General features: G+C 39.4%; 3 protein-coding genes across 4 annotated transcripts in view; 1 reads left to right on the plus strand and 2 right to left on the minus strand.

Annotated features, from left to right (window-relative positions):
• Positions 1–5,170: 5,170 nt before the first annotated feature.
• Positions 5,171–30,743, minus strand: LOC128381033 (1-phosphatidylinositol 4,5-bisphosphate phosphodiesterase delta-3-A-like). The gene is made up of 16 exons (XM_053340970.1): positions 30,557–30,743; positions 18,287–18,342; positions 18,078–18,189; positions 12,642–12,870; positions 12,290–12,419; positions 11,949–12,174; positions 10,941–11,142; positions 10,506–10,650; positions 9,810–9,962; positions 8,459–8,602; positions 8,103–8,256; positions 7,806–7,922; positions 6,702–6,880; positions 6,270–6,405; positions 5,998–6,147; positions 5,171–5,876 (listed from the first exon to the last, which is right to left on the minus strand). Exons 1-16 carry the CDS (start codon positions 30,639–30,641, stop codon positions 5,722–5,724), a joined length of 2,373 nt encoding a protein of 790 aa, XP_053196945.1. The 5' UTR covers positions 30,642–30,743; the 3' UTR covers positions 5,171–5,721.
• A 2,762-nt stretch (positions 30,744–33,505) lies between these two features.
• On the plus strand, positions 33,506–45,965 carry acbd4 (acyl-CoA binding domain containing 4). Of its 2 annotated transcripts, none has more exons than XM_053341307.1 (11): positions 33,506–33,672; positions 34,744–34,883; positions 35,634–35,754; positions 37,180–37,264; positions 37,476–37,596; positions 37,695–37,868; positions 41,363–41,460; positions 41,539–41,749; positions 41,835–42,049; positions 42,979–43,038; positions 45,131–45,965. In XM_053341307.1, the coding sequence occupies exons 2-11, from the start codon at positions 34,793–34,795 to the stop codon at positions 45,257–45,259; spliced, it is 1,305 nt and encodes a 434-aa protein (XP_053197282.1). In that variant the 5' UTR covers positions 33,506–33,672; positions 34,744–34,792; the 3' UTR covers positions 45,260–45,965. The 2 variants fall into 2 exon arrangements, with proteins under 2 accessions (XP_053197282.1, XP_053197283.1); XM_053341308.1 differs by having other exon boundaries at positions 34,750–34,883.
• Positions 45,966–50,198: 4,233 nt separating this feature from the next.
• Positions 50,199–72,089, minus strand: part of LOC128381677 (rho GTPase-activating protein 23-like) — a 24,770-nt gene continuing 2,879 nt past the window's right edge. Inside the window, exons 2-24 of the mRNA XM_053341719.1 lie at positions 68,333–68,524; positions 66,074–66,104; positions 65,683–65,775; positions 65,160–65,238; positions 64,981–65,041; positions 62,330–63,794; positions 60,588–60,743; positions 59,310–59,418; positions 59,044–59,083; positions 58,806–58,943; positions 57,816–58,124; positions 57,634–57,695; positions 57,213–57,319; positions 56,930–57,042; positions 55,561–55,713; positions 55,386–55,464; positions 55,124–55,197; positions 54,285–54,374; positions 54,073–54,198; positions 53,911–53,955; positions 53,701–53,794; positions 51,682–51,713; positions 50,199–51,581 (exon numbers count right to left, since the gene is read on the minus strand). Coding sequence (XP_053197694.1) covers positions 50,595–51,581; positions 51,682–51,713; positions 53,701–53,794; positions 53,911–53,955; positions 54,073–54,198; positions 54,285–54,374; positions 55,124–55,197; positions 55,386–55,464; positions 55,561–55,713; positions 56,930–57,042; positions 57,213–57,319; positions 57,634–57,695; positions 57,816–58,124; positions 58,806–58,943; positions 59,044–59,083; positions 59,310–59,418; positions 60,588–60,743; positions 62,330–63,794; positions 64,981–65,041; positions 65,160–65,238; positions 65,683–65,775; positions 66,074–66,104; positions 68,333–68,524 — 4,635 coding nt within the window. The 3' untranslated portion in view covers positions 50,199–50,594. The remainder of the gene's footprint in view (positions 51,582–51,681; positions 51,714–53,700; positions 53,795–53,910; positions 53,956–54,072; positions 54,199–54,284; positions 54,375–55,123; positions 55,198–55,385; positions 55,465–55,560; positions 55,714–56,929; positions 57,043–57,212; positions 57,320–57,633; positions 57,696–57,815; positions 58,125–58,805; positions 58,944–59,043; positions 59,084–59,309; positions 59,419–60,587; positions 60,744–62,329; positions 63,795–64,980; positions 65,042–65,159; positions 65,239–65,682; positions 65,776–66,073; positions 66,105–68,332; positions 68,525–72,089) is intronic.

The raw sequence follows: 72,089 nt of genomic DNA on the forward strand, positions 1-72,089 counted from the left end.
ACACAGATGACTCAACAAAGACTGAAGTGAAAACTGGACTTAAATACAAACTGAAGTAATCAGACATCAAGGAACAGGTGGCATAACACAAGGGCAGGATGGGAGCTGACAGGCTACAGAAGACACCAGGAGCAGAGCAGGGTTAATAAAGAAGATGTAGGAGCGCATGAACACAGAAAGAGTGATACAAAACTCAAGTACACAACACCACAAGCTAACTAAGAATGCAAGAAGGTGACATCAAAGAAATGCTAACTTGATCATGGGCATCATGTGTTTCAACTGTCTCTTAAAGGCTCTGGTGCAGGGGTGATTGTAGGATCAGACCTTTAGGGGGTCTCAGCTCCTACTGAGAATTTCATATACATTGCTCTGCAAGTGTTAAAAAAATACAATAATAATTTGTTTGTGTTTAGGGGTGCTGAGATCAAATTCTAAAAAGGGTTCTAAAATCACCCCTGCTTTGGTGTGTGGTATTGGCAGGTTTGGAGTGCTGGTTCTTCAATATATAACAGCATATGGAGTGTGGATCCCCCTGGTGGTCCTTTTCCCACCCTGCAACAAATCCTCCAGTGATTAGTGAGACCAGACTTTCCAGTCAGAGGCTGTATCTGTAGATAGAAAACAATAAAGATAATGTACTCGCTCAAAAAAACTGAATATCTCATTTAAAAAAAAGTTGTAGGCAGATAGCTGCCAAATCTGGACCTCCAAATATAATTTTGTGTGTCTATTATTGTATGTGACTTTTCATAAATCTATAGCAGCTAAAACAGTACAAAAGAAAACTCATATAAATCCAAATAAGTATGACCCATTAACCTCTTATACACTTATCAGGCTGATCTGAACAGATCTGATGTAATAACAGTATTTTGCTAGTTTCATTTATGTTCATGAGTAATTTTCTTGCCAAATAAGTGTTAACATAAGCTGTTGTAGCCCTTACTTATTAATGGGAATTATGACATTGACTCAGATACAACCATGAGGCTTGTAACTGTTTTATAAATATACTAAACTTATTCTTAAATTATTTAACATAAATACATGTGTTTTCACTGTGTCTGTTCAAGGTTGGCCCCCAAATAAACAACATAGCAAAAATAAAAGGAGCAATTACATTTTTTCAAGTCTGAAAACTGGATTAATCATTGCTCCTGTTCATACTGACCATGAGAAGATTCCTTCATAATGTTTACAATGGAGGTGATGGAGGACTAAATCCACCGTCCTCCTTCTGTGTAAACATGGATTTAAATGGATGTGAAGCTAATATGAAGCTTCAGCGTCCAAATGAGTCAAATCTTCATCTTCTATGTTTCAACGTTACAGTGTTTTTAGTACCAAAGTCTTTTTGTTACTATACTTCCACCACAGCTCAACAGGGAAACACTAAGAGGGAATTAGATGCTAAAAACACAGTAAATGTGTCAGATATCACTTGATATGAATAACTCACACTGCTGAAGCTCAATAGAAGCTGATCAGAGACTTTTAAATGACTGTGTGGACACACTGTGGATTTAGTCCTCCATCACTTCCATTGAAAGCACATTAGAAGGAGATCTTTTAATAGTCAGTATGAACAGAAGGAATGATTACAGAGAGGAAAACCTCTTTCACTATTTATATGAGCACCTGACTGTTGATTTAAGACACACTTGAAAGATTGTGAACCAGTCCTTTAATTGCTGACCACAGTTTTTCTTTTCCTGGTTTTGTGTATAGAGCCATAATATGATAAAAAGAAAAGAAAAAAGAGAATATAATGCTGAACTTTCATTTATTTATTTTTCTGTAAAAACATGTCATTTCTGTCAGTTGAAAACATGGTTAAAAGCGACACTTCAGTTACTCAAATACCATCTGACATGATGAGGTTCTTTCAGAATTGCATTTTATTCTATCACTAAGTACAGTACAGTATATATTACCTGTTTCAATAAATAACATCAGGTCGGTCTGGTGCAACACAAGCAAACTGTATATTACTTAAGATACAATAAATAAACAATGATGTCAATGCTTTGAATTGTACAGTATTCCGTTTTTTTTGTCATTGCTACAATTAAATAACACAACTTTGGTCTTTTAACAATATATGTAGTTCTCACACCTACAGTTACTGATTCATGAGAGTAAGTGCAATGTTGTTGGACACAGGGCTGGATTTGATTTAGATTGTTCAGTACTGGGACTGACCTCAAAAATACTCATTTTACATCAAGGACTTTTTGATATTGTGCTCATCAAATTGACAAAGTGGACAATGACAGTGTCCTTTCAGAAACTCTTTGATTATTTCACCAATTATAAGGATTAACACTGATCTCAAGTAGCATCTCCCAGCATTCAGCCCTAATTGAAAATCTCCTTCAAGTCATCAAATTCTCTGGGAGATTAACTTAAAATGAAATGTTCATAATACTTCTTGTCATATGTAGTCAACAAAATATCTAAAACCATCTCCTACAAAACACTTACATATAAAATGTCCCTCATCAATAAAAACAACACAAACATATAAAAATGATCTTTAACATAACTGACAGTAGATGACTTCATCAAAATAAAAATCATGGCTAAATGATCCCTTCAAAAAATGACCATAATAAAGTCTTCATGTCACAGTGGCCAGGATCAGTCAAGCTGACTCTCCTCGCACATAACACATTTAAACACGAAGTAAACAATGGCAAAGACCTCCGAAATATAAAGTATATGCAAGTATATCTATATCCAACAAGCTAACAATAAGGCAGCAGACCTATCTAGTGCATATCATCTAATTATTGAAGAACTAATTCATTCTATAATATAAAAACTTTAGATGATGGTTTGGTTTCAGTTATTCAAAGATAGAAAGAAAACAGACATATAAATGTTAACAGACAGTCATTATGAAACAAAACATTTAACATAAAATATTCTCTTTGAAATGATTTTACTATCTAACATGAAACACTAAGCTACATTATAAAAGTACTGGGATAGTTTTAACTGCTAATAGAGCATCCATTAGTACAGCACATGTCAGCCAGGCAGAAACGAGAGGTTTTCCTCATTATGGAGATCTACAGTAACATATATAAAAACTCTAACTGTTGTGTGCTGTGTTTTCCATACGGCTTTTCTTTTATAGTATGAGGGAAGTCACCCCACATTACTCTGGTGTCAGCTTTACACTGACAGCTACGGTAGGATCTGTGTATTCCTAGTGCAGAGTTAAAGAAGGATTTTGATACATGATCATTCGCTAGTGGCACTTAGCACACATACCACATGTATGTAAAATACTTATGTACTTATGTTAGTACACTGTGTACACTATGTACTTACTGTGCAAATTTTGAAATGCTAGTGTTGTCTCAAATGAAACATAGCCATTGTGCACTTACAGAAAATGACAATTAGCTAGCGTTACCATTCCTGTTATCGTTTGCGTTACCAAATCATTACAGACTGCTAAATACATCAATAAACCTACTAATGGCTTATTTCTGACAACAGTATAGGGGTGCTTAATGTAAAGTAACATCCTCTGCCGCCATTTCATGTTTGAAAAGTGGTCCCTACCCTTCCACTATCAAGCCAAGCTGGTGACTGTTGAGGATGAGAAGTGTCCATAATTTCATACTCAACTTTTTGACTGTTTCGAGTGCACCATCCAGGTACTCATAGTGCACTGCATTTCCCATGAAGGTGCTTACGTACTCAATATATTAAGTGTAAGTACAGAAGTTTGAGACACAGAAATAGTCTACACTCAAGGTTGACTCATTAGCTGTTTCAGTTTTTGACCATATCCCACATCCTTTTTCTGAGAACCCCTCATGTGACATTACAAATTTGCCCTGGGAAGATTGTTACCACAGTGACAGGGGAATATGATCGAAAGCTCTGGAAAAGGCAACTAAATGAACCTTGGGTTTATAATGTTTTACCACAAATGCCTTAACACAATACTCACATGCTCATATGAATGTTTCAAAAGTGAATGGTTCCTGTAATTGATCATATGCTCTATGAAGCAACACCTACAAAGCAATCTTTGAACAAAAGAAGGGAAAATCTTTATAGTCATATCAAATCAAATGGTTATCTTCCAAAGTTAGGCTTTTTAGTGTTAAATTCCTTCTTGGTGCCTCTACGTCAGTGTATCCTTGATAAGATAAAGGCTGGGGGTACTGTACTTGGCTATGGCTGTGTTCAGGCTAATGCTAGCAACTAAATTGAAAAGCACAGCCCCCTCTTTTAATTTAATGTAGCCCCTGTGTTGACCCACAGTTTGTCAGGCAAAAAAAGGAATATTTGGCCTAACTTTAACCTTAACACATTGCAACATCATGCATTGGCCAATCTAATCAAGTCAACTCACAATCTTTAAAGACAGAGGATTGAACTATCGTCAATCATAGTATATAATTAACTGCAGTGTCTTGACCTCTGAAGTCCACACACTCATGGATGAATTACTCAAACCCTCCTAGATAGTGTTTTATCATCACAATGGTCCCTGATAGGACACAACCCTAGTTTGTACAACGTGTTCTCCGACCACAACTAAAGGCAAAAGTGTTTCTAGCTGTTCCGAAGTTCAAATCTAACCTTCCTTCTCATCGCTGGTACACCTGGCCAGTTGCTGTGTGAAGTGGGCATGCTTGTTGGATTGTTGGTTTCAGAATCATGTTTCAGTATCAGAAAGCTATAGAGGGGGACGGCAGGTTTAGATGCTGTTCAACATTGCAACAAACACTTGTAGATTGTGTACCCAATCTCTTAGTGTCACATTAAGAAGGGGTCACTTGGACGGTAGGAAAGATTACAGCAACCAATAGTTCTTTCAATGCACTTATTTCATCTGAGGGCTGTTTTCAGATGGACTCGTTCTGACCATATCCTTTATATCCTTGAACATGTCATAGTGTCTTCACATACTAAAAATCTCCATTTATGATCTAGGCTCTCTACACTATCAGTATAATCAATGAAACACATACACACAGTTTATACATAGATAAAATACACATTAAAGTAACATGCTTGAAGTTAAAAATAAGAGTTCTTGCAGGAGGCTTCAGATTTAGCAAGTTAGAGGGTCTTGCAAGATGATAAAAATGTAGACTAAAACTAATGTAGAGACTAAATCTAGCACCAAACTTTGGTCATGCTCTTGTAAATCTTAAATGTAAACTTCTGCAGGCTGGTTCAACTGGTTGTCATTATGTTCTCGAGTCCTGCTCTAAGAATTAAGCCTCCTTTAAATTGGGAATTAAAGGGATAATTCTGGCTTCAGGTATGTACCAGTCACTGTGACTGATAGAATTTCTATTTGTTTTGTTTTGAAGAAATGAAGCTGGGAGTGTAGTTAACAACTCCAGTCAAAACTGACATTTGGTTCATTACGCATGGTATTTCCTTCCCTGATTGTATCTCACTTTCCCGTGTTTAGACATCCTGAAGATCAGCAGATTAATAAAAGCTCACTGTCATGGTTAGCAGTGTTTTCTTTCTTCACAAATATGAAATACTGGAAAACTGGTCAGTTTCAATTTTTTGTAAAACCACAGTCCTCTTGTTACACAAAATATAAACTGTTTGAGGATGTAGCTGCATCATTAGCAAATCAAGGTCAGAACCATTGAGGGTTTTTTTGCCTTGATAAAGGCAGATATGTCTTATAAGATCTTCCCACGGTGGCTTCTATGCTGGTTAGAGCTATTTAGCTGGGGACTTGGACGGTGACCTGGCCGGTGACTTAGCTGATGATTTGGACGGACTGCTCTGACAGGGAGTGAGCTTGATATGGACGAAGAGTGAGGACGGTGAAATGCTGGAGCCATCCAGCTTGAGTAGTCGGACATGACGATAACCTGCAGAGGTAAAGGAAAGAAAAGTTAGCAGAGAAAGTGGTTATTCATACTGTGTTGGCATCCTCAAACAAGACTTTGGTACAGTTCCATGTCAGCCAAACTCTGCTGACCCCACACACACCTTTGCGGAGACTTGTGAAAGGGATGGTGTGTTGTCCTAGGAAGTCGTTGCTTGAGGTATAGTCATGGTCCTCCACCATGAAACGAACCAAAGCCAGGTCAGGGGCGTGGACGGTAAAATTAAAGGTACAGTCCCACCGAGGGTTAAAGCCTAAAACAAAGAAAGACCATTTTGCATGAAGGGTGTTCATGGAGTTTTCTGCACTAATAACTCAGCTTTGTGGGAATCCTAATTGTTCATAATTCTATTTAGTCATCAGAATAGGTATTTACCATTGTTATCAACATGATGGGTTTTCTTCTTGTTGTTGTCAATGGGAGCACCATGTACCTCAACCCACACCTGAGGGTCCACAATGGAGCTGGGCTTGTCCCATTCTGGTTTAGGCAGCTGCTGAGCTGAAATCACCTGGAATAACAATAACAGGGCCTCATTTGTTTGGAGAATCTTTACAGAATGGAGCAAGAAGAGCCTGACACTGATACAATGACACTCCTGTGGTCCAGATTTCTTTCACGAGCCATGTTTGGATTCAAGATGCAGTCAACTACAACTCCCCAAAAACAATGCAGTAAGATATATTAAACCACCAACCCTCAAATTATATTGTAGTTCTACACCGAGGAAAATTATTATCTTTCAAATGCAAATTGTCAATGAGGGTTAGGGTTAGGGTTAGGGCTGGACCTGAAGTTACATCTTACCCGAACAGTGAGCAGGACAGGGTTGTGGGCAGGACCTCCACCAACATTCTCTGGGTTGAAGGTGGTGTCAGGCTGGCACATGAAGGGAGGCTTCAGGATGTAACCACATCGACCATTCTGCAGGAACCTGCCTTGATTTAAGTCCATCTGCTCACCAGGTGTCTGGAAGTTCAGAGCAACTGGAGAAAACCCAAAATACAGCAGTGTTAATGTTGTCTACCACAATTTTGGCCATCACCCTTCCTGTCACGCCATGCTGTTTGATGAAGTACTGCATAGAAAATAAACCTGCCATCGGACTCTTCAGCAGAGAAACGTTAACACTATTGAAAAAACTGACAATTTAACATAAAGATGATTGGTGATGGAGTGCTTGTTAACCAATTATTAAGTTACATTTTTACTGAAATAAGTCAACATTTACCTACAAAATGGGTGGGGACTAACATGACTCTATTTTAAAAATATTATCCATGTTGCTGGTCCAACACCTACAAACAAGGCCTAGTTTAAATTGTGCATTTTTATATGGAAGTTCAGCATTAGCATTAAGTTCAGAGAGTGTTCAGCGTAGGAGTGCTTTTATGGTGTTCAGCGGACACGCCTACAGCATTTCAGAGCATTCCATTGGCTAATCAGGAGGAACTGTCAAAAGTGGGAGAAAAGTATTCGTACTTATAGATTTGATTCAAAGCTGTAATTTGGGATTCACATCGAGCTGAGTTCTGTATGAACCTTTTTTCTCCCACAAATAGATAGAAGTGCAAACCTCTGTGCAAATCTTCTTTATGCACTCAAACAGTGGAAGTTATCTGTACAAATCGTTTTCATTTGTTCACAAAATGTCATGCAAATCTATAGCAACTACAGACTCAGAAATTATTATATATTATAATTATTATACATTTTATTACACATTCACACATTTGAATATATTCATACAAAATGTTTTCACACATTCAGATATGGTGATAGAAAGCTACAGCACATTTATTTAAGCCCATAGCTAAGAACCAAGATGGATTTGTGTCTAAGCAACACCTCTCATTAGTCAGTATGCTTCTTTTGTGAATAACATACAAAACATATAAAATAAGCTCTCACCAATCTGACAGCCTCCGTTCCACATCTCCTGAGGGTTGTAGTTGGAGGACTGGAGGCGCTGTCCTGAGGGGTAGATCCTGCTGAGCTGGTGAGTGTTGTGACGAACAAAATACATCCCTGGTGGGGCAGGACAAGGAAAGTCCAATAAGTCAGTCTGAAGAAAGACTGCCTGAACAAAGTAGCATCAATATATAACTGTCTGTATCCACCCAAATCTTTATTAGATTTCTATTTAAATAGTGGGCAGCCTTTTACTTTCAGAAGTCAAAAAGGTTTAGTCACATATAAACGCCATACCTGAGTCCTTAACGTGCCTGAGGGCTTCACTTTCAGCAAAAGAGGACATGTCGGTTGATGGGTTTTTGGCAGCTTGCTCGAAGCTTTTAAAGGGAACACTGCGGGTGTACACCACCAGATCTGACAGCTCTGGACTCAGCTTAGACACACCTGGCTGAGGTCAAACAGACAAACCCATCATATTCCTGACCAGCTCAACTGCTAAACAAATGCTCAGTGTTCCTCCTCATTACTATTTCTAACATTTATTGGTTTAACAGGCAGGAATCCCAACTGAGTTCTCCAAAAACCAAAATAACATATTGGTGAGAGCCACCACTGCTAGGAGACGTGTGAGATGGTGGTGTTGAACAGACCTTCTTGTCCTCTTTCTTTCCTCTGGCTTTGCCATCAGCCTGGCAGGATTCTTCATCTGAGGAACTGAATTCTGAGGAGCTGGACGAGCACTCCTTCACCACGCGCTCCTTCTTCCCCTTCACCAGGATTTTACCCTTAAGATCCTGCACACACAAACAACACATTACACACACAATACAGGAACAACGTGTTTGAAAATGAAACTAATAAGAAATCTTGTCATTTTTATTTTTTAAGTATATTTTTTCAGGCTTTTTTGCCTTTTATTGTACAGGTTAGTAGAGAGAGACAGGAAACTGGAGGCAGAGAGAGGGGAATGACATGCAGGATAAGACTCAGTGTGGGATTCGAAACGGGGTCATTCTAACAATACTTCACTTTCACTTTCACTTACTATTAACACTAGCCTTTCATGCCTTTCGTGTTGGAAAGTAAAGACGTTCATTTAGTAGTTTTAGTTTTTTAGTTAAGTTTAATACAAATTAAATACAGCATTATACTTCAGTAGCAGTAACCCTAAGTCTATAAACCGAAAATTGTGCTGGCCCGAAAATACGTAAAAAAACAAACATAATACCAACTCAATAGTATATACAGTAAAAAAGCTCCACTACAAGAACCTGACATTTTACATTGTAATATTGTAACTGTTACTTAAGTGGCACATCTTCTTCCATCCCTGCCCTTTATTACTGCAACTATTAAAGCTACTTTTATTAAAGCTGCTAACAACATGATAATAAACAAAACAAAATCCTCAAAGCGAAAGATGTAAAATCATTTGAGTGCATGCAACAGAGGCTAGAAGGCACAGCTATTGTGAAGGTCCCTCAAGGGAGTGTGATAACTGGGGCAAAGATCATTCGTGCACCACCCCTAACATTTCTCACTCATTATGTGTATATGTAGGATATGTGGGACACAGAAGAGCAGATGGTCCCAGATTTCTCATCCAATATAAACAGTGTGCTCTCTGCTTTACATGTAATCCTAACAGAGTAACAGTTTCTATCAGGACAGGAAAACTGTTTACAAAGGCCTCACTTGAATAAGAACCCTGCTCTGCAATGAGGGAGAGTTTGGATATTAAAAAACTGGGCAGAGTGACATCTTTGCTAAGGAATCTGACTGCGTCATTCAGTCATCAGCTATTTTTATCCCACTCAAAAGTAACAAGCGCACTACAAATATCTATCTGGACAAATCATTTTATCATGTCAGGTTTATTTTCAGACATTTATAAGCTGCCATAGTGTGAGCAATTAATGTGGTTTGGAGATAATTAGTCAAACTAGGTGTTATTTGGTTTTGAGCCTAGCTTTTTATTATTATGTGACACTATCTTGATACCTCTGGAGAAGGTAGGTTGCGGGAATCCAGACCATTTAGGGGCTTGGTAAGCAGCTTGTCCTTCAGGATGGATCGCAGATGTTGAGCCATCACTGTCTGCTGCTCCACGGAACAGTGGTTCTCCAGTGACAGGATCAGGGGGTAGGGAGACGCCTGGGAGAGAGTAATCATGATGAAGCAGACTAGAGGAAACCATCTTTTGGCCTTAGATATAATACTATACTATATATTACTGTATTGTAAAGCTGGGAAATAAATTTATATTATATCGATATCGTGATATTTTGTAGATATCGTCTTAAATTTTGAATATCGTAATATTGTGATATGGAATAAGTGTTGTCTTTTCCTGCTTTGAGCTTAACTGACTGTTTTATTATCTGCCTTTATCCACTTGCTCATTATATCTACATTACTGATGATTATTTAGCAAAAATCTCATTATGTAATCATTTTGTGAAAGCACCGATAATCATCCCTACAGTATTATCAAAATATCATTATCCAGGTATTTGGTCAAATATATTGTGATATTTGATTCTGCACATATCGCCCAGCCCTACTGTATAGATCATATTCATTTTAAAAGTTTGCTCTTAACTTTTGATACCAACCATCAATACTATGTATCTGCACTGTAAGGAAATTACCTTATTATTGATTTTGTACCCTACAAGAAAGTAGTAGTGTACTCACTTTAAAAGCATACTCATTGATTGTCTCAATGACTTCAACAAAGGGTATTTTGGAGGTGAGTGTGTGTCCATGATAGATGACTGGCTCTCCTTTATCTCCATCCCAACAGTCCAGCTCCACACAGCGACAGCCATGTTTCAGGGCTCTAAGAGAAACATCATGACTCAGTATCACTAAGACAGAAATTATTTAAATATTAGAGCTTGTCAGCAATCTGTGACCTTTATCTGTCTCTGGTGGCGACCAATAGTAGTTATCAGACACCTGTTACAACTGTCCTTATCTACTGCCAAGTATGCTGGCATGTATGTGAACAAAGCCTTTCACATTGGATCCACTTACCTATGCCTACCTCTTAAAAGCAGAAATATCATGATCCTGGGCTAATGCAGAACGCTAAAACTCATGGTTGTGTGTTGTTCTGTCCATCGTTACCTGATGTATGGTTCTGTGCTGCTGTCCCCGGTCAGCTGGTCCTTGGTGAGGTAGGTGTTGTGGGAGGAGGAGATGAAGTAGTGTGCCAGCGGTTGTGTCATGTCTTGATAAACCCTTGCATGATCCGGGTTAAACGCGCAGTTCTCCTTAGACAGCATGTACACGGTGAAACCATTGGCTGTCATGAACTGGTTCTTCTGGGCTGTACTGGACAGAAGGCGGACAGACACATCAGCAAAGAAGGGGAATTAGTAGAGGTGTAAATCAATGAAGTTTCTTCAAGATACAATATTATACTGATTCAGAGGACAATGATTCGATGTTTGCTGATATCACAAAGCATGCCACAATATGGTTTCAATTGGATTCGATTCATGGCTGTTTGGGGCTGCTTGCATATTGTTTGGAGGTGTTCACACTCAGGGCGAAGACCAACACGCTAGGGGAAATAATCGAAGCTTGATAAGCGCAGTTTCAGGAGCGGGAACACACACCAATTACACCCTTTCCGGCTCCTATATAAACAGACCTAACAGCCACCTAGTAATTAGCAGATTGTGTAATAAGCAAACTGGTGCTATTGGTCGTACTACAGTTTGGACAATACAACTAAATATTTAACTTCTTTGGTTCAACCATGTGGGGGTCTGTACTTGCTTGATGAAGGGGTTAAAAGTATGTTTATGGTGTAAGAAGTCTGGAAGATGCTTCTATAATTATTTTTGGGTCACTTAGGGGACAGATGAACACCTAAACACACTGGAAGACAAGTATCTTTGAAATGTCACTGTATAAAGTTGTTGTGGCTAAGACGTTAGCACACAGTTTACCAATCCAACAAACCCAGACTAAACTTAGCACTTATAGGAACCACCTGACAAACACAATCTGATCTACATTTAATTCTATGTTGGTCCCAATCATTTCCTCTAATGTTATCTCCCTGATGTTTGGTGCTGGGCATTCCTTTTCTGGTACTTAGTAATATATTGTTACATAGCACCGTACCCCACGCGTTAAGTTCATAGGTGAGTATAAGGCTTTGGGCGTGGGTGAGTGAAGCATCCTCCCCCTGGTCCTGCAGGAAATCCCTCAAGTCCACAGTGGAAAGCACACAGCCATTTGCAGAGTAGCGGATGAACACGGCATCCAGCTCGGGCCTCCGTAACAACTCCCTGCAGAAGATTTCGATCTCTGCGTGGTCCAGACGACCGTCGGCCGAGCGATCGCATTTCTGCAGGGAGAAAGAAAGTTAGAGATAGCTCATATGGGCCATGTGGTCAAACCGAATTAAGGTTTGACGAGATTTGTTAAGTCAAATGAATATCTAAATACTGTAGTTGGACTACCTGGAAGAGGGTTCGAGCATACTGGTCACTCAAGTCAATGTTGATCATCTGCAGCAGTGTCTGAACTTCATCATAGCTCATCTTATCATCGTGGTTCTGGTCTGCCCGACTCAGATAAGCATGAATCCAGGTAACACGCATGGTCAAGGAAGCAGAAAGAGCACTTTTGCACATTTAGCATACCCCTAATGATTAATAATACAGTTGTGAATAGTATAATGTGGGTTGGGGCGGAGTGTTTGAAGCCTTTATACTTTATTTAATGAAAGTTGCTGTTGATTTTCAATACTTTTAAATGATTAACAGTCCAGTACAACCATTTCAGCCAACTCTCTAAGGTCTTGAAGGATATTGGTCCAGTTTCTCCTTCTGGGTCATGTTCTCCACCCTCTCCTGCAGTGTTCGGATGCCGCGGGCCCAGTGCTTAGCCTCCTCCTGGCTCTGGCAGAGGAGATCCAGACTCTTGCGGGGTCCTTTGAAGACCACTGTCAAACACCGGCCTTCAGGTACTGAACCAGCCATCCGTCGCAACAACTCTGACTGGCAACCCTCCCGAACACACTCCACCTCTGTGACGGAGACTGGGGATGGAAAGGACAGATGTAGAAGAATAAAGAATGAGTATCTAAAGAACAAGTACTGCCAAATTATGTATTCCTCATATCATTAAGTGACTCAGTCAAGGAGAAGTTTATAGTGATAGTTTTCAGAGGCATTAGTCAGTACTGATTCTTAACTTCTGTTACCACAATGGAAATATATGAAAGCTTAGACAGAACATTTTGGGACCAGTCATAAAAAATAAGACCACAACAATAAACATGGTAATTAAAGGGGACTTATGCTCATTTCCAGCTCTATGTTTTTATTCTAGGACTACACTACAGTACATTTTCATGATTCACTGTTTAAAAAAACCTTATTTATCTCATACTGGCCCTTTTGCTGCTCTACAGTTTAGCCTCTGTCTCTAACAGGTTGTCTTAGCTCCTATCTCTTTAAGGCCTCTCTCTTGTGGAACACAATATGTTCTGATTGGACAGGAAAAGCATAATAATAATAATAGGTCTCCTTTAAGAAGTCATTCTTCTTGAAAATGACACACAATCAATTAAATGAAGACTTCTATATGTTGTGGGAAACAAAATGTCCATGAGTCATAAGTATACAGAAATAAGGCATATGATGCTTCCCTGTAAACAGACTAGAGGTTGAAAGTGAGGATCGAAAGGGGAAGAATAGTACCACAGACTACCACAGTTCTAGAGAACTACATTTTGGGGTTAGGTGCTGTTTCAGAATTAAGGAAAGATGACAGATACATGTATGCTGAGCTGGCACCCGAGTTCCCGAAAATGAAAACCTCAAAGAAGAGCTGCCAGAACAGTTTCAGTGCTACTTCTCACAGATGTATGTATGTGGAGCTCTACTGGAGGGATGAATTGCATTCTTCTAAAAAGATATTCCCCCATTTGGGTGTTTTGATGATGATGATGGAGAGAGCTGTCGAAATGTATCCCATAGTTCAGTAATAGTGGATATAAGGGTTAACTAATGTGTCTGCATTATTCAAAATGTCCATGAATTTGTCACATATCTGTATATCTATACACAGACTTATGAAAATAAATCATGTAAAGGGTTTTCATGTTTTTGTTTTTTTTACAGCTAAAATGCTTCTGCTCTGTATAATCAGTAAACAAGAAGTGGGCATGGGGTAGGACAGTGAAGGAGAACTCACCACTGGTTTCTACTACAGTGCTCAATGTCACTTTTAATCTTGACTTTGCCTTACAGACCTCATTCTCTACATTATGAACAGTACTTTGAGTGTTAAGCATAGTACGAGCCCCATTTTATGTCAAACTATTTATCCCTTTTGCTCTAAATACATGTGAAGTTTATCAGCATGTCTTTCTATCAGACCTCTGTGTATTTAAGGTGGTGTCATTTTAATGAACAAATGAACAGATTTCTACTGTAATGACACACCTACCAACAAATAATAGTAACACATAATCTCTATTTCTGTTCTGTTTCAATAATCTGGCTTTATTAGTAATTCATTTATAATTCAATCCAGAGAACTTTGTGTTTCTTTGGGGTTCTGCTGCTAATATTTGTGATGCTAATATTATTTTTGCCACAATATACTATATTTGCTAGGTTCAGGATTTTGTGCAGAAGTCTCCACACACTTTCACAGCTGCGTGTCAACAGGAAATAATGGTGACAGGGTGAATGACTTAATGAAGGAAGGAGACATGTAATCTGGGTAACTCTGAAATACCAGCTTGTACTGTATTTCTGTAGGATATTGTGTGTGAGTAGAAATAGCAGTAACACTGGCTTGGCAACCAATGAAACTGATGACAGTGATGCACTGTTGATTCTACATCCTGCCAAAATTAGACAACTCATAGTCTTCTGTGGAGAGGTGAGCTGACATTCTCTAGCAAACACACACACACACACAAACACACACACACATGCACAAATTAAGCTTTCCACAAGTGTTTCCCTTTGTTATTTTCCACCAGTTTGTGATGCTCATTTTCATATGAGCGTATCCTAATGTGTACTCTGTCAATCTCATCACACTGACTGGTGCATTTGAATAAACCATATTACATATTTGAGCACCAGCTGGTGTTTAACTGTGGTTTCACTGGAGACTCTGCAGCTCATTTTAAAAGTCCTGTGAGGTCACAAACTGACTGTAAAACACTGTGTACTGTTTGTACATGAAAATAGAATGACAAATATGAGAGGGAATTATGCATTAGAGCAAATGCTGGTTCTAAAGCAGGTGCTCTGGTGGCTGAGAGAATAAAGTTCTTTAGCTTCAGTGAGCACGGATCTTCATCAGGCATGAACCCATTTCCTCAAGTGTCACATAATACATACTGAATACCTGGAACTAATGGCAGTAAGCAACACATGTACAGGGGGAACCATGTTTTCAATTATTACCATCATTTTGTAATATTTATATAATGGAGTGCTTGTTAAAATGTTACTATTAAACAGAACTTAAATATCCTTCCTTTTAATCTCCTGCTTGATTTATCTGCTGAAACTTTTTGTCATTCTTGTTTTTGGGGATGTTTTTCCTTCTATCCTTTAAAAAAAACTACACGGATTTAGCATTGCACTCCTGTAACACTGTCTGACTCAACAATGGACAGTTTATTAAAGAAAGAATCAAAACTCATGCAGCAGAACAAGAGATATTGTCTCTTTTATTTTGTTATTTTCCCCCTTCTTCTGCCTACATTACCCACAGTGCAACAGATGAGTTGATTTGGGCGTGCTATACTAATAGCTGCTAGTTACATGTGAAAAACACCACTTGAGGCAACTTATCAGATTTCACCAAGCTCCCTCTGTGTGAAATCAAAAGGCTTCATACTTTTTTTCTGCAGCTCCTTTAATTAATCTGTGCAACAACCAGTGGCTCCTTCAGCAACTATGAGTCCAAAAATACAGAAAGGCTTTTGTTAAGAATGAAATATGGTTAAGTCACAATTTCTTATGATGGACATGATGCAGGTTTCTATAGAAAGCTGTTAAATTAAGCTGTCAGTGTTTACATATTGACACATTCTACAGTTTTCTGATTCTTCTATTCAGAATGGCCTTCTATAAATGGGGTTAGGGTTGTGTCTGCACTGAGGAGCTCAAACATGTGACATTAACTACTCTGCACGGTCTCAAAGCACAATATAAATCTGTGGTGTCACAAGATAAGTAAGGATTTAAGAAAGACTAAGAATATATCTCTGTTCGGTTTTTTTTTTAGCTCTCCTCCAGACATTCACCACTTCTTCAGGCCTCTAACTGATATCAATACTGAAGTCATGACCATGCACACTCCAAACACAACATAGTGATAATAGTACTAGCAACAGTGCAGTTTAAGTGGTTGATTATCTGTAGAGTTGAAGGACAATACAGATAGAGTATAGACACAGCTGATACATGCCTTTATGTAGAAACAGTGTGTGCAGATCTTTTTAAGCATGTCATCGTGTTTTAAGGCTATAACCTATGATAAAGAGTCACACAAGTAGATACTGCTTGTGAATGGGTCACAAGCCAAAAATATTGGGAACTGCTGCAGTAGACCACCCAGTCAACTACTAAAATACACCTTAACTACTGGGAGCGGCTGACTAGTTCCTACTTTCTATCCGCATGTCAAGTCCAGTTAAATCTTTAGGAGCTGTTACTAGGAGGTACGATCAGACAAGAGTGTATACTGTAATACAGATGATTCAGCTACAAACAAGACTCAAGCTTATGTGTGTGTGTGTTATCTGTTACAGGTGGTGTGCTTATCTGTAATGATTTACTGTGCCATGAAGGCATGTGGTTTGAGGAGAGCTCCTGTAACATACACACAAACACACCCATGCACAAAAAACACAGGACTGCGCCACATCACAAGCAAATCTAGTCTTGCGGCAATTAAAGGCCTTGTAGTGCACGTGGGAGGCTACCCTGGTGGTTGAGCTGTATGGTAACTATATAGCACCAAACCACAGGCTCCAGGGCCTACTCCCACCACCATATAATGTTCTATAATCTCACTTGTTTGAACTGCAGAAGGATCTCCTGCCATCTTAAGCTTTAAATAGATGAACTCTATAATCAAGGCGTCATGTTTGACCCTCAGATAGCGGAGGAGAAGGAGAGTAGCTGAGTTGGTGAGTATATGTCCATACAGAGCGGTAAGTAGCAGTTGTAGTTAACTAAAATAGATACTGTATATCCATGTTTCACCTTACACGCCCAGTCTGAGAACTGAGCTCTCCTGGAAACACTTCAACAAGCAAGGAAAGACCAACTTGTCACTAATTATCATATGGAGATGAACATCTGGGTGGGGCCCCTTAAAGGATGCTTTTTAAAGGGTTCACAGAATTGATTCTATGGTGTTGTAGAACTGTAATGTAAGGTATATGGTAGAAGTCTTCATGGGTCCACTCAGTTTTGAAATATCTTCATCTTGAAACAAATGAGTCAGCACAAAGTGTCGTCTGATTACTTATGTACATATGTGGTGTTGTAGCTATTATAAAAGGGCAACACTTGAAGCCTTCTATCACAGAGAAGGTCAAAATGGGATAAAGGTTCAAATGGGATAAAGTTGCATACTTTTTCTCTGTCCTTCTTTGGTGTACTTGCATGTTCACACAGAAAGTGTCAGAAGAATCTCTAAGGTATTAGTTTTAAAACAAATAAAAAAGAAAGAGTGACAAAAATAGTAATTAAAAAAGAATGCTTAAGAGAGAAGTTCAAACCCTGCTTACTCTCTCATCTCTGCAACACTGTGTGAACAGGGCGTGATTGCTGGATTGTCGGTTTCAGAAAATTCCAAATAGTTTAGATGATGATCCAGCATGAGTTGCCTTTCAGTAGATTCACTGCCAGCTCTGATTACATGGTGATAATGGTTATAATTATTGCAAGAGAAATATTTCTTGTCATCCATAGCTGCAAATTTGATGTTTTCCCCTGGATAAGTCTTTACTAATTACTGCAAAAAAGTAACTGATACTGGATTAATGAAACATGTTTCAAACCAAAAATAATACATCATATTTAAAAAAAAAAGTTTTTGCCTGACGTTTTTATGTTGAGTACGCACATCTGGACACAATGGGTTGAAACCATCCTCTGTTGTATACCATGCATTTTGTATTGTCAGTTTGTGCTTGTATGTTTCTGCAATGACTGCCATGTATCAGTGCGTTGATTCTGATTTACAGGAAAGATCACTTACAGGACTGTAGCTCCTTGGCCCGGCTGGAGGTTTTGTGGGACTGACACCAGATGGTGACACCGTCGTCCAGCAGTTTCAGAGTTCGTCTCTTCTGCCAGCGAGGTGAGCGGACCTTTACACATGATAGATTCATCAGTTCAGTCTCATTTATTTTATTACCAGCTATCACTGATAACTACTCACTACAAGTAATTTCTAAATAGTAATACCTTCACCATACTGGAACCTTGTAACATCTGCTTCACATCTTCATCCTCCTGCACTCCTAGAAAGAAAACCGACAAAGAAATGGTTGAAGAAAGATAGGATGAAAGTACACACAGAATACTGATTTCATCTCAACTCAGTAATACTGAAAGAAGGCATGGGGTGAAAAGAGCAAGGGGAGGATGAAAAGAGAGAAAACGTAAAGTGCATAGTCAGAATTAGAAGCTGGTGTGTACAGCACACATCTGTTTGACCACAGCAGCTCATATGGTGGCTCTGTAATTCTGATATTTAGGTTCTGGACTGGTGGTTGGATGTGGATAGAAATTACATGGTATGGATTGAGACGTGGAGAAAGACAGGAGGGCTTGATTTTTGGGAGACAAGAAAGTAGAAAGAAGATGAGGAGTGAAAGAAAGACAAAAAGTAAGTATGGTCATGAGGTGGAACAATTTCCTGGGACACCTTTTACAAAGATAACATATGAGGAGATGGGCCTTTCAGCATGATATAGCTGTATTTCCACCAGAAGAGATTTTGTAATACACACATGCATTTATTAGGAAGTATCATATGAAGCAGTATATAGAATATACATGTACAGATTTTAATGATTGCTGTTCATCTCTCCATACGTTTAGCTAGGATGGTATTACACATGATCATCACTTTTTAAACAACTTAATTCTTTGTTTCAGTAACTTTTCAGCATCAAATTCCACTGCTATGCAGATGACACTCAGCTCTATATTGCACTCGATGAAACTGATCGTAAGTGTCTACAACTTCAGAAACATGTCTCCTAGCTTTTACACAAGGTATGGAAAAAATCAATTATTCAAAATGTAGAATAAACAAAAGTAGTTTACAGTAGCAGTTGCCTGTTTTACTAGCACCACTAAGAACTTTTCTAAGGAGCTTTCCTGAGCATACATCTTGCCAAGTACCTTTCAGTTCTTCATAGCTTTTACAATTTTTCAGTTTTCTCTCAATTTAATATATCCAATTCCCTGTGCACTGCCTGTCCTAGACATTGTTAATTCCACTGAACCCAACTAACCTGTATATCAGGGAAAGAATTGTCGCTGTTGGTTTTGGCCAATTTTTTCACTTTTGTGGAAAATGGATAAAATGAGGAGAACTCTCTTGGCATTGCTTTTCATTCATCAGAGGAGGTTTATATCATTTGGGATGGTGCCACACAGCTAATATGATAGCTCCCTCCATGCTGAACTCCCAGATTCTTTTCAATTCCCTTGAAGTTTAGAACTGTCAGGACGATTAACAATTAAACAACAAGACCAATTTGCATGTCAGAGTTCACCATGATTGTACTTGTGTGAAAGAGCTGTGTGAATTTTGTACGTTTTTGTGAGCAAATTCAATGATTCAATGGTGATTCCATTGAGATTCATTATTTGTGTTCCAAACATTTGATGAATTGCTGTTGCAGTAACAAATGGGTGGTTTACTCTCAACAAACTGTTCCATCCCAACTGTGTGAGCGCCAGACCATAACAGGTTGGTGTGGCAACCAAGACAAACAAGTTTCCCACCTATGAACACGACCAATTGTTGTTGTTTTTTTGTCTGGATCTGTATATCATCTAGTAACTGTCACCCGTCTCTAATGTGACCATAATATTTGACTACAGATTTAATATAGGATTGATCAATACTGAACTTAATTTCAATAGAGAGTAATGAACTTTATATTGTGACATTTATTTATCAAAATCCAAACAAATTGTCTTATTTAGAAATGTTTTAGTTCAGCCTCTCCACTCCAAAAACATCAGTGTTGACATCTGCCTTGAAAATCTCCAACTGGTCAAACCCAGCATATGTTATATTTCCAAATAATGTCTTCCAGTAGTAACCAATGAAGAGTAGGAGTCTGCATTCTCATAAATGATAAGGTGCTCTGGCTCCGAATGCTGAAATCACTGACAAATATTTACATAAGCAAATAGTAGAAATGCAAAATGGACATGCAAAATAACAGTGAAATGTTTTGAGTTTTGAGTTGACTCCTTGTGAGTCATATAAATATATTTTAGTCACAATGAATACAATTTATTTCCTGGCATACTGTTTGGGTCATTTTGACATTTGACAGCTGTAAAAACACCCCAAATGTCTTTTACCCTGAAATTTGATGACATTTTTCAAAAGTCAGAAATGAAAATATTTTAAAATGTTATACTTTTGTATAGGTGTTACAGATTTTTGTCCATTGAGGATGTTCTGGGTCAAATTATCTCTGCATCTGTTAACATGTGTTTTAGTGAAATGAATAGTTCATAGTTTTAATAAGATAGTAGTTATGAGGATTTCTTTTTATGATGTAGCAGTGAAGACTGATGGCTCTAATGGTTATACAATAAACCCCACACTTCCATAAAGTTCTAAAATACATTTCCATCATTATTGCTATGTTATATTTTCATGTCTTAGGTAAAATAGGACATGATATTGTGTGATAGGAGATGTTTTTGGTGTAAAAGCTAAAAAATACACTCTCTCTGCTCTCTGAAACATGAATCACGGTTTAATCACATTTATTGATCAGTCAGATCAACTATTGATGCTTTCTAAACACATCTGTAGTTCAAATCTGGTATACACACTTTTTACGACGGGACTCAAAATTGACCTGTGAGGGTGTAGAATATGAACAGTATGTAAGGGTTAAATACTTTGCAGCTCAGTCTTTGTAAGTGATATTACACTCTGACAGGCTCATGTTTGAAACAATCCAGCTGCTGTTAAAAGTATCATCTGCTTCCAGTCAGTCTGATGATGCAACATCTGTTAACCTATGTCCAGATGATCATCAATCTTTGGGCTTATTATGAGTCATAACTAGGGTGGTTAGCTTGGATTGGTGGAGGAGAGCTCAGGGCTGAATGATGTAAAAGATCTTGTGCCGTCTTGTCATGAATCAGATTATGTATTTTAAGCACATCCAACGCAATGTCGTCATGATGATCAAAATATTACATACTAGTGCAGTATCTGTTCAAGACATGCGTGTTTGGAATGGACTGATGGCTTGGCTTCGGTTATTGCCGTTTCGGCACATAGAAAAATCATTACAGTCATAAATAGCAGAGCAGGTGGACCCAAGTGCAGAGATGATTGAAAGTAAAAGTAGAACTGAAGAAAAAGATCTTCATTCTTGGAATTGGAAGGCCAAAAACAAAACTAGCTGACTGGAACAAAGACTTAACTGCAACCCAAGACTTGAATACTAACTAAACTAATGTAGAAATGGGGAACAGGTGACTAGACAGACTAGAAGTGGGAGTAATTGGCTGGGAAAGACACTTGAAACAGTGCAGGCCTAACTAAGAAGATGCAGGGTTAGGTGTGAGGAAGAGCACACAAACACAGGACGAGTGAAGGAACACACAATGAAAACACAACACCTCTCAATAACAACCCAGCATGAATCAAACTGTCCTAGAATACTCAAGTACACAACATCACAAGTTAACTAAGAATGCAAGGAACTCCTTCAATGGCTTTTGAGAAAACATGCATCCTAAAATAAAGTGGCTGGATAATATTGGACTCTTAAATCCTTTATTTTCTGTGGCTTCACTTCAGAACATTTGAATGGGTATGTTTGCTCACAAGAAAGATTTACTGGTTTTGAACTGCCCATCAGAAGTAGTCTAAGAGTCTGTCCATTCTTGATTAAAAGCTGTGTTTTTACTGTTTTTAGAGCATTCCATGTGGAAATGTTTCTCTGGCTCAGTGTACAACTCCGATCACCAGCTCTACTCATGTTTATGGATTTATTATAATACAGTACAAACAATCAGAAATATAAATATTTTTTGGTGAAAAGAATTCATGCAGCTATTCAGTATTGTACACATCATTTAGCTATTTCCATATAGGCCCTCTGCAATTTCCAAATCATTAACTTTTATCCTGAGTAAGATATATATGCATTCACACTAATCTGAATTCATGTCCAGATTCAGAGAAATGCTCCACTCCAGCAGTGGATGACCGTCACCTCTCAACACCTCATTCCTTCCTTACTTCTGTTTAGACACAGCTGAGTGGCTTGCTATTAGCTTGTTTATTCAAATTGTATATATATATAAATGTCATAACTCCACACCCCCACATTTTCTTTTCACTTTCAGACTCAAAGTCAGCAATTCATCAGATTTCACACAGCTCTGTGAAATCTGGTTTTATAAAACTTTGTACTACTGCTTATGTAAAAATCAGTGGAGCTGCCCTTTAAATGTAATCTTAAAGCTGACACTAAGGAAAAAAAAGTTTGTAAAACCTCTGTAAAACCACAACTTTGTGTTTTTTAGATTTCTGTTCTTGTACAGAATACACAAAAGATACAACATGTTAATCTGTGAGCTTCAGAGGTGATAGCAGGCTTTTTAACTGTGCACAGAATTATTCTCCAGTTTACTTAATGCACAGACATGGGCATGAGATCAATCTTCTCATCTAAATCACAAACGCAAATAGTTTGCTAATATGTTCAACATAAGATGATACATCAATGTTGCATTTGTAGCCTGTTCTGATGCTCTCAAGTAGCCAAAAACTACAATAAACACAACTCTAAACCTGCATTAACTGATGTTTTTGGCTTGAGGACAAACTGTGAACACAACATTAATAAATCATCTTTTCACCTAATATGTTGCACTTCTTCGCAAAACATTGCTTATTTACACAGCCAGCAGTTACAGAGCCACATTCATTTGGAGTGATGAAAATTATCTGGCTGCTAAATGCTCCACTATGTTCACCAGCTAACTGTGTCTGTGTCGAGCAGGTAGTGTGAAGTAGGTTTTTAGAGCTTTTTCCTCTCTCTCTGCGCTGAGAGAGAACCAAAACTGTAAAGTTGCAGTCAGTCAGCCAAAAAAAAGCCAAGGGGGAGCACCAGAATTGCTTCTGATGAAAATAATGATTATAGCCTCTTTAACAACTTTAACATGTACACTTATTTTAAACCTGTTATAGGATGCTTTCCTTTGTCTAGTGCTGCCTCACTTAAAGCCAAGCAATCTAATCAATGTTGTAGTGACCACTGACCAGCATGTGTGGAATGTAAGTTATCTCAAGTTTACTATGACAAGAGGCTAAAATTGACTCTCTGGCAGGAGGGGGAGGGGGGTTGGATTTCAATCTGTTATCACACAAGCCATGTGTGCATGTGGAGTAGTAAGTTACAAATGATGTTCCTATAACAAAGGACTATTTTTATTATGAGAGGACTTTGTTGTGACATTGCCTTGCAGTCCTGTGCTGAGTAAGCAGGAATCAGCGGCTGAAACAGAAGTCACACTGTAGTTTGGGAAGGGTTGGGTCAGCACACTCACAAAGAAGTCTTGATACAGGAAAAAAAACACACACACCCACACACACACACACACACACACACTCACACACACTCCCCCTGTGTGCAGCAATGAGCTACTGTAAGTGAGACACGCAATGTTGTAACAGTGGGAGATATTCAGTGGGTGTATGGTGTGTGTGTGTGTGTGTGTGTGTGTGTGTGTTTGTGTGTGTTTGTGTGTGTGTGACAGCAGGAAGGGAGTTAAACCGTCTGTGAGTGTGACTTATAAACACACTGATGTCTTTACACACCCTCACACCACCCGCTCCTCAGCCGGTGTGATGAAAACAAGCTGTTTGACTAATGATAGAGGCTACTGCATGTGACCAAATGAAAAGTGAAAACAATAGCTGTGCTGCACATATACAGTATGGTGATATTGACTCTATTTAGAGAGCTGAGATGAAGATAAAAAAGTCATTGTACTGCATTAACATACTCAAAAACAAAGATATTATTGTACAAAGTGATTTCTAATGTGTCACATTGCCCATTTTGCCAGTCGTGGAAAACTACTGGCACAATGATACAGCCACTGTGTTGGCACTTAATCTTAAAAGCTTCTCCTTCTGGTTTGGACTGTACTATGTTACTTTGGCCAAAAGCATCTGGCAAATGAATGAATGCAAATGTGCATAAAAATAGAAAAACTATAATAAAAGCATTCCTCCACTCAAAACTGGCTGTTTTTAAAAGATGTATTGATGTAAAAGTGACACTTGGTCAAAGTTTAACCCTTACCTACTGTTCATATTCTGACTCATAATTAATCTCTACACCAATTCACATTCATATATCCCTCATGTTTGATTAATCCTTCTGTTTGATTCATCTTATGGAAAAAATGTCATAGTTTCATAGTAGTTTAAAAGTTACAAAAATGTGTATCAGCTGCAATAAAAATAATAAAAAAAGAAGATGCATTTCATTTCCATTGTTGTATTATGTAGGTCATATTAGAAACATTCCAGCTAAAATAAATGTGTATATGTTTTTTTTTCCACAGCTCTCAAATTTAACGCTGAACAGTAACGGTTTAAACCCTGCAATACTGTCTCTCAATGCAATGTAAAATGTTATTCTGTAGTAACTGTAGCTGTCACACACAGAGTCTTAAATGGTTTTTTACTTAATTAGTTATTTATTTTATTTACTTATTACTTAAATGTTCTATTGTACCGCTCTGGTCACAATGAATGAGTATTTCCTTCTTATATGTATTGGAGTAGAAATTCTGAAATTCAGTTCAAACTTATAGTTATATAACGTAATAGTTTACTAAATTAAAACAGGTTGCACCACACAAACGTAGCTTTATGTAAGGATTAGTTATAACTACATATTTATACCCAGTAACTGCCAGGTGTAGCTGTTGTATCTGAATGAACAGATAAAGATCTTTATCTGAATTGAATTTCTCAAAAATAATACAGTATACCTCAAATTACAAAATGTTTTACCAGTGACGCTGTGCTACATGAGCTAACAATGTCAAGTTAGGTTAGCATAACTTGGAAACACAGATTTTCTCCATATGAACTTAACACTGAAAACAAAAACTAAGTAAATAAATAAATTCTTATATTCACAAAGGATTAGCAATTAAGTTCAATACATAATTTGCTGTTTAGTTGATTGGTTTGATTAGATAGCAGCTAGCTGGTATGGTATTTTGTATGTGCAGAGATTCAGATGGAGAGCAGGACTGTGAGAATGCAGGAGGTCAAGGACTAGTTTTGGGAGTAGAGTGTGATATGGAAGAATGAGGTGATAACAGGAGACACTAGTGTGTGTATTTTGACTTCTGTAGCTCTGCTGATCTTGGGTGTGTGCAAGTCTCTTTTCTTCATGCTGTTGCACCCCAGTACTTAACGGACCTTCTCCATGTCTACCACCCTTCATGGGACCTGCGCTCCGCCGACTTGGGCCTCCTGTCCATCCCCCGCACCAGAAGGCAAACCTTCGGGAGCAGGGCCTTCAGTGTGGTAGCTCCTACACTGTGGAACTCGCTCCCTCCTAACATTCACCAAGCACCAACTCTGGACTCTTTTAAATCACTGTTGAAAAGGCACTTGTTCCTGCAGGCTTTTGCCGGCTAAATGTGTGTTTTTTGTCTGTGTTCTTGTTATTGTGAAGCCACCTTGGGTTTCATGAAAGGGGCTATACAAAATAAAGTTATTATTATTATTATTATTATTATTATAAACAACTCATTTTCCATAAGTCACAAGGCTGAATTATCTTCTTTGGCATGAGCTAGACATAATATAGCTGTAGTTTCTACAACACCAGCTTGTAGTTACCAAGAACCTAATAAGGACTCTATATAAACTACAAGCTCTTTTTAGCAGCTGTGCTGAAGCAGAATGGTTCACTCTTTGATCATGCTTTCTACTCATGTCATTTCAGCTTGTTGCGTACTTGTCCAGATCCTAACTCTGTAGCAGAGGATGAGCTGTTTACATGCCAAACAGGACTCTGAAAAAAACAACATAGAGCTTTCCCAGGGTCATGACTGATTGTGTGCTTCGTCCTTAGATCTGAACCACAGAGTGTAACAGATGCTTCTGGGTCAAAGAAAATACCCTCTAATACCCTCTTCAGACTTTTGAAACAGTGTTGTTACAGAATCTCACCAATTAGTACAAGCATCATTCTCTATCCTCACACATCTACTATAGTTACCAAATAACCTCAGAACCTATGTGACACATGTTTATCCTTTTGAAGAAATCTTACTTTTTTATTCCTTCAATTACACAGATTACAGAGGTCCTTGTTATATTGTAAATAGTACTTTGAAGGCAGCATGTACAGTATAAGTGTGTGGTAAAGTCCAATTGTAGTTACCACTAACATTTCACAAAATACACAAAATATCATCTCAATGTAGTGCTTCCTGCTCATGACTGTTTCTTGAAAGTGAAACCTTCATTAGGAAGGATCTTTGTGCTGGATTGTGATCACAGTTTATGAAGATGATATGATGCATTAAGTGCCTTAATTAAGCAACTGACTCTTCAATAACTTCCTCAATGAAGGCCATCAACCAGGTCAAATCTTACAGAAATGTTATGGTCGATCTACAAATGTTAAAAATGATACAGTTCTTTCTTGCTACATCTCCATTTGTTTAAGGAGTAATTTGATATTTTGTGGAATACACTTGTTTGCCTTCTTTTGAGGACTTTGATAAGAAAATTGATACCAAGTTCATGTTTGTCCATTAGAGCTAGAGCCAGAAGTCCATTACCATAGCCTAAAAACTGGAAGCAAAGGGCAAGCCTCACTCTGTCCAACCCTCAAAAACAGCTCCTTTGTACAGAAAGTGTAATGTAAAAGCACTCAGAACCAGCTTTCCTGTTGGTAGGATTGTGTTGTGATGGACTCCTTCAGGTTATTTGATGGCTAATATATCCAGGTCAGTTTAGGCTTAATACCTCTGTAAATGTGGAATCTCTCCAAAGCAATTTCTGTCATATGTAGTTCAAGAATTCATTTCATGTCCTAAATATATCTAAAGAGGATTACAAGACTAATCAGTATTCGTTCACGGACACAACACCCAGAACTAGGCTGGTGCATGAATGAGAGAACTGGTGAGGTGGTCAATGACTGCACCTGTCTGAACAGTACAGTACAGTAATGGTGGATAATAGAGACATTCTAGGGAATGAAAATCAATTTCGGAAACAGCAGGGAGGAGCTGAGCTTCAGTGGTTTGGACTGTAGCTAGACTAGATCTGTAATATCCAACTTACTTATTGTTACAGACAGACTGGAAGGCAGGTATAATGCTACTGGTCAATTGATTAGTTGATTAATCTATCATACCCCTTTTCCACCAAAGCAGTTCCAGTGCTGTTTCTGGGCCAGTGCTTTATTTAGAACCGGTTTTCCTGTTTCCTGACAGACAAAGAACTGGCTCTCGACCAGAACTCGTTCCAGAGTGGCACCAGTTCTTTGCTGGACTAGAAGAATGAACTGCTTACGTTAGGTGGCAGGGGGCGCAGCTATACCCCTTTTCCACCAATGCAGTTCTAGTACTGGTGCTGGTGCTGGTGCTGGTGCTGGTTCACAGTCGGTTCAACCAATTTGCTTTTCCACGGCTCAAGGTGTTTAGGGAGCCATGTCATTATGTCACTGTATACGCCAGTTACGTTGATGCTTTCCCATAAAGACTCGCGCCAACTTCGAAGCAACAATAATACAAAGAAGAGGAAGAAGCAACAACGATGGCAGACTACAGCAGTTTGTACAGCTGTTGCTCCTGGCTCTACGAGGCTTCATTCGCATCCAAACATGGCAGATACACTGTATTTGTGCTGCTCAACAGCATTGAGATGATTATGTTAGCCTTTGTTGTAAGCTAACGTTAACTGGCAGAGCACAGCTAACTCACAACGCAAATGTGTATGTTTTTCACCATCAGTTAAATGTTGAAGAGATAATTCACTCCTTATCTATAACCCCCCGCCCCCTGACTTAAGTGGTTCTTTCTTCAAGTCCAGCAAACAACTGGTGCCACTCTAGAACCGTTTTTTCTGGCCGAGAGCCAGTTCATTGTCTTTCTAAACAGGAATGTATGTATGTCTGAACAGTACAGTAATGGTGGATAATAGAGATATTCTAGGGATTGAAAACAAATTCAGAAACAGCAGGAAAGTGCTGAGCTTCACTGGTTATTTTATTATTGAATTATAATTATTGTAGCTTCTTGGCCTAATGGGTTTGTTGCATTTTTTTAGTTTCATACCACTGTACATCAAACACTTGAGTTGTCTTGACAAGTTAAATGGATTGCCATTAAGTTTGGTCATGTTTGTTTGGTCTCTACTTTGGTTCATGACCAAAAAGACTACCTGAACAATTACACACAATCATATCCTCTATATATTTGTCTAGATCCAGATTAATTCATGATAACAACATGCAGTTGCAGTCCTGTTTGTGTACCTACTCTGTCTCACAGTCTATATTTGTACATGTTGCTGCTCTAAACTCAATGTTAGAACTGCATCTGGGTATTAAAAGGCTTTTCTGTGACATTGGGACAGGTTCTGAGCTGGTGCTGGTGGGACTGGTGTTGACTCTACAGGATCACCGGCCAACTATGGCAAGTCCTGGGGCTTAGTGTCACGTTTCATGATGGCTGCATTCAAGGCTCGCAGCTGTGCTGTTACTTGTACTGTCCATGTTACATATAAAAGTAAAATAGCAGAACACAGTGATGACAAGGTCCCTGCTGCACGCTGTGTTAACACCCTGTCTGACCAACCTCATGACTCAAGACAGTTCTGAGAAGGAAAGCACTGAGCTAGCACTGTTTAAATAGTGCATGTCTGTTATTAAAGTGCCCTACTATCTATTACCTTGTTCTTACTGGTGAACCTGGAAACTTATTGCCTAAATGCCTCCTCAGGATGTGGAGAAAATATGCTTAACCAGCTGGTAAATGTTTGTTTTTCCCCCATGTGGGACACCATAGTTTATAATCAGCCTGAACAAATACACAGGACGCCCCTGCACATCAGAAGCTGTAGTGTGCTTCCTGAACTGTGATGGTTTCCAAGATACACCATCTACTTGTATTATCCCACTGTACCTGCCAAACATGAGCAACCATAATGGAACAAAGGGCCACATCAGCGGTGTTCCACCATGTGCCACAGATGCTCATCGGTCTGTATGTTTTTTCATCTGGGTCAAACGATGTGCTTTATGGGATGTGCAGACAAATCATAGAGGACACAACGCAAACTCTTCAGTCATGATGGCATAAAATTGAGAGCGTTGCTTGTTAGATTCTGTGATTTTAAAACTTTCTATCACACATCATAACTTCTGGGGGAAAGTATAATACTCCTCCTGAGAGAGTAACACCATACTTTGAAATGATGAAGTTCTACTCATTTGAAAATGAAATGTAGCCTAATAATAATTGATGTGATAGTAATTACATATGGGCTGATGGACAGTCAGCAACAATCAGTCATTCAGTTACAAACTCCCCCTCAGCATCAGATCAGCTGAGTCAGCACCTCATTTTAAAAAGCGCTCATTGTTTAATGTTTCATCTATTTATGCTTGATTATTGTTATTATAGTGTTTCTGTGTATGTTATTCTCTTAGTATTGTATTATGTGAAGCACTTTGTAACTTCGATTTGGAAAGGTGCTATAGAAATATAAGTTATCATTATTATTATTATTATTATTATTATTATTATTTCTATCTTAATTGTGTACTGTAAGTAATTTAAATCAAGGAAAAATATAAAATAATTTCTCTTTCCAACTTCACCTGTGTGAGACAAAGGAATCATTTAAACTGCACTTTTCTTTGTGGATGTGGGTCAGAGGTGACATCTGGAGAAGTCACGGGCTCTAGCAACTCTTTTCATTACTTTCTGACATTATAGAGACTAAATAATAATTCAACTTTACATCACTTTGACATTTAACATATTATGTGAACTACACATTTATACCACATCCACGCCTATCTCTAAAATGTGTAACCTGAGTTTAGCTAGATTTATTTTTAATGTGTAATAAAGACAAGTTACATACTCCATTATGATGGCAAATGCATGTATTTAAATGACTTTACCCACCTTTAAACCTGCAGAACATAGTATGAGCTATAGAGACACACAGCAGGCTATCCTTTAATGAATGTGTAATCCATTTGTGTTTACTGAATCTATCCCCCTCTTTTCTTATTTCTTTAAATTGTCTTTTCATGCGGATTTGAACTATTTCCTCCAATCTCAGAGTCATAACTCATCACGTGTATTCACAGCTGTCTCTGAGCATCATTATGTCAGCGTGAGCAGCTTTTGATCAGTGATTACATTCAAGATCTGTAACACAAAACTCACCTAGATTCCTCAGAGGATCGATGGCCTTGGATTCGGACGTCCCGGCGCCGTTTACCGGAGCTGCTTTCTTCTTGTTGCCCAGCATGATGCGAGGAGGCTCCGCTGTGTGTGTGACCGATCTGTGCCTCTCCTCTCCGGCTTCCCTGCCTCTCCTCTCTGCTCCGTGTCTTCAGACAGCAGCTCAACAGTCTACTGTCTCTGTCCACACACACAGCACTTCATGTTTTTATTCTAAGGGAGGCCAAACCTTCAGTCTGATGATGTCACACAGATTGGATTTATAAACAGAGAGCTGCAGACAGTCACACACCACAACAGGGACACATTTCCGGTTGTGACCTTCAAAATAAACTATTGAACGAGAATCGCTTGGTTTTAAACAGAAAAAAACCCAGAACTTAACTCCTGCAAAGTGCCCCCCCCCCCCCCCCCTTCCATTTATAACAATAATTCATACATTCGAAATGTATGTATGTATTATTTAATGTTATTATTTAATGTCCAATTACTCTTCATGCATACTAGACATTATACATTATAGGCTACTAATAATTCCAATTGTGTGCAATATACATTTCACTTTAATCTGTGCAATAACAATACAATATCTGGTATTTACCACTCAATACCAATATTATTCTTGTAAATAATATAAATAATGTCACAATTATTTTTATTATATATTTTGTACACTTATTGTTCCTCCCTAGTTGTATTTATTATTCGTTGTTCTTTATTCTTTTGGTATTACTGCTCTTCTCTTTTACTATCCACCTGTTGCTGTATTTTCCACCATTGTGGGACTAATAAAGGATCATCTTATCTTATTATGGTTTATTTAATATGCACTGATACAATATACATAGACAGGCTAAAACAGCTGTCCCATGCAACTGTCACAGTGTATATAGTGAATGCTAATTTGCAATACCTGACCATAGAAGGACTTTTGTGAAAGTAAAATAAATAAATAAATAAATGGACACATGGTACATGTGGTACCACCAGATACACATTAAACTAGACATAAGTATTATTATTATTATTATTATTTTTATTATTATTATTATTATTATTATAATGATGAAGGTGATAATGCTAATACTACTAATAATAATAATAAGTAACAGAAGAAGAAGAAGGATAAGAATACTACTAATAATTGATTTAGGGTTATAAATGTCATTACATAATTTACATTTTGTCATTAGGCAGACATTTTTTATTCAGAACAACTTACACATGAGATAAGACAATCAAGCACATCTCATGGTCTCAGTGGCCCCACTGAAAGGATAGCAATGAACTTTCACTCTCATTTATAATATCTTATTATTAGCTGAGTGGTTACAGGTCATGCACCGGTAATGTCCCTGGTTCAAGTCTGGACCTTTATTACATCATGTCATACCTGTTTCTCTCTGCATGTTTCCTATCAGTCTCTCTCTTATTGTTTGTGAAAATGAATGGACCCCCATAACCCATATGAAAGGCCCCTGTTGTCATGCATGCACTATTATTTATTTTAATTGATAACTAAGAAAATCATTTTCATTTTCACCAAAAACAATGCCTGCAAATTCTCTGAATGCTACAATGATAAGATAAGCTTAAATATTTGAGTTTTTTTCTTTCAGTCAGAAACAAAAAATGAGCAATTGGGAGCTCTGTATTATACTGTTAAAACCTAAACTCCTACTCTGTCTTTTATTTTGAAGGCGAAACCAGTCAGTACTGTGACGTAGATATCTAATCTGCAGCACTTTGACGGACGGAGTTTAAATGGATTATAGCTGGAGGAGACACGCTCATGGGTCTAAAGAGAAATAGCCTTTCTCTTTCTGGTCTGCTGATCTCTAATTTTAACCAAATCACAGATTAAGTGATGAAAGTGTGAAAAATAACTCAAAACAGTTGATCCTCTAACACTGTCTGCAGTAATTAGGGCAATGGTGCTGCATAATGATCTATGCATAAATGAACAGTAAAACATTGCTGCAGTGCGTCTTTAATACAATCATGACTCTATCTGATTTGATTCTGTGCTGCCCTCTGAGCTGTTTCCTATTGTGCTGGCGGGAATAAGAACATCTGAGATTTAGAGTCATTCATGAGAACAGAAGTTAAATATAGTTTTGGTTAAGACCTGATCTACACTGATCACTTCATTGTAAGGAAAGACTGCCTCTGACTGGCAGGCAGCTACTGGCCATGTTTTATGTGTAACGTGTGGTGTTCATTGTTTGTGTTGTTTGTGTTGATTTCAACTTGTTTTAAGAGGAGATGGAATCATAATTCTACTTATATATACTACTAATAATAAATGTAGCACCAGTCAAAACTTTGAACACACTTTCTCATTTAAGGGAATTGAAAGGTGTGTTCAAACTGTTGACTGGTTCTGTGTACAAAATAATAATACGACCATTCGATAAAAAATAGGTCCAGCTGACATATTTAAATAAATATGTTTGACTTTGACAGAACTTTATTCATCAGAAAGGAAATTTTGGCGCTTAAAATGCTCAATAAATGGTAAAATAAATGAATACATTGTTTAAATAAATTAATAAATCTAATGTAATGTATAATGTATAAATATACATTAAAAATAGTAAATTAATCAACTCAAATAAATCGTCTTTAAACTGTTATAGAAATATTTTTTGTATTTATTAACAAAAAGCAGTTTATATGTATATAAAACGTGTATATAATGTATATGGTTACATTATGTATACAGAACGTACCCAACAATATACATAATGAGCACGTATAACTAATATCAGAAGAGTAAATGTAAATATTTAAACTATAAATAGCCCTTATAGAAATATTTACATAATATATATATATTTTTTTTTTAATGCTGTCGCTTTAAATATCCCAGTGGGCGTGTACGATAAACATGTCATGTGACCTGACACGGAAATGCTCCCAGGCCACAGATAGGTCAGGCTCATCATCAGTTGGTCCATGAGCAGTTCTCAATCAAAGTTTACAGTTAAATAACGCTTTAAATAACAAAAACTACAACTCCCAGCCTGCTCTTCGACCACTGTCTACTTGTTGTGGTCAGTGTGAAACAGACATGTCCGGCAGCAGCACACACTGAGGTAAGTCAACAAGCTAACCGCTGCTAGCTCCAAGTTAAAACGCTGTTTAACGTTGATTAAAGGCGCAGTGTAGTATCATAGAGACTAGCTTACTGCTTTTATTGGCGCCACTGACGGTGTTTCTATTCAGCATATGTCCAGTATTTACATATGAAAGCGGTTGTTACGCCACACAGGCTGCTCTAACTTACTTACACAAACTAGACTGATACCTCACACAGTAGCTGTTAAAGAGCTAGTCTCATTGTGTTTACATTAATTTCATTAGACTTTATTATATTAAATAGAAGAAATATCCTTCTATGTTAATGTGAAATGAGTCTCTGTAAAGCTACACATGAGAAAAGCACACATTGTATCACTGTGACACAGCTGGTTAATCACTAGTGAATGTTTTTAAGGGAATCACACACACACATATATTCAGGGTATGTGTATATAATGTATGTATATGGTTTGTTAAGCTACGTTATGTATAGACAACATACCAAACCATATACATAATGAGCACATATAACTAATATAAAGAAGAGTACATGTACATATTACAACTATAAATAGCCCTTATAGAGATATTTACTTTAAAAAAGTATGCTGTCCCTTTAAATATATACACATACACATATTCAGTGTATGTGCAGGGTCCGTTGGCCTCAATGTAAAACTACATCATACAGACGGATGCTGCAAATGATCTACTTCTACTCTGCATGAATGGAGACTACAGAAACGTACAGAAATCCACTCATGGAACCTGGAAAGTGTGTTTGAGAGGAGGAAGATGAGGGCCATGAAGGAGCCAGGAGATGTTACTCAGAGATGTTAATCACCGTCTGTGTGTGTTGGATGGTTAGCCACACCTGTCATCATAGAGCTTGTCAGCTTATTGGTGTGCATGATGTATAATTATAGTTGTGATTTTAGACTGACTCAATGAGGATATGAAAATACTCCTATAGCCTGCTACATCTGTGTGTGTGTGTGTGTGTGTGTGTGTGTGTGTGTGTGTGTGTGTGTGTGTGTGTGTGTGTGTGTGTGTGTGTGTGCGCGTGTGTGTGTGTGCTCTCTCAGCTCCAGTTGCACTCATCCTTCCTGCTACATCGAACAAGTTTGAAGTGTCATGCCAGTCCCAGCGATGGCAGAGCCTGCTGTCGATCACCAGAAACGGTTCACGGCTGCTGTGGATGTCATTCATAATCTCCCCAAAAGTGGTACGTACGCTTTTTTACACACCAACACATGATCTAAAAATAAAAGTAAAAGTGTTACCGGTCAAGACTGTAGAAAAATGTCATGATACAGTGTCTGATATTCTACAGTTAAACAGTGACTGACTTAATCAAACAGTCTTGTGTCCAGAACAGAAGTCTCAGGTCAGCTGACCTGTTTGTGCAGCTGTGTTTCCTGCTGAGCTGTCTTGAACAGAGAGTTTAACCAAACTTCATGTAAAAAACTGTTGATTTAATATTACTAAGTATCAGCCAGAATAATGTAAAAGCTTTTAAAATGTGTAACGTCTTGCATCATATACCATCCGACTTTGTCACATCTGTCAAAATACGTAGTTTTTGACCTGTTGAACATTTTTTCCAATATGTGTTCTTGCTATAAGAAGGTTGCGTTAAATTGCTAGTTTTTTGAATGGAGATTTTGAATGAAGTTGAGAATGTGTCTTCAATACATGTTCTCCAAACCTAAAACAATTACAACTAGGTAAAAATAAAAACTTGCATGAAACTGACTTTAAATGAGCAAATAGTTTCGTAACATCTCAAAGCCTTACATTAATCCCTTATTATTCCACATACCGTTTTAAGTTAACCCTAGACGCTCATATCTGTGTCACCTTAACAGCTGAGATGTGATCCTGTCAGTTTCTTATATTGGCTGTCTTAGTGTCAGTCTGTCGGGGGAACCGGAGAAACTTGACAGTGAAACTTGATGAATGTTTAATCTTGCAGGCTCCTACCAGCCGTCCTATGAGGTGATGCTGCGTTTCTACAGCTTGTATAAGCAGGCGGTGTGTGGACCCTGCACTGTGCCTCGACCTGGCTTCTGGGACCCAGTGGGCCGCTACAAATGGTGTGTGTGTGTGTGTGTGTGTGTCCACCCATTCAGTTGCTCTGATAACTGATCTTTTTGTTTGAACAGACAGAAGACTGTTCAGTTATTCTGTCCACAAAATTGCTAGATATTTGCATGGGGTTTGGTGCCATGCTCTCTCTTAGTTAGTTAGTTGATTTGTGGACATGGAGCTGATAAGACACCAAATAATTCAGAGAATCTAAACAGTGTGTGAGCTTAATCTTGATCTTGATGTTTGTACTCAGAGGACTTTTAGTTCCTGATAAGAAACACTTAGAGTTTTAGATTGCAGGCTGGAGCACAGCTCCACAGCCTCACAGAGACACACAGACTAAGTTGCACAGTCAGTGAGTGCAGACAGGATCAGTGTGTTGATTAAGGAAATCTTAACAGGACAGCTGGTGTAACAGTGAGGTTAATATGGCTGTCTGGACAGTTACTAACCTGTCCTATCACTTCTAACAGATCAAGAGGGATTTACATTTAATGATGTGAATCCTGCGTTCGGCCTCCTGTAGAGAACAAATGTTAAGACTTTAAGACTTCACCTCAGTGTTATAAATCATACTGGATGAGTGTCTTAATCAGTTTATTGCTTGACAGAAAACTTAAATGGAGGAATGCTAAATCTGTTCTGATCCAGTTTATCACATGTGAGAATTGTTGTGTGTTTCTCTGCATATCTTTGTGTTTTAAGCTTGACAAGAACTGTGAATATGTCAAAGCTCCAGCAACACTGGTAGTATAGAACCTGTAACTCAAGCATCACTCCTTCTATTACACTTTACTGCTTTATGGACCAACTATAGTATCACCCATGTCATTTATCTGATACTCCCCTTACCTCCCTGCCTGTCTGGGATTGGCCCCAAGTCACATGACTATGTACCCAACTTATTTTGGTAGATACCCCCTTGGCTGACATTATTACTTATTTTTTATATTATTATTTTTTTTTAACCTTTTTTTCTGCTTTTTAATTATTCTTTTAAATACTATTCTATTACTATACTATTACTGTACTATTTTTTAAAACATTTAATTGACAAATAAACTAAAAAAATAAATGATGTATTTGTCACATCCCATTTGAAAATGCCTTTTTTTAATTTTAATGAAGAAATGATAATATATTTGAAAATCAACATATTTCATCACCCTTATTATAATATAGTGTTGTGTTCAAGCTCTCCAGACACTGTTGAATAATGAATGAACTCATGACATCAGAGCAACATAAATTAAAAAGAGCCAATACATTCAATCCTAAAATACTCCATTCTGTATTCATCAAGCTTCTTCCCATCAGTCTAGTGAGTGTTAAATCAAAGCAGCAGCACAGCGGTAGAGCACACAGTTAATGAGATGTGGTGATCGATGTGACGGGTTGTAACTCTGTGTGTGTGTGTGTGTGTGTGTTAGGGACGCCTGGAGCCGGCTGGGGGAGATGAGCAGAGAGAACGCCATGGCAGCATATGTGGATGAGATGAAGAAAGTAGCACAGGAGGTACACCACACATTCTTTAACTTCACCTGTTTCAATCCAGCATCATGTAACATCTGTGTAACACCCCTGCAGACTGATCCCGACACTGGTCTTCTCATCTCTTAGCTCCCAGCTCAGATCAGTGCACAGAAATAAAAAGCAGCACATAAACATTAATCATCAAGACTTGTGTTATATGTTATAAATCAGCAGTTTTCCACTGACGCTGCAGGTCATCGACTCCACGCCCATGAATGAGAAGACGGCCTCTATGTTTCACCACTTCGAGCCTCTCTACCTGGTGATTGATGACATGCCTCGGCCTCCAGAGTCTCTGCTCAAGCTCAAAGAAGGTCAGTGGAGCTCTTTAGGCAAGCACTGTTACAACAATGAATACAGAAAAATACTGTTCTTGTTTATTCATTCTGTGAGTGTTTGTGTGTAACTGTAGGCGTTAAAGGCAGCGATGAGCCGGCTGACAGACCAGCAGAGACGAAGGCTGAGGATGAGGAGCAGGAGCAGGAGGAGCCTCCAGAAGAATCTCCTCCTACAGAAGATGCAGATCCAGAGCAGGACTTCATCCTCACTGAGGTTGTAGATCTCACTGCCAACACCATCACTAATGGTAGGTGATGAGTGTGTCTCTGACTGTCTATACACACACACACACACACACACACACACACACACACACACACACACACACACACACACACACACACACACACAGCTGGAGGCATCACACACAAATAGTCCATATCAACTTTTCCACCTTTTTTTTATTGAGTGTGTTTATCACATGCTTCACATTCTAGTGGCTTGTTTCACTAGAATGTGAAACCTGTCCATCCAGCTCTGTGACTTCCTCAATAGTCCATTCATTGGTGGAGGAAGCCCAGGGTGGCATGGTACAGGATAAACTGTAGAACCTGAACCTCAGCTTCACTCGCTCATCCATTACTCTCTGTATAATAAACACTGAATAGTTCAGGCAGTAGTGAGCAGCACATCAATATTTCTGACTCTAACTAATCATCATCATTTACTGTCATCACCATCAGCTGTAGAGTCATGTGACAGTAGTTTTCATGTCTTTAAAATGTGGAGCATTGCATTGTGGGATTGTTAGAAGAAAGTATGGATTTTTTCATTCCGTGATGAAATATCTGATGCTTCCATATAGTGGAGATATTTACACACTCAGCATTCAGACACTCTATGAAATGGTGGAGGGTAAATGCAGAGCACTGTATAGTAAATAGAGAGATTTCAGACAGTAGTTGGTTTGATTTATGTTTTGAGAAACTGGTAGTTCAGCTACCAGCTGTGAAAACCTAGCCTAAACCAGTCAAACCAGTTAACAGCTCAAGCTAGGTGTTCCAGCAGGCTGGTTGAGAAGATGTAAGGCAAGGCAGTTTTATTTATATAGCGCATTTCATACACAATGGCAGCTCAATGTGCTTTACATAAAACAGAGAAACATGTAATTTAAAAACATTAAAACATACAATTAACCCCCCCCAGTTTTTCTCCACTTACGCTCTACTTTTTTCTATTTTCCTGAATATCTTGGAGGTCTATAAATGATTAAAAAAGAACTTTTGGATCACCTTTTAATAAAAAACAGAGATGTTCAAAATAGCTGAAATCACCTAATGTCATTTCCTTGCACTGAAATACAGATTTAAAGATGGCAGCAACTCCCCCGCCTTTCTTACCAGTTGGTGCTGCCTCATTGAGAATAGCACAACAGCTACATTCAGTCAGCCATGTTTCACTAAGAAGTAAGAAATCTAGATCATAGGTCATAATGACGTCATTAACTAGCAGTGATCTGATATTGAGTAGCGCTAACCTTGTGGAGATAACAGGAGACACTGGTATATTTTGAGGTTGACATGCTATACTTAATGAATTGGCAGATTTAATTGAACCCTTATTTCTCACCAGTTTAACCAATCTTCTGTTACCTGTCATCACATGGATTGAGAAGGCTATCTTCAGATAGCCTTCTCCATAGGGCCCTGACTTTTCCTGGGGGAGAACATTATTGGTATCAGTATTGCAGCCTGGACCCGGCACATATCAGTCAGACTCACAGATGATCTGAGTCAAAGGAGGTGGGGGGGCTCTGTGACTCTTGGATGATGGTTGTTTCCAGCGTGGTGGAATGGGAGGGGCTCGACGATGGGGGAAGTTGAGAGGAGAAAAAATGGGATTTGGGCGTGGTGTGAGATGGATTCCAACATTGACCAGGTCATTCATCCTGTCTGTGAAATCCAGAAGTGGGGGGTCCTGACTGAGTGGAGAGAATGAAAGGCTGGATGGGGTCCTGGTGGGTGAAAGTTGGGAGTCTCCTGGTGGGGCTGGGGGAGACTCCACTTGTCGGGTTGTTGGGGCTGGGGGAGACTCCTCCTGTTGGGTTGTCCTGTTGGGCTGTTGGGGCTGGGGGAGACTCCTTGTGTTGGGTTGTTGGGGCTGGGGGAGACTCCTCCTGTTGGGCTGTTGGGGCTGGGGGAGACTCCTTGTGTTGGGGTAAGGATGATGATGTTAAAGTCTCTCTCTGGGTGTGCTGACTTTCCTGATCAGTCTTTATCTCAGGCGGTAGCAATTCTTCTCCAGAACGCTGTCTTATCTGTTGTTCAATCAATCAAAAATGTTGTAGCTTAACAGCTGTACTCCTGACTTGTTAAGGTAAAATCTATCTGCCTTAAACAGGTGTCTGCGTTCCCAAAAAATGTTGAAATTGTCAATAAAATTCACTGATTGAGCAGCACACGTATCTTTGAGCTATCTGTTTAGCATCATCAGCCTGCTGAATCTCTCGTCTCCTCGCCGAACTGTTGGTAAAGGTCCACTGATGAACACCTCAGTATTCAGACATCCAACTTTGTTCAGCACATCATTAAAATCCTGTTTCAATACCTCTGATTGTTGCTTGACAACATCAAGTGCTCCTGTGTGTATGACGAGAGATTTAACTGTCGGATGCTCAGGAGTGATTTCCAGAATTTTCTCTGAGATATCGGACACCATGTCGTTGGTAAAACAGAGTACTTTGGTGTTTTTGTTGAAAAAGTGTTTTATCTTATTCACATCTCCGTCACCCACTATCAGCGTGTGAGGCCCAGTAGTTAGCTCTTTCTGCGGCCTTTTAGTTTTTGATTTAGCCACTTACCTTTCTCGATGTAGTGATGTAGTGTCAGTGGGAAGAGCTGTCTGATAGTAAGCTACACTTAAACTGATGTTTATTTTTTATGTTCTTTTAGGTGGCTAAAATATGTTTAGCTGCTGTCCTCATCCATAGCAGTACATTGCTGCTACTGTAACTCAGTGTCGCTATCTTTAAAGCTAACAACTTTCACTTTTCCAGCAGTTTGGTAAACAACTGATTGACTCTGGTCTTGAGAAGCTGCAGCATTTATTAACAGTAACCTGTACTGAACATTTACTGCCAGACCCACACTCATATTCATGTCACGTTCTGCCACTCTCACACTTGCTACACACACACACACACACACACACACAGACACACACACACACAGGAGGAGAGAGAGGATTGTGGCATTTGATGCAGTAGTCAATCACTCAAAATGATTCCATGATAACATAGAGTGTTATAAGTCCAATTTGATCTGTTTTGACATGTGACAGCTATAAAAATACATCAAATATCTTTTACTCTGAAATTTGACGACTTTTCCTAAAGTGGCCCAAAATGCACAAAAATGAAAATGTTTTAAAATGTGATCCTTTTGTATAGATGCTACACATTTATGTCCATTGAGGCTGTTCTGGGTTAAATTATCTCTGTATCTATTGCTATGTGTTTTATTGAAATGAATAGTTCATAGTTTTGATAAGGATTTCTTTTTATGATGTAGCAGTGAATAGCATGTGAGAGTTAATGATAGTGTGAAGTTCTGCAGCAGCACATGAATAAAGAGGAAACACTGTTCACCACTGAGTGAAAACACTGTTCACCACTGAGTGAAATGTACTCCTGTCACCATGTTGCTTGGGTTGTGTTAACTAAACAGACCCACAACTATTTTCCATGATTAATTAAGTCTATAAAACCATTTAAGAGTAACTACCTTCATGATGCTCCTGCAGACTCTGGTGTGTGTGAAGGTTTGGTGTTGACCAGCGACTCAGAGAGCGAGATCTTCTGTGACTCTGTGGATTCAGTGGAACAGCTGGGCAGCGTCAAGGTAAGACGTTAACACTCACACACAAACGACCATTACTACAGAACCAGAGCATCTCATTCATCTGATATCCGCTCACAGATTCCACTCGTCAAGTCCAACGGCTTCCAGAACGGCCACGCCTCCCTACAGTCCTCCCCAGCTCAGAGCCAGCAGCTGGAAGGCCGACTGGAGGTCAGACAGGTGGGAGCGGGTCAGGGCGGAGAAGGGGCGGAGGACGGGAAGGGTCAGGGTCCTAACAGGAGGAGTCGAGACAGCGGGAGGGAAGCTTCCAACCACAACTGGAGAGATCGTAAGCTGTTCTTTTACTCTCCCTTCCCACCGCTGTTAGACTGTGTGATACATCATGATTATAATACCCAGTGTTGTTTTTACAGGTGGGGTTCCTCAGGGCAGCCCGAGGCGGGGGGCCCCTGGAGGCGGGGGGGGCGGGGCCGGACGAGGAGGAGGGGACGGGTCAGAGGGAGGGACAGAGAGGCTGCATGACGCTCAGCTCCAGCAGCAGATCATTCTGGCTCTGAGGAGGCTGAGAGAGGACATGAGGAGTGTGATGGAAAGACTGGAGGTGGTGGAGAGACTCGCTGCCACACATGTAAGAACTCATATCAACATGATTCTGTAGAGACACAATGTAGATCCTCATAAATACACTGGTGTAAATCATGTCTAACATGTCTAGCAACTCCATGTAAAAAAAATCAATAATAGAAAATTGAATTCTAAAATTAAATGATTTGTTCATCAAATTAATACTACTGCTAATAATAATAATAATAATGATAATAATAACTTTATGTATAAAGCACTTTTCAAAATAGTCAAATTAAAATGAGAATATTTGAATACTTTTTAATCTATTCATGTCTTGGGTTGCCTGTGACGTAAGCACCAGACTTATCTTGCGTCCGATTGGCCAGCAGAACCGCCCACGACCACTCGCCGCCACTCCTGCTTTTAAGCTTTATATTGAGTCTGCTGACGGTCACATGACTGCTCACACAGACAAGTGCAGACAAGTTGGAGTTTCTTTTCCTATTAAATGGATTTTGTAAGTAGAAGACAGTAGATGGTACTTCTCTCATATTGCCTCGGATGAAAAAGCTCAATAAATATTCCAATATTGTGTTATTGATGGATTTGTGTAACTCAGACACATCATGGTCAGTGTTTTGCTTCAGACTCATTTTTAAGAGTATGAAGTTTTTGGATTTTCAAATAAGAAAGCTTCAACTTGTCATCCTCCTGCTGGAACATCAAAGGTCATTTAGTGCTCAGTGAAATGATGCAGTTTGACAAAAAAATGAAACTTTTTTAACAGTTGTGTAACCTGTGTTTGAATTAAAGTTGTATCAGAGAGGGAGAGTGGGAATGTCACAAAAGCTGCTAAGTGTTTTTTCTTGTTGCTGTAAAGTGACGTCAATTCACTGCTGTTCTTTCTGTGTGTCTGTGTCTGTGTCTGTGTCTGTGTGTGTGTGTGTGTGTGTGTGTGTGTGTGTGTGTGTGTGTGTGTGTGTGTGTCAGGCTCAGGGTTCAGAGTGGAGACCATGTCTGCAGTGTGCAGCCACAGCATCACAACAGCAGGTAAGACTCAACATCTCAGCTCACATCTAACATCTAACACATACAAGCAGTGTGAGTCATGCTGCTCCTAAACACACTGAGCTGAGGGTGGAGGTTGTTTCTTCTTCTTCACTACATTCAATAGTTTCTAGCTTTTAATAGTTTACTGATGAAAACTGTCATATGCAGTCAGTTAAAAGCCTAAAGTTAATATCATATTGTCACATTATGTAGAACAATGAAATATGGACTTGATGAGCAGTTTAAATAAAAACCTTTATCATCTGCTAGGGTAAATTTTGACACTTTTATTTAGTTTTAATTACATCATCTTTTATTATCTTGTAACCATTCTAACTTATGGTTAGTGGTAATAAAACTGACTCTCTTTAATGAAGTTAGCTGTCAGTCTCACACTTTAAGTCTGTTCCAGTTCCCACACATGCAGTATTTCTCAATAGTCAAGTTTCTACTTGTGTAAAGTATTTGTGTTAATGACCTCAGAATCAGTGCCAGTTTCTGTAGCAATTAAACAACAAAGTTATTTAACTGTCACTTTTCAAGTCAGGAGATGAACAGTGAAACCTGTTTATCTGGCTGTAATCATTCTTCCTGTTCATACTGACCATTAGTAGACCCCTTCATAATAAACTTACAGTGGAAGTGACAGAAGGAGACACAGTCCTCTTTCTATGTAAAAACCTCTTTACTGTTCATATAAACACCTGACTGCTGCTTTATGATATAGTTGAAATACTGTGAACGTATCCTTTAAGACAAGAAGCATGTGAAGATTCATCACTGACACAAGCTTGAGTGAAGACATGCAGAGGCTTACAAAAATATCATAGAGTGGAGCTCACAGATAAGATCAACCACAGAGTTCCAGTGAGGATCAGATGACAGTAATAAGTCATATTAAGGAGCTGAGAGGAGGAATGATATGTAGATATAAGAGAGTTTGAGTAAGGAACACATCTCATTATTTATAAAGGATATGATATTTAATATGTATGTGTCAGATATGCCTTTTATTCACATTAAGAAGAGCAGAGATATAATATCAAGTGGTAACCATCTGTTTGGACTTTACTAATAATATTCAGTTGGAATGGACTGGTGTGCAGCAGTAGACTGGTGAATTGTGGGAAATATTGACCTACTGAAGGGACTGCAGATGGAAATAAGCTAATGTTTCTGTTTAACACTGTATATGATCCCAATAATCAAATGACTATTACCTGGCTCTGAAGGAGTTAAGATCTGCTACATCACAACCAACACCTGAACACACACTTCCTGTGCTCAGTAAGAGTGTGTGTTTGGACTCACTTTAAACAGAGCAGCACACTCTCTGTGGTTCAAACTCAGTTGCTCCATCACAGCAGCTACCTGTGCTCTCCACCTGTGCTGTGTGTTCTGTTGCTGATCTAATTCTCAATGGGACTTTACATACATTTAGATTTGCCTGTAAAAGGGTGAAAAATGTTGATCACTGTTTCCCAGAGCCCAAAAATCCAGCCTTAGATGTAGTTTAGTTCTGTGCAGCAGTCAAACTCAAACCAGGAAATGTTCATATTTGAGGAGCTGCAATCAGACAATTTAGATTTTTTTCTTAAAGAATGACTTCAAACAAATCATTGATTATTAAAATAGTTGGTGAATAGTTTGATAGGTGGTAACTAATTAATTCAGATGCCTGTGAAATGTAGCTGCTGCAGGTTTCCATGGAGATAGCATGGCAGCCTGCTGCAGGATGCTTTCGCCACTCTTTACTGTGTAACTAGTAACTAACATGTCTATTTGTCATTATTATTATTATTATTATTACTGTGTCATTTTGTATTCAGTAATAATTGTATTATAGTTTCTGTTCTTAATGGTTACTTTTTATTTAGTTTTATTCTGGTTTTGTTATTTTAAAAGAAGTCTGCAATGAATATTTCCCATCATTCATTGAGGGTGAACAAACTGCTTTAAATTTCTGGAAATAAATGTGTAGCAACTTTGACACTAAAAACACTCAAAGACACAACTACACACTACAGCAGTTAGGAGGCAGCTGTCGGCCATGTTTTTTAATGCTAAACGATGATGTCATTTGTCTCCTCAGGAGGAGAAGTGTTGGCCGTTCGACGTGTCCGGTCAGACGGTGGTCCTCTTCCTGGTGTGGCCGTTCGTCGCTCAGGGTCTGGTCTACCTGCTGAGGAAAGCCCAGAAGAGAAGAGGCATATCTTCATGAAGCAGGAATCCACCATCTGTACAGGAGTGAAGGATCCACATCCTCCCTCACTGTGTGCACTGGACAGAAGGCAGGAGGAGGGACGTTTGTGGACTTGATGTCTGTACGGGACAGAAACGTGTTTCTCAAATCCTCACAAATCACTCACTGCAGCAAACTGTCATTTAAATTATTCAAGTTGATTCATCAGCCGGCATGAAAAACACCTGGATGTGTGCTTGTACTGCTGATGGATTATAACGTACATTCACCTTTATTCCTTTTCTAGTGGGTTTTGGTACAATAAGCTCCATGTTTTGTAATATACAGAATATGATCAGCATCAGAAGAAGCGTCTGTGTGTAGGAGTGAAACTACAGATGGTCCCACTGAAAATGTTGGATGCTTATTTAATTGTAATCACGTCACAGTCCCTCTTTAATGTCTGTTAACTCCAAAATGACACTAAACTGTAAATGTCAGCAGATCTGAGGAGCAGCTGTGAATCAGCTGGAGGTGACATCATCTCTGCTTCCGTCTCCACATCATGACATCTGTTCTGATCACAGTTATCTCTCCAGTCATCAGATTGTTGCTGCTGCTGATTGTAACCTGATGGTACTGAACTGATGAGTGTAACTGAAGCCATTGTCACTGAATGATGAAGAACTGTTGTCAAACTGCCCTATAATGATGAGTCATGTGTTCCACTGACACAGCTCTGATTAAAAATGTATATTGCATAGAAGATCGTACTGTGTCGTTCGTGTGTGTGTGTGTGTGTGTGTGTGGAGGTTAAAGAGGAATTTAACTATTGTGTGTGTGTGTGTTCTCCTGTTAACACTATCACACATGTAGGTGTGTGTTGTGACTGCTGCAGCAACTGTGGCAGACTATAATATAGCAACTACTACTGAATATAAACTCAATAAGTTGAAACATGTTACCATATATAATCAACTTAAACTAATGCAAACTCAATATACACAGCAGGTTTTTGAGAAATATGTTTAGTAATATTCTAAAATATATTGATTTTGTTATGATCCATCTTTACTTACCATCATAACCTCAAGATATTGAAATATCTTGAGGTTGGCGCACAGCGGATGGCAGCGTGGCGCATGTGTCTTTGTTAGTTTCCCCTGACGCAGTTGTCATTTTCTCTTCCTGCTCCCACGTTGTCTAAATAACAAATACACTTACACCAGTCTGTGCACCTATGGGCGTGTTGGTCTCAAAATGAGGTGTGATCAGGTTCATTGATTACACACACACGGGCGCACAGCAGCACACACACATGCAAAACATCACTAATAAAAGGACTATAATGTGAATTTGTATTATGATGTAGTAGTAGTAGTACTAGTAGTAGTAAAAGTAGTAGCAGTAGTAATAGTAGCAGTATTGGCCCCTTACTACAGCCCCTACATATAAGTAAGGCTATAGCCTTACCTTGATGAGATCATTGTGTGGATCAGGGTTTACGTTAGCCGGTATATGCTGGGTTTGGCCGGTATAACGTGTAATTGGCCGGCAGATTAAAATATGAACGGCCAAAATGTCCAGCAGGAAAAACGTCAAATAAATAAATACATGTATAAATTCATTAATAACATTAAATACTAATATTATCATATAATATTATGTGATATAACCTATGAGATATGTTGCCTTGACAACAACAACAAAGTTGTGCAAAAGTTTTGTTTCCTTCCGTTACATTGAGAACTTCACTGAGTGTTTGATCATGTCACTGACTGCAGCACTTAGACATCACACTGAAAATGTGAATTATATGCAGAATTCAGACCAGACAAACATCTACTGTAGAATAATGTCTGGATTTAATACTGAGGAGTGATTTTCAGTTATATCCGCAGGATCAGGGTGCATTAATGAACGGGCTAACCTGGGCTACAGCATAAAGTTCTGCAGCCCAGGGGCCTCCAGTGACGTTAATGCACCCCTGGATGTACATCAACATATTAAAAAAAAGTCACAATGACTCCACTATGTATCAGAATCAGTCAATGGCAGTAATGATCAATGAACCTGTCAATGTAGTCATGTGACCAATACTGGTAAATCCCTCATCAAACTAACAATCCGCCAAGGGAATGAGAGATGACACAAATGAACCCACTAATAATGTCTGGATTATTATCAAACTTCTACAGTAGTACAGATAGGGTAAGATAGGCGGGTGTGCAGTGCACAGACACTGTGCTTGTTCCACACACACGGGCGTATAATGATTCTCCAGATTAAATGTAATCTTTAGAACAATTATATTCCATTAACCTTTACTAAATATGAAAGAGTGATAATGTAAGATCATGCCAAATTAGTTATGGTGTTTTATTGAGAGTTTGAGGGGTTTTAAGCAAGTGTAAGTTTTATGGTTTCACCACTTCATCTTCTAGATTCTCTCAAAATTAAAAGCAGAAATGTTAAACTCGGTCCACAAGAAAATAATATGTACAAGGTATTCATACATTTATTTTCACATTTTTACCCTTTTAAATTTGACTAAACCACATGGACACAAAAAAGTAGCATCACGTCATTGACCCATATATTATTTTTAATTGAAATAAAATATTACTTTTAGTCTTTGCACTCTTTCGCACAATCTTTCGATTGAAATTATTGTAGTTTATTTAATCTTCTAATCTTTTTAAAAATCTTTTATTTATGAACTGGAATGTCTGATTGTTTGTATACTCTTTGTTTATTCTGTTTAATAATGAATTGTACATATATAAAGAGACTAGTATTTGTTACATTATAAATCTGTTTATCGTACTAGGTAACTTTCACATCCATAAATCCAGAACATTGAAGATAACCCCATTATTGAAATTATTCGTGATTGATATAAAATATTAATTTGACTATAAAAGACTATTTTATTGAAGTGTTATGTTTCCTTTAAATAGTTTTTTTCTTAATGAACTAGAATGACTAGAATGGTTGTTTGTGTATTCTTTTCAATAAAGAAAAATAAATGCATCAGGACACATTAGTGTTTCCACTGTTAACCAAAAACAATCAATAAATACACACAGACACATTTCCAAAACAAATAATTTAATATATTATGTATAATATTTATATACACAGGTTAACTTAACAAGGCTTTGTACAACTGTTACAAAATTGGTCCACACACAGTCACCCACGTACATAAAGTACATGCACAAGGGCACAGATAGAAGAGAAGGACAGACTGAGACTAGATATGATTAAGATAAACATGGAGTCTGCTTGGACGACAGTGGTTGGCAGTACAATTTGGTTCAGCTCCATTTTATATTTGTCATACTCTGCTTTACAAACTAATGTAGAGACATCAGCGAGAGAAGGGAGCGAGAAAAAAAAAGTACTGAAAAATGTGAAAAAGGAAGAAATGCAAAAATATCACTCGGGTAAGACTGGTTTTGGATTTAAGGTTATTCGCTCAATTTTCAACTGCCGCCATGACAACGCTCTGTGTGTGTAACACTGATAATGTGTGACCTGGAGCCTGCTGGAGTCCTTTTCCATCTCTTGGCTCACCATGTCTTCATTACTGATATTATACAATGACCTAAATAGAAAAAAAAAAGTAAGAATTTTGGCATGACTTCACATAGCTGCCTTTAACACTTTGCTCCTCTGACGTAACAGGTGTCAGTATCCTCAAAACTCTGGCCCTCCTCCCCCAAAGCACACACACACACACACACACACACACACACACACATGCGCTCGCACACACATACACACTCACTCGCACACACACACACACACACACACACACACACACACACACACATACAGAGGGAAGTACAATAGGCTTGTGTTGAACACTTAGGGTTTGCATATTTTTATGTCACTGATCGCATGCATGCATTTTGTTGTCCCAGGAAGCTTTGGCATAAAGCCAAAGTCACTCATCATCAATCATCCAGAGAGAGAGAGAGAGTGAGTTTGATTTGCTCCGACGGATCAGTGAAGTTCCTGTAGATCCACAGGACGCTTTGGAAGCGCTTGTAAAGGGCTGAGAAGTAAACTGAAGTGGGTTTTTCTCTGCAGTCGTGTACAGTGCTGTACTTGGGCCACATGGGTATCATCAAGGACATCATTGGTGAGAAGCAGTGATGAAAGACATCAGTGTGTGTATACAGCACAGTCCACATTTCTCTGAAGTCTTTGCTGGTGAGGGTTAGCTGGAGCAGCGGCAGCACTGGAGTAGAGTCTCACATGTGTAATATGGCTATTTAACAATTGAAGGGTTTCATTCCAAAACAGTATTTTAGAACTATGTGTTAATGACACCATGTTTAGGTTTTGGCACTACTTAGTTGTAGTGTTGGGAATGACACTACAACACAGCTGCAACTATTGTTGTTTGATTGTTTCAATTTTATCTGAATAATTTACTGAAATAAGATGCTATAATCACATGGAGGCTTTAACAGAGGCTAATCAGGGTTGAAGATTTTCCTGCTATTGTTATGGTTACTTTATGGGAATACATCACCCTTTTCGCAGGATTTCTTGCTATAAATTAAATTTTCCAGCAGCTGCTCTATTAGTTGAGTCATTAAGTCACTTTCCTTTTCTTCTGTCTTCCTGTTAAACTCAACTCTAATGTGGTTTGTCCCAGTGGTGTTGCTGTACGTAGCTGTTCCAAGATGGCGGACGCAGATAGGCCGGTAACGCAAATGAGGCGATGACAGAGCTATTGTGACTGACCAGCGCAAGCATGTTCCAGGCATGTTAGTTTGTTAGAAGTTAGCTTGCCAACTAGCTTTTGTGAGTACACACTATGTCACCCAACTTCTAACACCACCCTTTTCATAAGGACCTGCAAACAAGATGCCTGTTTCTAATGTGGCTGTAGCTGAAATCCAAGGTGGGACTATATCTACGACAGCTGTGTGGAAAGGCGTCTTGTTTCAGTGTGGGAATTCATGAGAAATATGAGCTCAGTTCCTGATACTCAACCCTAATATTCAATGCACAATATATAAGAACATGTATAGTTACATCTACAGTTATTTTGTAAGTAAAAGAGTCTAAGCTGGATAGTTTCAATAGTAGGTGAATAGCGACAGGCAGTGTGTTCTTTTTGGAGTACGTTTCAGATTTGTCAAATGGTAGTTATCTAATTTGGGAATGAAACTCTACAACCGCACATTCTCCAATTACAGTGCCAATAAAAAGCTAAGATGAAAGAGTCTTGATACAGCGGAGATCCTCGGGTCACGTGACAGACACTTGGCTTCAGAAGCAGTGACACAGGTGGTCCAAGTGTTTATGAGTAAAGGGCAAGAAGTGCTTTGTACTGCATTAGTAGATGAAGCGGTTAGACCACCACTGTGTGACGACGCCAGGCTCTTGTCTTGTCCCGAGGCACCAGGCCAGATCTCCTCAGAACAACAGTGGAAGATCCCACGGAGCTTTGATCTATCCATCCCGAGGAAGAGGAGGAAAGAGGTGGAGCCTCCTGGGCGAGACGAGGGAGTGGATCAATTTGTTGAACCGAACTGGGACCTATAACTGATCCCTGAGGAACCCCAACACTTCCATGCTGACCTGCTCCCTCAGTGACTTTGATTACCTCCACTCTCTCTGATCTCCAACCTCTCGCTCTGTCCTCACTCCTGCCCAGCTCAACGTCCAGATTCATGGACATAGCCCTAGTCCTCCCACCCCTGTTCTTCCTGTAACGGACCGGTGCCGGTTGGTTCCAATCCGGCTGCTGGGCCCCGTTAAGCCTGGAGGCTTGGTAGTGGTTCGGAAGCTTGGTGGGGGAGATCCAGAAAGGGGCTATGGGGCGTCCTCTTGACATACTGTGAGGTTTTGGATGTGGAGGAGGTATGGTCACAGGTGGGGGTCGTGCATATGTGGCGTGGGTCTGATGGTGTGAGTAGAGGAAGCTGTTTGGACGAGGTTGTGGTGCAGCTCTTGATCTGCTCTCCCTTTCAGGATTCTTGGCATCATTGCCTGGTCTGTTACCCATGTCCTTTTCAGCTTCTTCCCTTCCATCTTCCTTTCCCTCCGTCGTCTCTTGAACTTTTATCCCATTTCCCTTTTTATTCTTTTTTTCTTTCTTAGGAATGGTATGTTCCTCCTTGACTGCCTCTTCTTCTCCTCTGTCCTCTTCCTCTCCTCCCCCATCTCCTCCCCCGTAGTTGCTGGCTTTGACTGGCTCATGCTCGGAGTCCTCATCAGCGCTGCTGCCTGGCAGGTGGTTACTAGGGGATTTTTTACGTTTGCGGGTCACAGCAGAGATGATGGACTTGGACAGGAAGTCTCTGGCGTTCAGGTCTTTCTTGGAGCCTGAAGAAAGCTGAAACATTAAAGTTCATATCCCAGTCAAAAAATGGTCACGCTTTAGTCTACTTCTGACATTTATGGAGAACAAATAAGAGATTTTCTTTCTTGCTTACCTTTGACTTAAGAGAATCGCTGGTGGTGGAATCTGTTTGAAAGGAACAAGATGTGGGTTAGAATCATGTCATCACTGGACAAGTGGTGGTAGTAGTGTTAGGAGTGGTACACAGGTGTGATATCTGGCTAATCACAGCACACACTACTGGCAATGCAACCTCTCAGGAGAACTCTAGCCATTATCAGAGATTTTGTTTTAAAAGTCAGGCAAACAAATACAGTTGATGTAGTACGTCCCTGTTCACTGCCCCGCCACCAAGAGATGTTCTGGGATAAGGGCCAAAACATCTGTGAATGGTGGTCCCTGGCTGATGACCCTGCAGCTAGTCAAATGGGCACCGGTGGCCTTGCAGGTATTACCACATACCTGTTCAATCTAATAGTTTGACTGCGTCAAGTCAAATTGGCTAGAGTTCACCTTTGGGATCAGCAACAAAAAGGGAAAAAGGAAAAATTGGTGGAAAACCAAGACAATGAGAAAATGACACAAAGTGCAACAGAAACACCAAACACAAACACACAAGGAGGGAGACCTGGTCCTACCGAAGAGGCTGATCCACTGTCTCAGCTAGAGACAAGCAGTGCAGAAAGGTCCAGAAAAGAGAAATTGAGACAAAAGTTGTAAAACATCATGAGTATACAGGGAGAAACATATCAGCTGGAGAAAAAGTACAGACAGAAATCTACAGGAAGGTTCAGAGAAAAGAAAAAAAGCTCTATAGGACTTTTTTTTTTTGCATCTTTCAGTTCATTGTTTTGTTTTCACGGCCCTCACTCTCCATTCTCATCAGAATCATTCCAGCAGATGCAGGCAGCTGTTTTTGGCTAAAAGTCTCTGATAAACCCAATGCATCCTACTTGTCCAGCACCAAACAGACAGTTAGAGACTAGCTGGTGAACAAAGTAGAGCATTTAGCAGCTTAAGAGTCAGAAGAGTCAGATATGTTTCTCAGGAATCGGTGGAGACCAAAACAGAGCTAAACAGTCTGTTCTGCTGCCCCCAAGTGGCATAAATTAATTAGTGCAGCTTTAAAAAGTGTTTTCATACATTTGTGCTTATTTGACTTGTGTATGTTTATTTTTCCACCACCTGTACAAACATTGGCAGTTGCCTGGCTGTCTGTGGGAGTGTGTGTGTTTACATTCAGCTCAGCCTGTGTTTATGAAGCATATTCATAAAGCCTGGGATATGTGCTCATTTTTCCCCACATTTTTCCAGTGACTTTGCGTATAATCACACCACCTCTAAAATGGTCTGAACACACAGTAACAGTTACAAAACATTAGGATTTCAATTAGCATTAAATTATCAGTTGTAGTGATAACTACACTGAATATGTAGACTATGACGTAGCAATGTAACATTTCCAGCCAGGTCTGATACTTCACTACATGACCCACACAAGCAGATCATCACTACTTATATGCACTGGGAACCCAGACCCTCAGTGGGGCCCCAATGCTCCAGATTCACTGTGTAGATATTGTTTTGTTGTAATTGAATCACTTACAAAGCACATTGTGAACAAACATCGAGGCATCATGCATTATTAAGAAATCTTAAAGCCCCATATTGTTTATGGGTCCTTAGTAAAAGCCTTGTTGAGTACATACATGATACATTACTAATTAAAAGGGTGCCTGATCAAATTACTACAAACTAAGTATTAACACATGCACAATGCACAGAAAGTGGGAGAAATGTGGGGGCCATTTAGGGCCCAAAGCTAATTTTTGCCCCGTTGCCTGCTAGTTGGATTAATTTAATTGTTTATGGAAGAGCCTTTTTTTCATTAACACTTGCAGCTTCATCACAATTATAAACTACATTTGACTCAGCAGTATCTTTAAAAGCACAGCAAATGTTTGGGAAACATTTGAAATAGTTTTTCTCTGAATTGGCTACATATTAATTACATTAATAAGTTGATCCTCTTATAGCTGACATGTATTTCTGTAAGAATGTCACAGATATTAGATAACGACTAAGACCAGTGCTGCTTCAGTGCCCTCCTCACCTGATGCCTCTCCTGGCATACCCGGCCTGCCGATGTTGGACAGCAGATGGTCAATGTTGGGCACAGGCTGCATGTCCCGCTTATCATCTGGGGCCTACACACACACACACACACACACACACACACACAAAACCATCCCCACAGAAATTACAAATGATGGCATTTGACAACAAATACTTCCTGTATTCCTGTAGTTGGGGTCCTACATACCTTCTCTTCATTATCCAGCTCTCCTTCACTGAAGAACCAGTCATACTGTTGGAGAAAGCAGACACAGCATCACTGCATGGTGTTTAGACAGAACACAAGACAGACTTGTTATGCTACATTATTTCTTGCATTGGAGGAGAGGAGGCAGCTGTAGGTTCTTACGTGCAGGATTAGTGTCTCCACTATCTTGTAGCGGTCAGGCATGTGTGTGACCATGTCGGTCATGTTGTCCTCTGATGTCCTCACCAGAGTGGGACCAAACACCAGAGCCAGGTTTCTTGGTTCCATCTGGAAATAATATGAAAGTTACATCCATGGTTCAGTTTGTGTGCAAATGTAAAATCTAATTAAAATTCAGTGTAGTGATGAGTTACTTTATTCTTGTCAGCATTGTCTGCCACCTTCCTCAGGTGGCCTACCAGGAACTTAAGGGTGTGGTGATAGTAGTCTGGAAGGTCATGAATCTGTAAGAAAGCAAGAAAAGTGTTTAAAAAAGAAGATAAATTGCTGTTAAAATGTGGATTAGATTTTATAAAGAAATGAATCTCTGATAAACACATTTCAATAAACCGTAATCTGTGTTCACAACTATACATTATTGATACATATCCTTGTGTTGCTGTCTGATGGAATTTAGAGTGTACAGTTTGAGGTCAATTTCATGACGTTTATATCATTGTACTTCCTTTTTTCAATGTTAATTGTCATGGCATCTATACCAATACTGTCTATCTCCTTGATGTGATTCGGTTTTTCTGGTTTATTGAGTATTATCTGAGTAATATGGTCCCTATATTTGATATGTTTACGGGTACAGTATGATATATGATGGCCTTTACAGCCTGAGTCTGTTTTTTTTAAGGAACATAAAATTCTATCTAGATGTTTATGTATATATGTGTATATATTTCTATGCATGTTTGCTATTACTGTCTCTAGAAAGGTTTTTCTTTTCTTTTTTCTATTGATGAATTACTCGTCAAATTGAGACAAATGTATCACAGGTGTGTTAGGTCACATGACTGGGCCATGGGACTTTTGAAAGATGGCGTCTCTGAGCCTCCTCACTTTATTAGCATCTGAAGAAGAGCCAGTATGGGTCAACATGTCATGCTTTATTAAAATTATATCTGCATGGGAGTTCCTATGGTGTGCAGACTTTTCTTTTTTCTTTTTTCACAACTCTACATTCTGTCAACTTTCTGACACTTACCAGTTTCTTCATGGTCTTCAGACGGTCTTCTGCGTCTTCTATCCGGTTGGCATCAATGAAATCATTGTATTTATCTGGTAGAGAAAGAGCATGAACAATGAAAAACATGGAATATTACAACATTTTGAAAATGAAAATATGCAAAATCCAATGTTTTTACATGCAGACAACAAATTAAGCGAACAAGTTAACTTTCAAAATAAAATAAAATCTAATAGTACATTACACATCATACATTTTCACTATGATTCATGCTACGCACCATCAGTAAACAGTGGTTCAGGAAGTTTCCGGAAGAACGATTTGAGCAGGCTGCTGATTACATTCAGGTCCTGCCATCTCTGTGGAGAAAAGAAGGGGAAAGATTTAGTGTTTCTGGTTGTAGAATTATAAAAAAACAACAGCCATAAATACTTGAACAGACGTGTCCTCCACACCTCCTCAGCTGTGTTGATGTCCATGCCCTTGTTGAGATGCTCCTGCAGGTTGGACACCATGGCATTGTTTCCTGGCACCCGGTAGATGCCGGTGTATTCCAGACCCGTCTCCTCCACCACGGCACAGCACATCTCCACGATCAGAGGGACGAACTGTGGAGAGGAGAAGAGGAGGTGAGAGGTGAGATGGAAAAGAAGGAGGAGTAAGAGAAGAGAAACAAAAGCCGGGAACATCCATACTTAACAAAATAATTATAATAATAAAACAATAGTCATATATAAGCTCAAGTAACTAACTGACTATTTCGTTACTTTACACTTTACATTAGGGCTGGGCGATATGGACAAAATCAAATATCACAATATTTTAGACCAAATAGCTCGATATCGATACAACAATATTATAGAGATGACTGTTGATGCTTTCACAAAATATTTATACTATGAAATCTTTGATAAATAATCATCAGTAATGTGGATACAATGACAAAGTGGGTAAACAGTAAATAACAGAACAGCTAGAACAGTCTGGCAAGTTCAGAAAGCTTTAAAACCAGGAAAAGACAACTCTGATGACATATCGTGATATTACGATATCCTAAATCTAAGACGATATCTAGTCTCCTATCACGATATCGATATAATTTCAATATATTGCCCAGCCCTACTTTACACTCAACCTGACAGTAATAAACAGCACTAGCTGGGCCCTACAAGCATGTAACAATGTATAATGTCCTGTCACATGCAGTATACAGTATATAGACAGAATCACCACGCAACACTGGCTTTCAGAATCGGTAAGAATTCATAACTAATTCAATGACAGTGTATATAGTAGGGTTAACGGTCAAAATCACGTCTTTAAAGGAAATACGTAACTTTTTTCTTGCAAAATTCTCTTTATTTTATGGAGTGAGATGATAACCTCAGTATAAATCTCATGTCTGTGTTCTAAGTAGAGATCTGGAGCCAGTTATGCATTTCTTCATATCTCTCATATCTGTGGTCTGTGGCTACTCTAGTCTATTCACTGGAGAAACATATGTTCCTTTCTGCTTCTTAACTGAGTTTGATTTTCTTTATCACTTGCATAATAACTGCTACAACAAGGAGGAACCACAAATAGTCCAATTTACTCTGAAGTCTAGATACTAGATAAAAAATAAAAAGGAAGCAAATTACATGAGTTCTCTGTACACAACAGAGTGTAAACGGAAAAAGTGCAAATTTGAAACCCTATGACTAAATGTATGAATCACCTCTGTTAATTCATACTTCTTTTTTTTTTCTCTTTTTGATGCTATGAATCACGCTGTTGCTGTCGATGTTCATTTTGAATTTCGTCCTAAAACACAGTGTAGCTCACTTTATTGTTGACAGCTGGCTGACAGTCCTCCAGTCGCACACCAAAAGCCTTGGGACTGCCTGTCTTCTTGCTCTTCTTCATGATATTGATGCCCCACAGTGCCTTGTTGTCATCTGAGCACGCACACACACACACACACACACACACACACACACACACACACACACACACACACACACACACACACGCACACACACACACACACACACACATTTAAATGTGTTATTTATATCCTCATGGAAAGGGCACGGACAAAGCAGAGCAGAAGCATGTGTGTACTCACCAGTTCTGGATGATCGGTTTACTGAGGTGTTGTCAGTTTTAGCCAATAGGAAAGGAGGCATCATGCGGTGACCTCTGGGAGAAACATCTGGCTTATTACCTGTCAGACTGCACAGAGGGAGACGAACAACAGGCAAAAATCACATAAGCTGTAATTAAAGGTTATTTTTTGACAAAGGATGTCAAACAAGCGGGCTGAGACACAATGCATTCTTCTTCAGGTCTTCATTTTCTTATGCTAACCTCGGTTTTAAGTAAAAAAAAGAAGTGAACTCCCTTGTTTTTCTCGCTTTTTGGAAAGTGCAGTTCAAGTTATTGTTTGTGACAGGCGTTCAGCCCACAGCTACAGTGACTGGTAATTACACAGAGAGTAAGGGACAGTAGTGATCAAGCAAAGACTAAATATAATCCAGCAGGCTGACCTGTGTTTTCTGTAGTCATTCAGCTTCTTGTTGATGAGAGCCTGCCTTGAGAAACCAATCTCCTGAAACAAATAGAAAGCAGTAAAATGAGTTTAGTTTGTGTGTGTGTGTGTGTGTGTGTGTGTGTGTGTGTGTGTGTGTGTGTGTGTTAACAGTATAAGATGAACTAGATCTGGTCCAACCTCATTGTCGATCTTGCTGTTCTCCCTGATGACCCTGATCCAGGCCAGCATGTCGTCCCTGTCCTCAGCCTGCAGCAGGTATTCGCAGAAGTCCTGCGTGGTCAGCCTCAGAGTGTTCTTACGTTTAGTTTCGCTGTAGGCGATGTCTACCAGGCAGCCGCGGATGCTGACCGGGGGATGCTCATCCTGGCTGGTCCCTGCCCCCGCCCCGTGAAGGACGGCCTCCCGCTTGTCTTTGTAGAGGAAGAGCGAATGGGAGCGGAGCACGGAGAAGACGCGTTTCCATGGCCGCATGCCGCCACCGACTTTCTATAATGAGCCGAAACAGAAGGAGGAACACAACCTTTAATAAAACGTTTCAAAATAACATTAGCTAAACTCCTCCCTCAAACAGCTATTATCCAATCAGCAGGCCTGTCAATCTTTATATGTCTGTATATGTTGAACTGGTGTACACAGAGCTGTAGTAAAAGAGATAATGTATCCAATATATGTTGTGATCTCAAAAAACCAAATATAGCAGAGCACAGCCATAATCAAGTATATATAAAGTATATAGTTTATCAAGTGTGTTAATAAAGGAATATCTTTAATGTCCACAGAGGACATTTTAGCCAGTGAAATGGACAGTTGCTGGATAAAAATGAGAGGCTGCTTTTGTTTACCTCTCTCTGCAATCAAGAAGCCACTGTTTCCTTTGTTTTAGTCTTTTTTAGACAATCGCAGTGAAATTGCACACAGGACACAAGACAAGAAAGAAGTAGAGACAAGTAACAAATGTCCCTGGCCTGAATCAAACTGAGAATGTTGCAATTTAGCGGCATGTGCAGTAACCATTTGCCTCCCAAAAACCCACTGTTTTATAAAAAGAATAACACCAATTTCAGGTGGTAAATCAGCTGTTATCATTGTAAACTGTAATCTGCAGTGTCAGATTATAAAGCTTTACCTACATTGGGGAGCAGTATGTATATAAGCAGTGTGTTGTACCTTTCCCTTCTCTGTGAGGATCTGTTTGTAGTGCAGCCAGCCTTCCTTGCGTACATCACTGAAGGTGATGGTTCCCAGTTCAGAGGTTGAGTGACGTTTGGAACGGGCTTCTTCCTGGGTTCGTAAGCTCTCCAGAGACTGAAACACAATGAAGGGATATTAAAAGATGCACTCTGGATAGTGATTACTGTATCACTGGAAAATGAAGATAGTAGAGAGGTGCATATGATCTACTCACCCCATCAATGAAAAAGCTCTTGACTCTTTTTGGTAGTTTGCTGTGGAACAAAATGCACACAAGTGTAAAGCAGCATGTGTTGAGAATTTGCAGGCACCATTAATAATAAACTACTAAGTTATAACAACCAACATGCCAAAAATTTGAAAAGGAGACTTTACTGTGATAACTTAGTGTTAAATCACCTTGAAGCTACAACATGCCCATACATTTTAAACAAGCCATTTATGTGCAGAATGCAACTTTTCAAGTGTCGCCAGACTTACGAGAAGACACGGCCTTCTTCCCTGAAGGTGTTGAGACCCTCGTCACAGGACTTGGATCTCTCGGTGGTGATGGCCAGCAGGTAAGACGAGCGACGACCTTTGATACTGCCTGAAAATACAAAAGACGAGTCAAAAAGGAAGACAGAGGCGGAGAAAGACTTATAGTCAAGAGTAAAAAAAATATGCAATGTATGATGTAACAGTGAAATATGAACTGACAACAAGGTGAGTGAACATGAACAAGTGACCTGTCGAGTCAAACTGAGTTATTAATATGACATTAGGAAGGTGGATGAATTACAGGGTTTAACATACATACAGTACCAGTCAAATGTTTGGACACACTTTCTTTGACTGGTACTGTACATTAAAGGAATACTCTGACATTTAGATTTTTAGTTCATGCTGGGCTACTAAAAATATTGACGAATAGGTTCTTTAATGAAAAAAGGAAGAGGTAGGAACACTTTTATCCCAATGTAGCAAATCGAGACATCATTCACTAATATAGATGCTACGTTAAAGTCACCATATGTAGAGTTTTTATGCGACTACAGAACTTGTAAAATTACAATTAGCATAAACTAAATAAGTTTAATTCAGTTGTCCTTCAGATTCTGGGAGAATGTTGACTAAATTATTCAGTGTTAACAAATGTAAAGACAGGGGGTTCTGAATTTCCATAGTAATGATTGCCGAGGCTCATGGGTATTGTAGTAGAGTCACCTAAACCAAAATAACATTCCTCAGAAACTAAGAAGTAATTAAAACTGAGGATCATAAAAACAACCTATTGTTGGTATTGTTAAACTATACAGGAGTTAGTGTTTGTAGTCTGTAGTTAGTGTCAGTAATTAGAGAGGAGTGTTTCTATGTGATTAAAACAGAGAGGGTATCATTAAAAGAAACTTGTGGGAGTTTACAGCGGTAAAGTTCTGGAATCCTTCTAGAGCCCACTTGTCTCACTTCTTAATTGTACCACAGCATCTTTTTTGATACTATGATGAACTCTCTACAAATATTTTTCTCAGAGAGTGCTGACAATTCTTCAAATGTAAATGTCACTGTACTCCCTTAAGATTAGTCTGAGTCTAGGGCTAGACAAATATCTCAGTGTGTCAAAATACTGGTTGATTTATTAAGCATTAAATCACTACTTGTCAGTTTGACATAAAACACTGGCAATAGCCTCTGGTAACTTTAACCCCAACATACTGGAGAACACACAGTATACTGGTCTGGCCCTGTCAGTAATTAGAGTGGGTGAGTGAGACTCACTGCAGTCCTGAGAACGAAGTCGGACAAAGGGGGAGATGGAGGACAGGGTGGGGGAGACAGGGGTGGAAGTGAGGGTGGCCATAGTGGAACTGGGCACCACAGAGCAGGCTGGTACATAGAAGGCCTGTACGTCAGTACTAGGACTGGTGGGTTCATCTGCAAGGTCATCATCAGAGTAACCAGGGGTGAGAGATGAGGGATTAAACACTGACAAGACAAAATAAGCCAGGTGGTGTTTTAGTTGTTAAAACATGTCTCTGAGGTAGAGCTGGTCTGGAGGCAGAAATGTTCTCTTATGGAAGGGAACCACATTGAATTTCATTTCCTTTTCAAAGAATCTCTGGAGGCAGTTAAAAGACATGGTTATTAGAGGAGCTGACTGACAGCAAGTGAAATATGGCCACAAGCACAACGACAATAATCATGTGTCAGCTCTGTTAAAACATAGTGTACTGCCATGTTCACGTCAAATTGTGTAGATTGCAATTACAAGTGGCATTGTGGAAAAAAACTCTCCTGCTTGGAAAAAAGAACTGAAGCATCCTAAAATGGGTTGAAAATGGCAGAAAAACACCTAATAAAATCCAATATTAACATTATACTATCTAATACTATCAATTCAGTTCATTAAAAATGAGCTAGCTATAGTGCTACATTGTTTCTATCTGGTTTCACTGGTTAGCAATCTGACGGTTTTATAAAAACAGCTAGTTTAGGCTAATTTGTTTGGTGTGAGTACAACGCTAGCAGTGAGGGTAACCATCTTTGAAAAATACCCCCAAATCTGATTAACAGGTGTTTTTTTCTATTCCTTCTACTTGGTGGGAAGAACAGAATGCTATGTGAATGCTGTGTAACAGTAGCACAAATAGAGAAGAGTCATAAAGTCAGTTAACTGACAAAGTAAGTCAGTAAGTTACCTAGCAATAGTGTTTAAGAACATTAGCTACATTGGTCATAAGCTACTAGGCTACTGGTACCAGTTTCACAGTCTTGCTTTAAAATAACAAATGAATTAGCTTTTTAGAGTATGGCATTCATATTTGCAATTATGGGCTAGTCGTGTTGATAGCAATTTAAGTTAGACTGAATGTTTTCTTTTAGCAATAAAGGTAGGTCTCAGCCATTCTTCACTTGATTTTAGTCTGCCAGCAAAACTGCCATTATCTAACTCAGTGATGGAACCTATAAGATCATTTCTACCTCCACAGCAGCTTCAGAGAAATGTTTCAAGAAATAAAACTCCATGTAATGTTGCTGAATTATAGTATACAATTACTGTAAATAGTTCAAGAACATACTAACACATTTAACATTGATAGCACACACAACAACACAATATTAAACATATTGAAGAACTAAATGTATGGACAGTACAGGCATTATGCTGACATGTATATGACATACACAAACATAAAGATGCACAAAAACATTGAAAAGGATAAAAAAAACATGGAAAGAAGAGGATAGAAACTTTCTTAATGCACTAAAGGCTAATATCAATTAAGAGGACTGGAGAGTTCTGTAGCAACTGACATCAAAATACACATATGTGTCAATGACTGACACATAAGGTAATCCGTTTTTTACAGTAGTTTTACACCACTTGTAATAAAACAATCAATTAAAGTAAGAAAAGGACAATTTTGGAAAATTTCAATTTTTGTTGGTGTTGACCAAGTGTGACATCTGGAAGCTGTATTAAGTCAGTTGCTACAAGCTATAAAGAGAAGGTCACTAACCTATGAAGGGAATAGAGGAGAGGGAGTCGTATGCATGCTGTGCCAGGCTACCATTGGCCCTGCGGTTGGGGCCTGGTCCTCCAGAGACAGGGGAGGGAGTCCCAGGTGAAGGTGTCAAACCAGGGGCCTCGGGCGAATCCACAGTTGTGTTGTAGTTGTGATGTCGAAGTGCCTGTACAGGGGTCCAGCGTCCGGAAGGCGGTTTCTGCCTTAGGACCACCTCTTGATTGAGGGAGATAGGGGAGATGACCTCCCTGTCGTCCCCGAGCCGGGCTCTCTCTTCCTCTGATGCAGACAGGGCTGGGGTGGACTGGGGCCGGGGAACCATCCCTCCATCACTGTCGGCAGGGCTGCTTCTGCTGCCGGAGCTCCAGTTGAGGTGAGGGCCGCTGTAAGTGGGCTCTCTGAAAGAGTGCGCCTGCTGGAGGAGGTGACCAGCTTTGTGGGAGAAAGAAGGACTGTAGCTTTTGTAGCCCACCAACTCTTCCTCTTTTACTCGCCTTGTCTGGGGTTCAGCTACCTGTTGACCTGACTGCCTGCCACTTGGAGGCACTGTGGAGGAGGTTGTGACTGGGGGTGCTACTGCGGTTTGCTGCTGATGCCCTCCGGAGGCTTTTTGCTCTTTCTGCTCACTGAATTTCGTCATCTGGGAGCCTTGTGAAGACTGTTCGTCGCGTGGTGTGACCAGTGCAGAAGCTTGTGCCAGTGTTTCCACAGAACGCCCGTAGTTGTGCTCGTACTCTGCATAGGCTGCCAGCAGGCTCTCTGAGCATGATCTGCTTCCTGGTCCTGATATACCACCCCAGCCCCCCAGCCAATAGGTATCATGGGAGGCTGCTGCTGCCTGATGGTGGTGGTGCATGAGGGTCTCTCTTCTACGTTGCTCCGCAGAGGTTGTGGAGGCAGGCGTTGGTCCAGGGCCGAGTGCCAACCCCAGCCCCAGCTCCGCTAAACGGTCCTGAGATATGCTGCGGTGGCGGGGGGACATGCGCTCGGCTGCCTCAGCCTGGCTGTAGTACCAGTCCGACAAAGCCTGGTGGCAGAGGGCATCAGTGTGCGCGCGGGCAGAGGCCGGCATGTTGCTCTTTCGTGGTGGAGGCAGAGTTGCAGAGGCGATGGCAGCATTGTGGTTAGCAAAGTGAAAGTCCAGCGCACTGACTGTTGATGAGGAGCGACCACGATGCCGCCCTGGTGGGGCAAAGTGACTACTGGCCTCCTCGGGACCCCCGGACCAGCCGGAGGTGGGGGTAGAAGCAGCAGGGGGGCGGTTGTCCAGTGGCGAGGTGGTGTGGCCGGGTCGGCACTGCCAGTTGTCCAGGGGACTGTGGAGGTTGTGGCTGGACTGTGTGGCCGTGGAGCTGGGCTTGGTGGGAGGGTAACAGAGAGGAGGCGGTGGCTCAGGGAGGTTCTGGGCTCCACCTGAATATGGCTCATTGCCTTTCAGGTAGGCATCCTGGGAGTACGCCTGAGAACAGGAGGGGTGAAAGTAATGTGAAACTGACGGATAGAGAGAATGAGCAAAGATGGAAGGAGCAGCAGGAGGGCAGAGTGAGGCACATGCATCATGCACTAATCTTTCTTTCTTCAAATGTAAGTAAAATCCTCAATGTACAACCAACACTGGAACTATAGTACCTATATTCAATTTGGAGATATCGATCCCTGCTCTGTAACTGTACTGAATCTGTTTTTTTTTTCTGTTTTTCATTCATGTATATTTTCTCATTGGGTTTTCAGTGTTATTAATTCATACTCTTTATGAAAAATACTATGAATTCCCTTACTTAATAAAAATGTGAACATGTTCCACTGTAACTTTAATAAACTCTTAAAGGTTAAGGCTGGCATCATTCTGTATTTTTCTTACCTATAATGAATTCCATATGAAGACAAACAATGTCTCTCAATACTTTCTGATTTCCTACCCTGTCTGCGACTCTAAGCTCCAAACCCATTGGTTGCTACTAAAAATTGTTCACATATATGTAGTATCATGTTTGAAAAATACTTTAATTTCCTCAAACAGCTGCATCACTGTAGATTTCATCAAACATTACTCAAACAGGAGGAAATAGTATATTTGTTGGGGACTATTTGCAGTGGTGGATGAATCCACATTTAGTGTTTGAATCTAGTGAGTATTTCTGGTAGCAGGACAGTGTGTGTTGGACTGAGTAAAAATAAACTATAGTGTGTGTGTTCATGGTAAAAAAGGAACATGTCACCCAGTACAACAGTATCTTACTGTCAAAATAAAGATGAACAATTCCAAAAATAGTAATTGAACAAACTGAGTTCATTCTGACCATTTAACCTAAACCTTAAAAAAGTCTATTGACATTTGTATATATCTATTTTCATTAGGATTTTGAGCTCTGTGTTGGTTGTTCAACCTCTTCCTCTTCTCAAGCATTTTCCTTTAAACTTCTCTATCTGTACAAATTGTTTGCTCTTTGGTAACAATATAGTTCTTTCTGTTCATGCACAATTCTAAATTTCTAAAGTAAAACATCACAAGTAGCTAGATGAACTATAATGGAGAAACACAATCCTTGCTATTACTTCCATAGCCTAGCTAGCTGCTGCGGCTTCACACAGTAACAAGGTGAAAATAAGGAAAGAAGAGAAAAAAGAAGAACGATAATACTCACACTTACCAACTGCAACACATCCTCATCTTTTGGCATAATGCAGAGCTCCAGAATGTTTTCACTACAAAATAAAGATCAAGATATACGCAGACGATCAATGACAATAAAACGACAACAGTGGTCAATATAAAACGAGAATAACAATATAAAATGAGATTTATTAACACTTAGTCTCCCACCTGTTTTGGATGAGTGCGATCACCTGAGAGTAGGTTTTCCCCAGAATGCTCTCCCCGTTTACTTTAACCAGCCTGTCCCCTGCAATAGACACATAGTCAGAAGGGTCAGAACATGGCCCCATCTACCATACAAGCAATCTGGACCCTCAATGATGGGAGAGAAAAAAAGTGCACTTTCTTTTTTTCTTGTCGAGATCTACAGTGATTAGACACAAGGCTTGACTCATTCTCTTGATGTTGATAATTATGGTCACTGCCAGAAACCCACTATGTCTAAAACTAAATAAGGTAATTCTTCACTTTAAATTGTCTAAATATGAACAGAGCAGAGAGAAAGCTGAAATGCTGATGGTGCTGAATCTGAGGGGTACGTGTGTACATGAGACAATATTTGAAAAATAATGCATCAAGAATATCATAATTGTTAAGCCTCTATATGTTAAATGTCCTGTCCTGCAGTGTGTGTGTGTGTGTATGTGTGTGTGTGTGTGTGTGTGTGTGTTCATGCATGTGTGTGTTGTACCTGTGCACAGTCCAGCCTGCTGGGCAGGGCCATTTTCTTTGACACTCTTCACAAAGATAGTGTCCATCGGCTCCAAACGAGAGCGCTGACAACCTGCTTTGACAGACAGACACACATAAACACACACACACACACATACATATACACATATACATAGAATCATACACAGTAAACTTTTTCTTGTTCTGAAAATAACAAGTACAACCCACGAAGCTGAATCACCTCCACCTACATATTGAAACAAGTAGTCCCCACACATAAACACTGAGCATATGTGCTTTATATAACTGAACACAATAGATACATAACAGTAATTCCTTATATAAACCAGAGCATTACATTCCCACAACATTCCCATTGTGTCTGATAATTCAGCAGAAACATAGCTCACCTTTTCCAGTTGCATTTCCGTTTTCTTCATCCTGTGGGACAAACACAGAGCAGCTGTGAGAAGAGGTGAGGACCACAGGGGGGTGCTGCTCAACTCGAGTTCAGTACAACCCCTCCACTCCCAGACCTGAGTGACTGCAGCTGACTGGGCAGTTTGGGGTGTTGCTCAGCTGCCTGACTGACTGCTAAAGTGACCATCTCATGAACTGTCTCACCCCCTGACTGCCTGTCTCACTGTCTGATTTACTACAGAAATGTCTGACAGGCTTACTGAGTTGACAATCTGTGTCTGAATGTCTCCTTGACTGTCTGTTAAAATGTCTCACTGACTGATATACTGACTCCCTGTCAGTTTCACTGCCTGTCTCACTGCCTGCCAGCCTGTCTGTCTGTCTCACTGCCTGCCTGTCTGTCTCTCTGACTGGCAGTCAGGCCTACTGGCTGGGCCTGTCTGGAGGCTTTGATGCTTCGCTGACTTAGCTCATTCCTGATCTGGACACACACAAAGGGTTTTCTGCACACACACTGAGGTCTGCTGCTACACTGGCCTCTCTCCAGGCTGTACGGATGTTACACACTGTAGAGCATGACAGTACATAAAAGTGAGTGGAGCTGTATCACCTTAGATTAACACATAACACAGCTGGGGCTGATGGGAAAGTCATGAGATTTGCAAGGTATTTGATCATAAAATGTATCGGACAAATTCAAATTTTGACTTGATGCTGGTGCCACAATCATCACAGTGATCACACTTCAATCTGAACCATATGTCATGACAATGCATCCAGTTATTGTTGCAACATTTAGTCTAAAACTCCAAAAGACGGCCTCATGCTGGAGGTAGAGCATAAAGTCAGGGGATCATGTAGGTTTCAGCTTCTGGGGACCATGAACTTCTGTACAAAATATCATCCAATGACTGACCCACACTGCTCACATGGTTTAATATACCTACAAGATATTACCATTATGGCACGGCATTAAAAATAGCTCAACACTTTCAGGACAAGGTTAGCCTGGTTTCGCATAAAGACTGGAAGCAGAGGGAAACAGCTAGCAGCTACACTTACCAACACCTTGAAAATATTTTTAAACTACTTTGTTTAATTTGTACATGCGGAGTAAAAACGTGGTTTAAGGAAGGAATTATTTTTGCTGGAACCACTTCTTGACAAACAACAGTGTATCCATCCACTCTGTACTTCAGTGCAGCTACAATGGTGTTGACAGATATGATCATGAGCGATGATTTTGGTCTGGACCAGAAGTACCAGACCTGGAAATCTTACTGTGACAACAAGACTCCTGGAAACTGTACAGTCACTGTTCCCAGCTGTTGTAGAAAGAACACCCAGCATCCAGCACACTCTGTAACTCCCTCTAAAACCACAAATTAACCTTTTTCATTTCTGACTGGTTGTGAACACATTATATAAATAGATAAGATAAAACATCTTTTTTAGTGTTGGTAGATGTGCTTTGAACTCTAGACCGAGCCAGAGTCTTAAGTAGAAGTTAGAAGAAGTCACCAGTAGTGACAACCATTAAATACTAGCTAATATCTAACTAAAGTGACTGCAAACTGACAGTAATTAAAAATGTGTCACAGTCCTTTAAGTTCTCTCATGACCCTATGACCCCATCATGTGGTGTGGGGTTTAGAAGGGCTGTTTAGCAGATTATCCCTTGAAGGCTCATTAACATGAGATTAGTCCACACTTGAATCCATTACAGCACCATGTGTTGCCTCTGCGCTGTCTAAACACTGCTTTACTATCACTATGATGTCATCTACTAAACTACATGTTATTATTACATCATGTGTGTTACTACCAACAATTAAACTGTAAAAATGTACACTTTAAATTATTTCAATTCATTGCTGGTGTAATTGAGAATCTTTTCGTCAATGCCTGGTAGGTCGGCTTAATAAGAAAAAATGTCTACAGGCTTTTACATTTTTCCTTTGACTTTAGTCCAATTTGAGGTGCTCTTTCAATGACATTCATATTTAACCCACAACCATAACTGATACTAAATTAATAACACCATTGCTAACTGCTTGAGCCACTGTCCTTTAAGTTCCAGTGGTGAAATATGAAAGCAATCTGTTGGACGGGCAAACCAGACTTTTACTACAACAGTTTAAACTGTGAAGGTGAAGTCTGAAGATTCCATGAGGACATGGGATTCTATTAAAAGACTCAAGCTACTGAAATGTAACTAACACATGAATGGCTCCAGGGCTCAGTCTTACCTTGAGGCTGTGGATGGAGGACTCCGGCGGATAGACGATGAAGTGTCGCAGAGTGAAGCCGAATCCCTGCGAGTTCTTCTGGAGGAAAATGGTCCGTGGTCCCTGCCACGACACGCCTTCCACCTCACCCGACGACAGCGGCCGACGCCTGTTCTCATTGGACGACACCATGCCATCTCTCCGCCCTTTAGCCTATCAATGAGAAAAGATGGAGAAAATGTTTCTATTGATAACGCCAAAGATAGCTTTTCACTTTCCTCTGGGTAGAACATTTTTCAAACTTTACCGAATAGACGGTACATCCTATCATCTTCGGGCAGCGCCTACAACTGTGAATTCAAACCTAGATGAATTCATTTAAGGGAAGTGTGGGTGGATGTTAGTGGATGTGGGTGTGTGTGCTCCATTGGTCTGGGCAGAATTCCATCAATGCCAGGAATTTTTCAGAGACTTCCTGTCTCTATTTTTCCCCCCCAACAAAACTCACCTATAATCACATTTATTACCTCACGCTAACAATGGCAAGGTTAAAAATATATACATTCTATTAATAATATTCGTACAACAACAGGAACTTATTAGTGCTCATAAATGTAGATCTGGAAAATCATATGAACAATAGACAAAGGGAGAACACACCTTCACTAAGAGCCACTCATATTTCTGTGGGGCAAATGAGGTGAGAATTTCTTTCAACATCCTCCTCAATGTTAACATGCACAAAAACACAGGACTCACCCTCCAGCTTTATTTTAAGGAGACCAATTTTAGAGAAGAAGTCGGTCAGAGGTATGAATCTCTTCCAAAGGTCTGGGGAACCTCAATAGATCATATTAGGAAGGAGAGGTGTCTCACTAGGATAGATTGGACTATACTGTATTGTGTTGTATTGCATTACATTGCATTGTAGTGTATTGTGATCCACCAGGTTCATTTTCTTTCCTGGCCTTCCTTGACCTCTCAGTCTTGACCAACTCCATTTTCAATATCCATTCATCTGTCCATTATTGTCTTGATTAATTGAAAATGGTCCAAACAACTAATCCAATACAGATTAATCTAATAGTTGACAACTAATACTAGAAGTTGCAGCGCTGATTGTCTATGGACAAAAAAACCCTGTAACACTGTTTTATAAGGCAAAAAAACCTTTGAATAATAGTCAAATGTATCCTCTGCACACATTTCACACAAATGAAAGGCTATCAGAATAACATCTTGTATTAAGCAGCAAACACACTGGCAAACATGACTGTCATCAATACAGATATACCCACTACACATTCAGTACACACAAAAGAACACTCACACCAATCTGAGCCAGTTATGAAAACAACAGGAAGTCTGTTTCTTGAGACAGGAAGTGGATGGCCGAGCCCTTCGTAGACTTCATTTGGGGAAACCTTCGCCTCCAAGAATAGTTCGAAGTAACACCAGGGAGGAGACACGCACTTTCCAGAGAGGGAAGCCAATCAGTTTAGATGTGATGCCCACGGACATTCATTTTTCCATATATGTTCAAACAAGTAACAGTAATATAATGTCTTTTTTTGGGCCCGCACCTCAACTCAAAATTTGTTTAGTGCAGAATTTAATTGAATGTACTTAAAATATTTTTGGACTAACATTACACATAACATTTCATGACATATCATCCTCACCATCAGTCTCTACGAACAGAATGGAACCTCAGAGGGATTCCTCCCACTGACATTCCGTGTGTGTGTGTGTGTGTGTGTGTGTGTGTGTGTGTGTGTTTGTGTGTGTGTGTGTGTGTGTGTGTGTGTGTGTGTGCGTGTGTTACAGAAGTCATAAAGTCATGATATATCTGTGTGTGTGACACATGGTTGGTTACACGTTCCTCATCTCCCAACATCTCTGCAGGTGACATTTCATGCACAAGTGAATCTAAACACAGAGGTGCGATGTTGTACATGTTTACCTCTCGCTCTCTCACACACTCACTCACCTCAATCGCCCACACACAGTGTGAAATGCCAACATCTTAGAGTGTATTTTATTGAACAAGTGTGATTTTTTTTGCCAGCTCTCTCTGTGTCACAGCTCTGTGCGCAGCGAGAGGACTTAATGCAAGTCTGTGTACATTAACCTATTTCTATCATTTCATGAATAAACACTGACAGCATATATAATTAAATAAAAACGGTGGAAATAAATAGTACTGTATACTGGTTCATGCTGAAAAGTTATACTTCTTTGGAAAACTGTGCAGAAAACGGTGAGAAGTCGGACAGCTTGGAGTTAGCTTTTATTTAGTCTTTCAAATAAAGGACCAGTGTGTAGAATATAGTGGCATCTAGTGGTGAAATTGCAGATTGCAACCAAAAAAAATGCAAAAGGTCTCTCTGTTCAGTCTGGGCTACTGGAGAAATATGGCAGGCTCTGTGGAAGGGGGCCAGTTCCCTATGTAGATATAAAGGCTCATTCTAAGGTAATTAAAACATACTCATGAATATTATATCATAATTCTGCCAATTCTGCTTCTCTAGATGACACTAAATTCTACACACTGCACCTTTAAGTTTGGTTAAACAGTTAAACCTGTCTGAGTGACCCATCTCTTTTCTGGCAAAGTTACTGCATTTCCAGATATCAGCAATTAACTTGGTGTTCAAGTTCAATGTTCTTATCATCGGTGATGATGAAAATAAGATCCAAGCTGTGATAAATGATTTTCATTATTATGTTTTCATTAGAGGTGGATGAAAAAACAGATTCACATAAGAATTGCAAACCTGATTTTTCAATAATAAAGGCTGTGGTCAGCTTGAGTTCATGATAATTATAATAGATTCTAAAAAGGGTTAAGTTATTATTTATATTATCATTTACAGGCTTTCACTATGCAATCACCTCTTGTTATCCTTATTTAAAAAGTATACTGTCCAAATTAATCATTCCAAGCTAAATGTAATTCATATAATAATGATTGTGATAATAATATTTTTTTTTCTCTTTTGACTGCAGAAAAATCACATTTTCCTTGTGTATGTGCCCTTTTCTCCAAAATATGACCAAAATATATTAAATATATATACTGCCTCTGTCTCAGCTCTCATTCACCATCTTGTCAATTTTGTGAGCAGGTGCAGGCTGGGAAAGAAATAGAGTCCTGCTCAAGGCAAGATGAGAGAGGGACCTGCAGGTTTGTGTTGTAGTACTGTTTGTTGAACTTCAGCATTTTATTCATGCTGAGGATGAAGGGAGGTTATGAAAATCCTGTCCAAACCTTCCTCTTACCACACACACACTCAAATAAACAAGAGCAAGCCATTCAAGGAATGCTGATACATTTCTATAAACTGTATTTTCTGAATGAAGACTGGTCTGCTCATTCAAACATAGGTGAAGTGCACTGAGCAGATGTAGAGCTGCAACAAACAATTAGTTTCATTATCTATTCATTGTTTAGTGGATGAAATGTCAAAAAAGGTGTTCACAACAGAGCTTTTTAACATTCCAAAACATTAACATATTCAATTTTCTGTCATGTGACAAAGAGAAACAGGAAGTTTTAACATTAAAAAAAAACATTTAAGGAGCTGAAAAATGATAGAATGATCATTTTCTTCTGACCAACTATTAGATTAATACTTTCAACTTGAAGCAAATCAGTGATCGAACAGACAGTTTTTTGCTGTTGTTTCACTCATGTTAGGGTCACCATGTGAATGTTGGTCACACTGATGATGTGGGTGAACTTCATTAAATGTTACAAATCCATTCTTAGTAGGAA

The sequence above is a fragment of the Scomber japonicus genome, chromosome 20, assembly GCF_027409825.1.
Source record: "Scomber japonicus isolate fScoJap1 chromosome 20, fScoJap1.pri, whole genome shotgun sequence".
NCBI classification, from domain to species: Eukaryota; Metazoa; Chordata; class Actinopteri; order Scombriformes; family Scombridae; genus Scomber; species Scomber japonicus.

Bases quoted from the DNA above. Each gene is read 5' to 3' on its own strand.
- LOC128381033 (XM_053340970.1), bottom strand. From the start codon at position 30,641: ATGCTGGGCAACAAGAAGAAAGCAGCTCCGGTAAACGGCGCCGGGACG. The intron at 12,871-18,077 runs GTAAGTGATCTT...TTCCATCCCCAG, and splicing joins GGCCAAGGAGCTACAGTCCT to TCTCCGTCACAGAGGTGGAG. The intron at 7,923-8,102 runs GTATGGCGTTTA...CTGCCCCACCAG, and splicing joins CAGGCACGTTAAGGACTCAG to GGATGTATTTTGTTCGTCAC.
- acbd4 (XM_053341307.1), top strand. From the start codon at position 34,793: ATGCCAGTCCCAGCGATGGCAGAGCCTGCTGTCGATCACCAGAAACGG. The intron at 37,265-37,475 runs GTACACCACACA...CTGACGCTGCAG, and splicing joins TGAAGAAAGTAGCACAGGAG to GTCATCGACTCCACGCCCAT. The intron at 41,461-41,538 runs GTAAGACGTTAA...ATCCGCTCACAG, and splicing joins AACAGCTGGGCAGCGTCAAG to ATTCCACTCGTCAAGTCCAA.